Here is a 72,089-nt window from a genome sequence, read left to right as displayed (position 1 = left end):
TCTTAATGGAGGCCAACCCATGCCCTCAGAGGGTATTCAGGTCTTTTGTGGAGTCATCATCCGTTTTCACAATGACGAGAAGCTGGGAGGTGGGTGAGATGGGTCTGGAGGAATTTACTGGCATTTCCTGGGCAGAGACCCAGGATGCTGGACATCCTACAATGCGGGAATAGTCCCACACAATGTAGCATCATCCTACATCTCTTACAACCTTCTCATGTCCCCACTGGACGTTCATGTCCCCACTGCTCATAAGTGCTCATAAGTTTCTGTGTGTGTGTGTGTGTGTGTGTGTGTGTGTGTTTAAGAGAGTAGGGTGGTGGTGGGTAGGGGCAGAGGGGGATCGAGAATCCTAAGCAGGCTCCACACCCAGCACAGAGCCCCACGTGGGGCTCAATCTCATGACCCTAAGATCATGACCTGAGCCTAAATCAAGAGTCAGAGGCTTAACTGACTGAGCCACCCAGACACCCCTAACACTGAATATTCTGAATGCTTTTTGCACAGTTTTAAACATTGTGCTTAGATTGGAGCTTTCACAAGTGTTGGGTACATTTCAGAAAACCACATCACCAACTGCAACACCACTGGAGTATTTGAGTCTCCAGGGCAACTGCAGCTGTTGCTGCCTGGTGATTCCACCCATACTATAAACATGTTTAAGCCTGGCTGTAAGGTTTCCAGTAAAAGGGAAGTATGTTGCTCATTCACTGAATATGTGTTATTTTTCTTATATCTAAACCTATTTTTTCATCTATCTACTCCAGTATGTCTTCTTATGTCATGATCAAACATTTACATATAGAAATAGTTTATTATAAATTTATTTTAAATTCTTCTGCCCTGTGCAGTGAGAGCAATATATTGAGATTTTTTTAAAAAGATTTTTATTTATTTATATGCCAGAGAGAGCGAGAGAGCATGAGCCAGGGGAGCAGCAGGCAGAGGGAGAAGCAGTTTCCCCGCTGAGCAAGAAGCCCGAGGTGGGACTCGATCGCAGGACCCTGGGATCATGACCTGAGCTGAAGGCAGACACTTAAACCAACTGAGCCACCTACGCACCCCTGTATATTGAGTTTTTAAAATTATGCCTACAGGTATATTATATTATCTGTGAGCATTAGTTCGGTATGATAAAGGGGATGTTAACAAATATTTGTTATACAAAGTAGATGATCTGATCAGGTCTAGTATAACTGTTCTGAGAAGGCCTGGAAGTTCTTCTTTGCATTTGATATGAGTCCCTTCTGTCACGGCTTAATGACACTTTCCATTGTCAGTCATTTCTTCTTCCCTTTGGGGAGGGAAAAGAGCTACTCAGAACCACCTTAAAACTCCTCCTTTTTTTCATGCCCAAAGTGGAAATGATGTAATATCTTATGCTCCCTGGGTTTGGCATTACAAACCTTTTTCTAGATACAAATTTGCATGGCTCATAGTCCAAAATCCATGTTCCTGTGCAATCAGCCAAAACATGGCAGCAACTTTTCTTCAGCCTTTTCATGGCAGCCTTTCTTGAGTGGCCCCCATTGGCCATAGGATTGGTCTCACTTCGTGTTCTGCAGGGTCTCCCCTGTCTCCACCCCCAGCGCTGGGGCCTGCTGCACTCTGCATTCTGGCCTTCGTACTGCTAATTCACCAAGCTAATTAGGCTAGTTAAGGGTCCATAAAGGCAGAAATCTGTTGGAGTTTAGTCTCATTCATTTCTTTTAGAAAAACTTGCAAGGAAGCTCCTGTCAGCTTTTGGAACGGGAACAGAATCTCAAAGGCTTGGCATGAGAAACAGTTGAAGGTGCCAACCTTCCAGGCCAAAGATTCTAGTCACAAAGAGTCCCAATTCAACTTTTTCCCTTGAGGCAAACTTCAAAGTATGCAGAATCAAAAAACTCATATAATAAAAATAAACTAAGGAATAACACACTTAGCTAAGACTTGCTGGAAACACATTTCTCCCATTGCACCTCAATTCTCTCTGCCTCTAGAACAGCCTCTGGGACTTAATTACTAATAAGGAGAACAAAGCCAGGTTTCTGATGTTCACTCACTTTATTCTTCCTGTGCCTGAAAAGTTTCTTTTGCTTGTGTTTAAAAATTGTATTAAACAAAGTTATAGAGCTTACTACATGCCAGGTACTGTCCCAAGCCCTTTAAAAAATATTAATTTGCTTCATCTTCATAATATTCCTATGTTGTAGGCCCTTTGATTATTATTATTTTTTTTTACTGATAAGTCAACGTGTAAACACCATTTCCTCTTTTTTCTTTCTTATTTTGTTTCTCTTTTTCCTACCTAAGGTTTCAGGACTGTGCATAATAATGTTTTAGAATAAAATTTTTTTAATGATTGGAAAAATTGGAAAATGATTATAGTAGAGATCAGAACAAAGCATTATCTCAAGACACATTGTTTGGAGTTGTGGGATTTATGTTTTAGATGAAATATAAGCCACTTAAGAAATGCCATAGAGGGGCACAAACTAAAACCTCTCAAGAGGTTCATTTGGCCATTAGGCTCCAGTTAGCAGAATAAAGCAGCACCAGAGGTTTAATCTCTCAGATCGCTCTTGTTTTTATGTACTCTTGGCATTGCCTAATTTTTTCCCCAATAGTGAATTGCTTACCTCCAGGCTTTTTGGGGTGGCAAGAGAAGAATAGTATCCTCACAACCTGTGTAAGGGCATTGTTCACACATCAATGCACATATTCAAAGAGCAAATGCCCAACTTTGGTGTCTACTATAGAGAGTCATTCACACTTTTTGCTTGCACCTATATAGTACCATTTGTCTGGAAGCTTTTGTAACAATTTGATTAAAATTTAACGCATATTCAGCTAGTTGATTTACAAAATTACCTAAGTGCTTGCCAAGTCTTGGAATTTGTGGTTTGTTAAAATTAGACCTTTCCTATTGGAGCATTTTGAATTCTGCAAAAGAAGAGTATATAGAAGCTTCACTTGTTAGATAGATCTTTCCTCATATAATTTCATTAGGGTATTGAAATTTTTGCCATTTCTATTTTTGAATTCTGAAGCTCATGTCATTTAGATTTGGATTATTCTCAATTATCAATTAGTGGAGAGAGGTGTGGGACTGCTCTCTCTTTTTAATGCATTTTTTCCATGCCACTGAAATTTTACAGCAGGCTTCCTATTAACTAGAATGGTCAGAGAATGTGGAGGTCTTGCTGATCGGATAAAGGGAAAGTTTATGAGAAAGCCCATTCTGTTAGAACTCTTGGACTCCTTTATAAAATTAATTAGTCCACTTAATGGTCTTAGAAAACAAAGTGGGTAGTATTACACATCACTGAATCTTTCTTTTGAGGCTGTGTCTTGCTGTGCCTCAGGGTGTTTATTCTGAAGGTCCATTATTATTATTTCACATTTCTGCAGTTAGAGAACAAGGACACAGGACTCAATCTACATTGCTCCCTGGACTTACATACTCTGGAATTCTTTTCACTTGTATTCCTGATGGAGAGTTGTTTCCTTATCAACAAGATGCAGTAGCTCTGGCATGGCCTGCCAGGGTTTAAATTCTAGTTCTGGCATTTCCTCACTGTATGATCTTGGGCAAATTGTTATCTGTTCCTAGGTTTCCTTATTTGTGAAATCAGCCAAATTGTAGGTCCTATTGCCATTCATTCATGCTTAGGTTATGAATATTAAATATTTGCACAAAAGTACTAAGAATGTCTGAGCTTGGTGTTGGCCAAGTGCAAAGTCTAAGGGTATGATCCCCAAGACTGTCCTCACTTCTGAGACCAACTGCAATTTCAAGGAGTTCTCCAAACCACTCCAGGGTTGATAATGTGATAAAACTGGATGGATTCAAAGGACTCACTGAAAGTTTGTTACACTCACAGTTATGATTTATTAAGGGAAAGGGTCTAAATTAGAGGAGGTTATAGGAAAAGCCACATAGGGTGGAGGCAAAGGCAAAGCTTCCATTTTCCTCATGATGTGTTACCTTTTTGGTATTGATGTGTGATATGCATGGAATACTGCCAAGCTGGGATGTTCACCACAGCTTTGGTGTATAGTTTTTATTAGGGCTTTATTACAGAGGGATGATTGATTGATTGATTGCCCCTCAGTCTCCAGTCTTACACCTCATCCCTCCCACCCCAGTTTGGGCTGATACCCATGGCCCATGAGGCCCATCAGGAATATTCACTTGGGATATTCTGGGAATTTATAGGATACTTCTCAAAAGCTTTGGGTTAAGCCAAATTTTTTACCTTACAACATGTCACAGAGTACTCTCCTAATGTGTATGAGTATCATTGATTATCATTATTAATTGTTTTCTTTCTCTTATAAAAAGATCAAAGAAAAAACACTTCTTTTCCCCACTTCTTTTCTAACTTTATATTATGAAAATATATAAGCATACAGAAAAAAATTACAAGGAGTTCCTGTATACCGACCACTAGATCTGATAGTTAATATTTTGTCATACTTGTATCTATGTAGATGGATATATGTACACATACATGTGTATGCATCTGAACTATTTGAAAATGCCATTATCACAGCCCTTCATCCGTTAAACAGTTCAGCATATATTTCCTAAAAATAACTATAGTACCATTTTACACCTTAAAAAAACTAAAAATAGTTCTGTAAAATGCAATTTCCAGACTATATTCTAATTCTAATGGGGATAATTGAGGGACCCAATTAATTGCCCGACTCCTCTTCCTTAGACACTGTGCTCATCCTGTCTCTTCTCTGTGGAAGAATCCTGAGTGGCTCCATGTTTCTTGCTTAATCAGGTCCAAACACTGGTGACTGCCATTAAGTGCTTCCATGACTGTGTAGATTTCACATTCCTAGCATGCACTATCACATTCCCCATATATTTACATCATATTTCCTGAGTTGTTTTGTATGCTAGGCACAGTGCTGAGTGTCTCAGTTCTCTCTGTTTCCCACCATCAACTCTCTTCTTCAGTCATCATGTATCCTTGTCTTTTGTGCATGTTGACAGCTGGGAGGAGGAGTCAACCTGTCACCCAGGCCTTCAGAGATCCCCTGGCTCAATAGTCTTCAAATTGTGTTCCAGGGGCTCAGTCAATGAACATTAGGAGCAGCCCCAAGGGATGGGGTGATGGTCAAGAGGGTGAGTCATAGACCCCTTTCAGTTTCCCCCACCATTATCAAGGGAGAATTATTGGTCTCTTACTGCTTTAAAAGTGGCTTTACAAGCCATTAATCAAATTCAACCCAATCATTTTACAGAGGAAATAGAAGCAGGCAATGGTGAATTAACTTATTCAGGTATCTAAAACATAGTTTTGGGAGATGAACCTCTTCCAGATATATTTGACACTAGCGTTCATAAAGGCTGTTCCTTTGTCTGACAGGTCCTTCTGCTCCTCTCTGACTCATCTAGCCCACCTTAAGAAATCAAGAGCCTCTACACTCTCCCCACCATTGAACCTTCCCACAGCCATTCAAAATATTTTCGAACTGTACACATTTAAACTTACTATTGTACAGTATTTTTCGTCTTTTATGTGTCATAGTTTTGCCTTCCTTTTTTTTTGATGATTTTTTATCATGTTTTTTCTTTTTTTTTTTTCCTAAATTGAATTCATTTACTTTCAGCATAACAGTATTCATTATTTTTTCACCACACCCAGTGCTCCATGCAATCCATGTCCTCTATAATACCCACCACCTGGTACCCCAACCTCCCAAACCCCCGCCACTTCAAACCCCTCACATTGTTTTTCAGAGTCCATAGTCTCTCATGATTCACCTCCCCTTCCAATTTTCCCCAACTCCCTTCTCCTCTCTAACTCCCCATGTCCTCCATGCTATTTGTTATGCTCCACAAATAAGTGAAACCATATAATTGACTCTCTCTGCTTGACTTATTTCACTCAGCATAATCTCTTCGAGTCCCGTCCATGTTGCTACAAAAGTTGGGTATTCATCCTTCCCGATGGAGGCATAATACTCCATAGTGTATGTATATGGACCACATCTTCCTTATTCATTCATCCGTTGAAGGGCATCTTGGTTCTTTCCACAGTTTGGTGACCGTGGACATTGCTGCTATAAACCTTGGGGTACAGATGGCCCTTCTTTTCACGACATCTGTATCTTTAGGGTAAATACCCAGGAGTGCAATTACAGGGTCATAGGGAAGTTCTATTTTTAATTTCTTGAGGAATCTCCACACTGTTCTCCAAAGAGGCTACACCAACTTGCATTCCCACCAACAGTGTAAGAGGGTTCCCCTTTCTCCACATCCCCTCCAACACATGTTGTTTCCTGTCTTGTTCATTTTGGCCATTCTAACTGGTGTAAGGTGATATCTCAATGTGGTTTTAATTTGAATCTCCCTGAGGGCTAGTGATGATGAACGTTTTTTCATGTGTCTGATAGCCATTTGTATGTCTTCATTGGAGAAGTGTCTGTTCATATCTTCTGCCCATTTTTTGATATGATTGCCTGTTTTGTGTGTGTTGAGTTTGAGGAGTTCATTATGGATCCTGGATATCAACCTTTTGTCTGTACTGTCATTTGCAAATATCTTCTCCCATTTTGTGGGTTGCCTCTTTGATTTTTTGACTGTTTCCTTTGCTGTGCAGAAGCTTTTGATTTTGCCTTCCTTTTTGGTCAGTAGTACTTTGAAAGTGGAAAGAACAGTTTGGACTTTGAATTCAGTCCACCTAAACATTTCAGTAAACATTCATTAATTAATTCCCATGTGCCAAACACCAGTTAGGTGCTTTGGAGAATAAGGATGAACAATTCCCTGCCTCCAGATGCTCAAATTCTACTTGAGGAAATAGACCAGGAAACATCATTTTATAGTACCAGACAAATAAAATAAGTACAAAATATAGGTCAGGAAAAGTGCTATGAGAATGCAGAGGAAAAGCAACTCATTGTGACAGAAAAGGTCAGTATAGTTTCCTTTTGTTGCTATCCACCATGGGGCACATTGTAGACATTCAACAGTTGTTGATTAATGGAGTATTTTATTGAAGGTCAGTTTTGAAGAATCAGTATTCAACTTCTTGTTTAAAAAAAAAAAAAATCCGGAAATGCATATAGCCAAGGCCTGTTTTATTTCTAAGAGCAAAGCCAAAATTTACATCACTTCTTGAGTTTGTTAGTACTTCTGTAGTGAAGTGGTCAGAACACTGTAGCTGCCTAATAGTCACTAGGTCAGTGCAGCTCCTGGCACTCTGTACATGCTCAGTAAACCAGTTTTTAAGAGTATGATTCATTGCCGACTTCTTTTTAAAAATTTCTTTAGTTTTTTTTAGAGAGGGAGAGACGGGGTGTGGGAGAGAATCTTAAGGAGGCTCTATGTTCAGTGCAGAGCCTGACTTGGGGTTCAATCTCATGAACCTGTGTTCATGATGTGAGCCGAAATCAAGAGTTGGACACTTAACTGACTGAGCCACCAGGCGACCCATTCATTATCAATTTCTTAAGCTGAATTCTATCACAAAAAGTAAACGTATATTGTTTAATCCTCTTGTTCTGATTTGGAGCCCACTAGTTAAAGACCTCAAAAACTGTGCAAAGGGGCGCCTGGGTGGCTCAGTGGATTAAGCCGCTGCCTTCGGCTCAGGTCATGATCTCAGTGTCCTGGGATCGAGCCCCGCATCGGGCTCTTTGCTCAGCGGGAGCCTGCTTCTCTCTCTCTCTCTGCCTGACTCTCCGCCTACTTGTGATTTCTCTCTCTGTCAAATAAATAATAAATAAAATCTTTTAAAAAAAAAACTGTGCAGAAAAAAATAAGCAATTGTTTTAGAATTCAAAGGGGACTTGGCTCTAAGAGGAAAGCTATATCAGGTGCCCACAAAGGTCCAGTTCTGTGATTCCCAACTCTGACAGCATTCTCTTTGCATCCTCCATTCTTTCAAAAAATCTGTTTCACCTGTCGAGTCCTTCAAAGTCTACCAGTGATTCAAGTGATTAGAGTCTTTTAGTCAAAAAGACATCAGTGGATTGGGGCGCCTGGGTGTCTCAGTGGGTTAAAGCCTCTGCCTTCCGCTCAGGTCATGGGATTGAGCCCCGCATCAGCTCAGCAGGGAGCCTGTTTCCTCCTCTCTCTCTGCCTGCCTCTCTGCCTACTTGTGATCTCTGTCTGTCAAATAAATAAATAAATAAAATCTAAAAAAAAAAGACATCAGTGGAAGAGCCATAAGAAGTACTCAGGACCAATTATTTCCTGGAAGAGCAACTAAACATTTATTATACCGAACACAAATCGTCATTTTTCACAGGTACTTTAAAGCAACCAGATGAATTAATACTTTAAAAATGGTATTTAGTAAGTTAGCTTAGTTTCTTGTGGGTTCATTTGTGGCTAACATCCTTCTCAAAATGGAGTCCATTAGAGGGACTACATGAAAGGTTTATCATGAAGAGATTAGAATTCTGTAATGGCTCTTGTAAATACACATTTATTTGTGTTACTAAGTAATTAACTTGGTTTCCTCACTAGAGACTAAGCTCCTTAAGAGTAGGGACACTGGCCTTCTCACCACTGAACCCCTAATGCCTAGGAAAATGCCCATCATTTAGATGTTCGATATATTTTTGATGAATGGATAAATCTGGAAGACAGTACTTGGTGCAGTCCTGAAGTGCTCTTTGCCCTGCAAACATACTTATTAGAGATCAGGATGAACTCACTAACCAAGCTTCTAAAAGGGGGGAAAACTGAGGAAAAGTATAGGTTGAACCATAAGAAACCACTGTTTTGGAAGGTCTGTAGGAGAAGAGAAGATAGGCATTTCATATAGTTCAACTTCATGTCATCGTTTTGAAATTTATCTGCTTCTATTTCTCAATCATATGAATTTATGAGACTAATTTAAATGCATTACTTTTTAAAAAAGGTCTATGTCCTATGACCAGAATCTAAAAGGGATGTGTGAGAGAGACCAGGTGTTTCTGAGGCAATATAACTGCCATTTTTCAGATGTTTGAGGGACTGCTGGGGGAAGAATCAGTTCTTTGTGTTCCCGGGCCCAGTGAAAGGTAGATCTTGGCTCAACAATAAGAAGCCTCAGAGCTGTTTGAGGGATAACTCCTTTATGACCAGTTATAAGTCTGAGGAACTCTTTGCTTTTCTGTTATAGAGGGGATTCCAAGCCATATCAGAGAGCAATTAGATGACCTCAGGGATTCTCTCCATCTTCAGAGTTGATGATTTAGCTTCAAGGAACTCAACAAGACTCATTAACCTAGGTCCAGGTGTATTTATCTCTAAATAAATATTCCCTGTTTAATTGTTAAGTGCTTTTGTGATCTAGAAATAAAGGCATTACATATTGTGGTGTATTTTTCTAGGAAAGTGAAGCTGGGTCTAAAAGTATTTGAGTACACAGGTTAAACAGGTATTGTTGTAAGAACACCACAACCAACAGAAAAATGTTCTTAAAGTTATGGCAGTAGTGTTTTAAAAGGCTTTACCTTAAATACCAATTAAATGAGGTAAAGATGGTATAATTTTTTAAAATTTAATTTTTTCAGTGTTCCAAGATTCACTGTTTATGCACCACACCCAGGGCTCCATGCAATATGTGCCCTCCTTAATATCAACCACCAGACTCACCCATCCCACCCCCTCCCCCAAACCCTCAGTTGGTTTCTCAGAGTCCACAGTCTCTCATGCTTCATCTCCCCCTTTGATTCCCCCAATTCACTTTTCCTTTCCTTCTCCTAATATCTTGCATGTTATTCCTGATGCTCCACAATAAGTAACCATATGATAACTGGCTTTCTCTGCTTATTTCACTCAACATAATCTCCAGTCCTGTCCACATTGATACAAAAGTTGGGTATTCATCCTTTCTGATGGAGGCATAATATTTCTTTGTATATATGGGCCATATCTTCTTTATCCATTCATCTGTTGAAGAGCATCCTGGCACTTTCCACAGTTTGGTGATTGTGGCCATTGCTGCTATGAACATTGGAGCACATATGGATCTTCTTTTCACGACATCTGTATCTTTGGGGTAAATACCCAGTTGTGCAATTGCAGGGTCATAGAGTAGCTATATTTTTAATTTCTTAAGGAATCTCCACACTGTTTTCCAAAGTGGCTGTGCCAACTTGCATTCCCACCAACAGTGTAAGAGGGTTCCCCTTTCTCGACATCCTCTCCAACATTTGCTGTTTACGGTCTTGTTAATTTTGGCCATGCCATTCTTACTGGTGTACGGTGGTATCTCAATGTGGTTTTGATTTGAATCTCCCTGAGGGCTAATGATGATGAACATTTTTTCATGTGTCTGTTAGCCATTTGTATGTCTTCTTTGGAGACGTGTCTGTTCATGTCTTCTGCCCATTTTTTGACGTGATTATGTTTTTTGAGTGTTGAGTTTGAGGAGTTCTTCATAGATCTTGGATATCAGCCCTTTGTCCATAGTGTCGTTTGCGAATATCTTCTCCCATTCCGTGGGTTGCCTCTTTGTTTTGTTGACTGCTTCCTTTGCTGTGCAGAAGCTTTTTATCTTGGTAAAGTCCCAAAAGTTCATTCTTACTTTTGTTTCCTTTTTTTGTTTCCTTAAGATGGTTTAATTTTTATATTAATTCCAAGAGGACTGGCCAGAATTGTTTTGCATATTTGAGTTACACCATCCAATTAGCTTAAGTTGGAGATGGATATAGCAATGCTAACAGCCCTGAACTTGGTTCTTCCCTGTCTCTGGGAAGAGACATTCATTGGACCTCTTCTAGGTGTCACAAAGGAGAATGAGACAATGATTCCTTACTTCAAGGACTTAACATCTCATCTGCTCCATGTTTTGACCTGGAATATAATACTTCCTAAGCACTTACTCTGTACCATTAACATTTATAACGCCCTAGAGAGTAGGTACTATTTTTATTTCCATTTATAAGTGGAAAGTCTTAAGATCTACAGAGTATAGAGAGACTGTGTAATCTGTCCATGGACACACAGCCAGTAAGTACCAAAGAGGTTTTGAACCCAGGCAGTCTGGTGTCAGAGTTTGTAAGTTTAACCATTCCACTATATTGGCTTCTAAGTGGAACACAATTCTTCCTTTTGCACTGTTCGAAGGGGGCTGACTGAAGGCTGACTGCCTAAAATGAACATACATGATATGCACTCATCAAAGCCTACTCAGTTCATGTGTATTCTTCCAATTCCAGTTCAGTTGGCATCTATGGAAAACCTACTGTATCTTGGGCACTGCACTAAGTGATTTCATAGTGACTATCTCATTTGAGCCTAACAGCTTTGTCCAACAGATATTAATTCTATTTTGAGGATGAGAAATTGAGAGGCAGAAGTTAAATGACCTATAGGGTTTCACACAATTAGCGAGAGATAGTGCTGAGATTTAAAACCAGACCTCCTAATTCTAAGTCCTGTGCTTACAATAGCCTTGCAAACATCATTTTTAAAGGGTACACATCTGTGGTTTTTAGTATATTTATAAGATTGTATAGTATATTTATAAGATTGTGCAACCATTACCACTATTCCAGAACAGTCATCCCTCCAAAAAAGTTATCCCTCCTAGAAACTCTGTACCTAGTAGCAGCCATTTCCCACTCTCCCCTTTCTTCAATGCCTGGTAACCATGTATCTACTTTCTACCACTACGAATTTGCCCATTTTGGACATTTCATATACATGACATCATACAATCAGTGGTTTTGGGTGACTGCCTTCTTTCACTTGGCATGGTGTTTTCAAGGTTCACCCATGTGGTAGCGTATCAGCATTTCAGTCTTTCTCTTCACCGAATAATATTCCATTGTATGGATATACTTACTATATTTTGTTTATGCCCTCATCAGTTAATGAACATCAGGACTGTTTCCAGTTTTGGGCTGTTACAGATAACACTGCTTTACACATTCACATATGAGCTTTTGTGTGAAAGTTTGTTCTCAGATCTTTAGGGCACATACCTAGGAGTGGAATTGCTGGGTCATACAGTAACTCTCTAACATTTTGAGGGGCTTCCAAACTGTTTTTTGTATATGTTGCATCATTTTATTTACATTCCCACCAGCACTGAAAAAGGCTCTAATTTTTTCACTTTCTCTCCAACACTTGCTATTTTTCATTTTTTAAAGTCATCCCAATGCATGTAAATTGGTGTCTTGTAATGGTTTGGTTCACATTTTCCTAAGTACTAATTGTTGAGCATCCTTTCATTTGCATATTGGCTACTGATGTACGTTTTTGGAAAAACAGCTTTCAAATCCTTTGCCCATCTTTTTTTTTTTTTTTAAAGATTTTATTTATTTGAGAGAGAGACAGTGAGAGAGAGAGCATGAGCGAGGAGAAGGTGAGAGGGAAAAGCAGACTCCCTGTGGATTTGGGAGCCCGATGTGGGACTTGATCCCAGGCCTCCGGGATCATGACCTAAGCTGAAGGCAGTCACTTAACCACTGAGCCACCCAGGTGCTCCTCCTTTGCCCATCTTAAAATTATTTTAAAACAGTGTTTATTTTTGAATCATTAAGAGTTCCTTACATATTCTAGATATGAGATCCTTACCAGATGTAATTTGCAAATATTTTCTCCCATTCTGTGGTTTTTTTTTTTTTTTTCTTTCTTGAAATTTTTGTGATGCTTGGTTGCTTGTACTTTTTGGTGTCATATCTAATAAACCATTGCTTCATTCAAAGTCATGAAGTTTATATATAAATATCATTTTAAAACGTGGATTTAAAAGATTTTCTTTTCTCCTATTAAAGGAGAGATAATCACAAAGTTCCCTTTGCAGTTTTAAATAAGCCTGAGCTCTATTTGGGATTGGAAAATTGGGTGCATTTTTACTTGTATTATTTTAATAGAGAATTCACAAATTTTCTCCCAAATTAATTTATGTACTTACCACAGGGCATTAAATAAATTATATTTATTATCTTAATCATTAAATTTATTCTGGGAGATTTAAATCAATGTTCAGAATAAAATAATAAACAGAAAATAGTAATAAAAACTTAGAACTCATGATTAAATGAAAAGCATTCAGAAGACATGTTAGCCCATGTGATAGCTAAAAGTTGAGATGACTTCCCTATGCCTGCTAGGATTGGCAAAAGGGTAGCACTTGTACCTTGAGCCAAGAGTGAAGTCCTCTAAAATTGGGGGACAGGAAAAAAAAGCCTTTGTTTCATAACTTTGTTTCAAATTCCTTAATTATGTAAATGTACATTCAGGATTTTATGGGGCAATTCACCTATTGTTGGACGAATGGATCTTGCCTTTCAGATTGTGCTTTTCACATAATCTAAAAATGGTAATTTCAGGGCCACTTGTTTCTGAGCTCACTCTTATTGTACCACAATCCATGAGGTCAACTCCAGGGAGAATATTAGGACTAGCACATAATATTGTAGAAGCAGTGCATTGCTTAACTAGAGAGGATGCCAATAACTCAGAGTCATTGTAGATTTCACAGGGTTATGACTTTCCATTAGATTAGCAGATAGTGTTTTGGAAAAGGAGGCCACTTTCCAACATGTATAAATTCACTCCTGGGGTAAGCTATGTGGCAGTCATGGGTATCCCCAAAATTTCTATCTGTTTGCCAGCAGTATATCCATCAGATCAAATTTTGGGGAACCAAACTGGGGCTCTTATGTTATTTTGGTAGTTGTCTGCCCTATAGTATTCCCTCACTTTGTTAATATGGTAACGATAATACCCATAAACTTTATTTATTTTTTAATAATGCAGGGCTTGAACTCATGACCCTGAGCTCAAGACCTGAGCTGAGAGTTTAACTGACTGAGCCACCCAGGTGCCCCAATACCCATAAACTTTAATAGACACATACCAATGACCTAAAAATCCCTGATCTTTGCATATTTGAGTAAAAGTAATAGCGTCAATGGTCATTGTGAATAATGATATGTTTTCACAAATGATTAAAACTCACTGATCCCTGAAAGAAAGACAGAAAAACCTCATAATTCACAGAAGAAATCCAAATGACCATTAAATATATGAAAAGTTCAGTTTTACTAGTAACAAATCTAAAATTAAAGCAGTGAGGCATTATTTTTCATTTACTAGGCTGACCAAAATGAAGAGTGCTGGCAAAGGTAAGAAAAGACGGCATTTATATGCTGTTGATTGAAATGGATGGGTACAATTTTTTGGCAATAGTCAAAATGTCAAATGTACATTCCCTTTGATCCAGACATTCTATTTCCAGGAAATTATTTAGTTGAGTAGAAATATCTAAGTAGGCAAAAGCTTTGTACACAAGAATGTTTACTGTAGTCATCATTGGCAGCACTGCAATATTAGAAATAATCTTTATCTCTAATTCACTGGTTTAATAAGTTGAAAATTGAATGTGCATATGACATGTGCATATGTGCGTGGACAAGTATGTTCATATACATACACATATATACAGAGAAAGCAGTGTGCGGTATTACCTCTAGGACACAAGAGTGGGAGAAAGGAGGGACTTTGACATCTCTCTTTATGTACTATCATTAGGTCTGGCAAAACAAAAAAAAAATCACCTGTAGCACTTTAGTCATTGTCTAAAAAGTAGACCTGTGAAGTTTATGCTGCATTTGTGAACTGAAAGCCAGTCGGCAATATAGTTCACCGGTGTATTGAGTGCACACTGAAAATATTTTCATAAAGTATTCACAGGATACCAGCTATTTTTCTTTGGGTAAAAGCTGTGTTCAGCATGCCCAACACAAATTAAGGTACATGTTATAATCAGAAGCCAAAACTATGAACAAGATTATGGGGTATATAATACGGCTGGTAAACGCAGTTGATTCACAACAGACTTGGGGACAGTTACACAAATTCTGAGCCCTCCACTATATGCTATGGCCCCGAGGAAAATTGTCTTGTTTCAAGAGTCCTGAGCAGTACAGATGCTACTTTCCATCTTAAGAGTCAAGTCTTCTTCTAAGAGGAATCCCTAGAAGTCAGTGATCCTGGGGTGCTCATGTGGTTTCCAAACCTCTCAGGAATGCAAAGAAATTAAAAAAAAAATTACATTTACAAATAATTTCTCTGTTCCTAGCTCCCCTAAGTCCCTCCAGAAAGAGGACCCCAGTATGGTTGGAATGTTTGTGATCTCCCCAAGTTCCTATGTTGAAATTTTACCCTCCAGAGATGATGGTATTAGAAAGTGGGAAAGGTGGAGCCCTAAAGAATGGGATTAGTACTCTTAGGAAAGAGGACCCAGAGAGCTCCCTAGCCCTTTCCGCTACGGGAGGACATAGCGAGACGTCCACAACCCAGAAGCCAGTCCTCACCTAACCATACCGAGACCTTGAGCTTAGACTTCCAGTGTCCAGAATAGTGAGAAATAAGTTTCTCTCATTTATAAGACACCTAAACTGTAGTATTTTATTACAGCAACCTGAACAGACCAAGACAGGCTATGTTTAAAATTCAAAAGACCAGGTCTGAATCCTGGTTTTTCTCATTCCTGAAGGCATATGCATCCGAGTCCCTTTTTATTAGCCTAGAAAGAAGCTCTAATACTACCTATGCCACTTCCTTTCTCCTGTTGATGCAAGGCTAAAATGTGGACATGATGGGTAAAGAGTTTTCAAAGTGGTGATGTCTTCAACAAATGGGAAAGTATTTTAGTAAAATGTGACTTAGTATATTTTGAAAGTGACAGATTTTCTTTTTCTTTTTAAATTTTATTTGAGAGAGAGAGAGAGAGTGAGAGAGAGAAAGTGCACAAGCAGGGGGAGCTGTACAGGGAGAGGGAGAAGCAGGCTTCCCACTGAGCAGGGAACCTGACGCCAGGCTTGATCCCAGGGCCCTGGGATCATGACCTGAGCCTAAGGCAGACGCTTAACAAATGAGCCACTGGGCACCCCAAAAGTGACAGATCTTCAAGGATCAGCCCTAGTTTGTGGTTTTTCACCAGCTCTGGTTTAAGAGAACTCTATTCTGTTTATAAAGACCTTTTAAAAAGTAGCGTTTTATTAAACTTATTATATGGTGATCATTGTTGACCACTTCTGGCATCAAGTGTTTTAGATGCTAGCTCTCCTAGATGGTTTTATTAAAATAATAACATTTGTAAAGACCCGACAATTAAGAAATAATCCTATTTGACGTCTTAGAGATACCATTATGGCACAAACTGTAACTATTCTTCAAGTCTTCTGCAACAGCAAAATGAAACCCTGTCCAAGTTTAGTAAAGACAGTACTAAGAGGCAGGTAATTTGCAGGCAAGAAAACCTTTTATTTTAAACCACAAATAGTCAGCAGGTGGCCACAACTATCCATGTTTCATTAAAATCACATAAAACCTAGGTACAAAAGCACCACTGATTATTGCTCTAGAAAAACTGCATGAAAAATTTAAATACGCACAGTAAAAACACCACAGTTTGCACAGGACTCGATTTTTAAAGCAAACGCATGGAATGCTGAATCAATCTTACACACAGCTTCCAATATCAAACTGATATTTATTTCACTTGAGGATGATGGAAATTTCCAAAAAGCACAACCATGAGAAGATAAAATGTCCGTCCTTATATATTTTTGTATGCCAACTAGCGGAATCCTAAAAAATTAGCATTTACAAAATACTCGGTAAAAATAGCTTTTAAAAGTTGCCCCGAGAGGTACATAAAATCAACCCCAATTTTTCACGACAATTCATTCTCCCTTGTTATCTACAGATTCAGTTTTCTGTGCCTGTGAAAAAGAAAGGGGAAAAAAAAAGAGAGACAGTTACTATCAAAGCTACTAGAAGCCAAAGAAAAGTCTACCCAGCCAACACACACGCTTTGAACATCTGTTTTTTAGCAGCTCTATTGCAAAACCTAGTTCAACTCTGGGTGTAAAGCAGACAAGGCAGGAATACAGTACGCAAACACTCTACCGCATTTATTGCTTTCTGCTTTTCAAACGGCCACAGACGTTTACCTGCAAGCTCCCACTGTCCATGATTAAAAGAAAAACACCACACTACTATCTGCTTCTAGTCACTGCAAACATGCAGAATTTCTACTGTACCCTTAACTCTCACTGTTTCAATCTGCCCCTTTACTGACAGTGTGCTGGGTGGGGTACCTCTGGAGGTTGAGACATTAACAGTTGAGCGAGAGATGTGGATCTGCAATAACATTACGGGCAATAAAGAAGAGACATTATGAACGTGCTATCACTGGCTGAAGCACTGAGCAATTTCTGTTAAGACACTAAGTCAATCAGCGGGAGGTAGTCATGGCAAGTACCTCTTCAGCTTTAGTTTCACCATTTTCAGATGGTGCAGTACCTTCCTTTCCAGCTTCTTGCTTTTCCTCCTTCTTCCCTTTAGCACCTTTGTTAATCTTTGTTCCCGGTTCTTTCTAACAGAGGGTCAGAGCACAGGGAAACAAAGCATGTTAGACGGGATTTGAGGTCAGGGAAGATCTGTTGGCCTCGCCCAAACACGAGGCAGAGCGCAACCATGGCCAACATGGTGGCTTGTGGCGGGCAGAGGGGAAGCCGAGTCTGCAGGGTTTCAAGTGAGTCACACTGAGGCCTTGTGAGAATGGTAATGGGCTGCTTGGACGGTCCACTGACTTTCTCTTCTGGGGAAAAGATGAGGCTTCTCCTTATGCCTTTGTTCAGTGGGCCTCCTCTCTTGCTACAGAGAAGGGTTCTGCCGATCAAGAGCAGTGGCTGTAGGAACAGCGGCTGTGGGAAGGATGAGGCAGAAGCTGGGGAAGGAGCCAGCAAGAGAAAAACCCTCACGTGAGGACGTGGGGCTTGAGGGACAAGAAGGCTGAGAAAATGCTTGAAAATGAAGCCCTACATGAAGAAAAGCTCCTCATTTTAAGATGAAGCCACAGAAGTGAGTTCTGCTTCAGAATCATCTACTCAATGCCACAAATACAAATACATGTAGATTTTTTCTTTCTGTTTCTTTTTTTAAAAAAGATTTTATTTATTTATTTATTTGATACAGCGCACACATGAGAGACAGAAAGAGAGAGAGAGAGAGAGCATGAGAGGGCTGAGGGGCAGAGGGAGAAGGAGGTCCAACTTGGAGCTCCATCCCAAGACCCCAGGACCATGACCTGAGCGGAAGGCAGAGCTTAACTGACTCAGCCACCCAGGCGCCGCCCCCAAATATGGGTCGTTTCAAACAATTCACAACAGTGCTCTGAAGGGCAGAGCACAGAAAAGCTCTTTGGGTTAAGTTTCTTAATAATTCTGGGCTTGTCTCCTCATTTGCAAAACCGGGTGTGTGTACCTACCTCAGTAGGACTGACGTGAAGGCTTCATAAGAAAAGCAATTAGAACAGGGTCTGGCATAGTAGAAGAGCCACATAAACGTTTGCGGATGTTAATTATTTGCTAGCATTAATTATTGTACGATGAGTCATCAGACTAGCCTAAGACCAGTTAGCTAAAGGCAGTCAGGACCCTTCCCCCAGCCCCTGGAGCTGCGGGCACCTGGGTGGCCAGGGTCCAGCCTCATGCCTCCCGAGCCACCATGTGAACTGCGTGCTGCTACCAAACCCTTCTTGGACATGAGGCTTCTTGAAGCAACACGCTCTGACTTCCTTTGCCTTTACTGACCGAATGAGAAACACATTCCTGGTACAGCATAAAACTGTGCTCTATGCCTTTTGAGAAAGACTGTTAACAATGGTGACACTTTTCTAGTCGTACGTTGAGCCTGCATTGGTAAATGTGATCTCTCCTTGGATGATTTTTAGATATGGAATTATAATTTACTCATTGTTTAAAAGGCCAACGTGGGGAGGGAGCACCTCTTACCTTAGCAGGTGTTTTCCTTGGTTTAGGTTCAGGTTTGGGTGGAGCAGGTTTCTGTAAAGATAAATTAAATCACACAAATACTGAAAAAAGACAACCCTTGGGACCAAAAGGAGTGCAGCAAGACTGCAAAAGACAACAGTCCATTTTGACTATGATTCTGTTCACTTAAAAATATTTCATTCTATTTTCAGCATCAGGTAATAGCATAAAGATCTGTGCATTTCATAACTATTTTCATCACGGGTTCTCAAGTGAACAGCAGGTGAGATTTAAAAGTCGACTCATTATTCCCCAGTCCAGAGTAGCTCTCCAGGAACAGGTTTAAGCTTCCATCTCTGATGTCTCTGTACTTCCTTTGATCACAGCACACCGGCGAGAGGAATGACTCAGGCTCTCAGCCAAATGACTCAATGAATTCGGTCATACTGGCCTTCCCAACAGTCTAGAAATCACAGCACAATCGCAGGCAAAGCCCATCCGGTAATGAAGACTGCTGCCTGTGAAGCATTTCAGAATCATTTCCACATCCTTCTACTTCTGATGTTGATTTCAAGTTCTGTAGCCAAGCTTCTTCCTATTTTCATCCTCTCCAATGCCAGCTCAAGGTGAGAGAAGAATCTCTCGCCCGCCCAGACACTGGGCTCACTTGCCCCTGGAGCTCTTTATTAAGAACATGATTATAATGATAAAATGTCCACTGTTAGCATCCAAAGTTTAAGATTTTTCTTAAACGTAGCCGAAGAGCCCGCGAAGTGACTATTTTTCTCTTGATTCGGGTGGTTCTCTTTCCCATTGCCATGAGCAGTGCCTGGTCCTGTGGCTAAGGTCCCCTCCACAAGGGGCTTCAGCTCTCTCTTGCTTTTCAGGGCTCCTAGACCAGGGTGCATGTGGGGACACTGGGGTAGATAATGGGTTTAAGCCTCTGGTTTTCTGTAGCTATTTTAGGGCAAATATTTCTCTCATCAAGCTAGAAAAAAATGTGTACTTTAGGAGCACTAAGGAGAAAGGTTTCCAAGCAAAAAACACTGCCCAGGGTCTCCTCCTCTGGAGAAAAATTCCTCCCCAATGTCTCTAGGTGGCTCAGGTTCATAATTGAATCCGGCCCTGTTCATCAAGGTCATAAAGGAAAGTCCTAGACAATGCAATTCTAGAAGACAGGCTATTAGACATGAATTTTCAAATAAAAAAACCCTCCAAAACACCAGCAAACTGGGTTTGAGAAGGAAGGGGTGTTTTTGTTACTCTAAATCTATAGTCTGTTCCCCACATACAGCAACTTGCAGAGTTCCTACATTTTCGGGATTTAAAAAATCGTGTTATTTCAGGTTTTGATTGTTTTGAATTAACATGTGTTTTTTTTGCACAATTTACAGCAAATAATTTTCTTATATATTTTCTGTAAAAGAGACCTTTCCCCAATTCAGCAGTCAAGTGTGTCCATGCGACAGGAAAGGAGGAGGTTCTATGGTCCGTAGTCCCACTGGCCACGGAGGAGGCTCTGGGTAAGCAGCATGAACAATGATCTCAGTGGAAGGTGCTTATACTGCACATTCATGGTGCTTAGGACAATCCTGGTTTTAAATTTTGATTTTTATTTGACTTATGAGGTCTTTACTGGGCTACGGATCCATGGACTACAGTGGCTTGTAGCATAATGTATAACCCTAACAAAAGTTAAAATAGAACTACTGAACCATGGTTAAAGTTAATATTGGACAGAACACACCACCTTGAGGGGGCTTCCGTGGAATCCAGTTTCACTGTGTACCCACACATGTCCCGGCTCTTAATCCTTCTGGAGGCTCTGACATCACTTCCTTAGGTTGCTATTCACGTGAAACACTGCCTCACTCAACCCAAACTTGGCCATACTTCTGAACTTGTCAGTGTCCTAATAAACATTTCTGCATTGATTTCCTACTCTGTGCCAGGCACAGGTGTTGGCCAAGGATGAAATCCACGCTTCACTAAAGGCCAAAATAGCTAGCTTATCCTGGCGGCCAAGATGCCAATGCCTTCCTCCCTGTATCTTAGTGCGCAACATGGTCTGCAGCTATTTTAACCAAATTCCTCCACCGAAGAGCCAGGCTGACCACCTGTCTCGGCAGAATGAGGACTCGTATGTTGGCAGGACAGCAAGGAGGAGCATGAGAGCCAGCAACGAGCACAACACAGTGAGAAGGGCTGGAGCACATTCATGGCCAGAGCTTGGTCATACCCAATGATCTTAACCATTCTCTTTGCCCCAGGCCTCACCCAGAGAGGGAGGCTCTGAGTGGCAAAGTAGAATCATTACTTTTTCAAAGATTCTCTGGTTCTGAAATGAGGCTCTAGCACATGGATTCCGATAGCTTTTCGTACATTCTGATGGAAGCGTAAGCCATGGAGACTCCGAATTCTTGTCCACTTAAGCACATCAGATGTGGACTCAGAAGGTAGGACTTGACTTAACATGCTGCTTTTGTTGTGGAGATCTATCAATATCCAACAACTTCCTGGGCTCTATATTCTTGGTAATGGGGCTGGTTCTGTGACTTTTCACTGACCTGTCTGCTCAAGTGAACTGCTTGGCAACACTGGTCACGTTTGCTAGAAATTCTGACTAATTTCCAAAAAGGAAATAAAAGAACTCAAGGGAAATAACACCTTAATCTTCCTTCTGCTGTTTTGTCCTGAGTGGAGGGGGAACATGGACTCATAAAAAGTAATAACAAGGGGGTTCCACAGTACTCACCGCTGACAATCTGGCAGACCGTCTGGTGGGCTACAAAGGAAATGAAAAAAATATGTATTCTTATTATACCCAACCAATTTGGTTTTTAACAATTCATTCCTGATAATCTGACTTTGTTGGAAGAGTATAATGGTATGACTCCCATTACTGGGCTGCAGTGGAAAAAGCCCAGAAAGAGCCATAATGGTATGGTTCCTGGTCAGCACAGTAAGACATATTTTGAGCACCCTGGGTACCATAATACTCAAGAGGAAGTTTTTAAAGATGTGTAGACACACTGTTCAAAGAAATGGCCTCTCCTAATTAAGGGTATTATGGGTAAGAAGAAGAAAGGAAGATTGATTTAGGTTCCGACCCATAATCTACTTTGGTGATAGAATGAGCAACGGGAGCATTGAGGAGCTATTTAAGAACTAGTTCCAGTCTGACTCTTGTTCCTTACAAACAGAACTAACACTTATATATTAATACAAAAAAAGACATATTGCAACAGCAGAAACAGAAATAGGAGTTCCCTGACTTGTTACTATGCTTGAAAGGAGAATGAGGATAAATCGTGGGCAGTTAACAAGAAAGACTTTCTTTTACCTGTAACAGTTATTTATATTTATTTATTTGCTAAATGAGTATGTTTAATTGAAGATTTAGACAGAGTAAAAAGCCCACTAATCTTTTTTTAAGAAAGATTTTGAAAAATTTATTCATTTGGGGGAGAGAGAGAGAGTGAGAGCATGAGCAGGGGGGAGAGTCAGGGGGAGAAGGAGAAGCAGACTCCCGGCTGAGCAGATGTGGGGCTCCATCCCAGGACCCTGAGATCATGATCTGAGCCGAAGGCACATGCTTAACTGACTGAGCCACCCAGATGCCCCCCAAATTCATTAATCTTTTCTTTTAATTTGGAAGTTTAGAAAATTTAGAAAAACTGGGTTGAGATTGGCATTTTTCAGGAAATCTTTTTCTCTTCAAGGACGGTACAAATTAAGCAAATGAGACTGCTAAGAAAATTTAAAATAGCCAAACTGTTGTAGGCATTTCAGAAAGAAGCACACAGAACTGATATTCTCCTTACCATCAGCAAAAGATGGCTCCCCACGGGATTTCACATGCTGAAAGTACAACTGCCTTTCTTTAAAAGTGTTCCAGAAATAAATACTCCATACTTTTTGTCTGTTGTACTCACTGTTCTGTCTCTGGCAGAACACAGTGTACGTACCACCAAACGTATAGTAGATTCTCAAAAGGCTGTGCTGAAAAAATGAACTTGATCTTTTCCCTAATTCTTGCTGCCTTACGCAGACTTTGCCTCATTACAATAGCTTATGTGCTTCAAATAATTGTTTTAAGGGCGTCAGCAGAAATGGTCAGTAGGAACCCAGGCCACAACGACAAGGAATTATGGAATTCTCGAAGCCGTGCTCAGGTCAGTGCAGGTCAGCTGGTCAGGCCAAACTGGAAGAAATATTTCTTGCCATCTTCATGTCTAAGAACTTTCTTCCTGAAAATAGCCGGAGGAGGCTAAACTCATCTTTCTTTAAACTACAGAAGGAAATGAAGGGCCAGAGCCTCCAGGAATAATTTTAACCCTGGGGTCTCAAGGGAAAAATCAGAGTTGGACTTAAGAGCAGAAGGTGCAGAGACTAGGAGACGGCGCCGGTGAAGGCAGCCACGATATACTCCCTGCATGGGGTAAGGGGATGTACAGCTCAACGCTTAGCACGGGAGGAGCGCCTGTGTCACATGCTCCGGAGGAAACAGCACGATGTCTGTTGGGTTACCAAGGGTGCATTCATGACAACGCACCCATGAGTCACAGGGAACCAGGACCCAAATCCCATGATGCCCTTCTCAGGAGGGTTAACTGCAATGAACTGAGTATCACCAAAGGAAAGACAATAGTCGCAGTTAAGCCAGCCAGCAAGTAACTCGTGCTTCTTCAAAATGCTCTCCAAGCATCCACTAATTACCAAACAGAACTCAGCACAGATGCTCCTGCATGACCTCAAGAGCTGGCCCCCCTGTCCCCAGTGATGCACAGCTGGCAGAAGAGGGCTCAGAAGGAGACATTCTGAGAGAAAAAATGGCAGCCTTTATGTTCAAAGGGATGAAGGGACCTTATCTGACTCCCTCTCTAGCTGTGTCAACATATTGTACCTCCTCAGCCTTACCTCACTGTTCGCCTCATCTGTCTCATGTCTGTACCCCTCCTGCATTTCTGTAGCTCCAGTGCTTCGCGGGGGCCCTCAATAAATGCTGAGGTGAACAGAATGCATAAGCACCAGAAACATGTAGTAGTGGGAACTCGAGGGGAGCCAGGCTGAGGCCACTGCTCACTTACTGTCCAGGTTGGGATCTGAAAAGAGGCCAAATATACTAACTACTACTTATTATTGCCTTCCTATCCACCAAGTAGTGGTTCTGAGTAAAATCTCACAGAAGTGAAGCCAAATCATGTGAAAAATTGCCCACTCCGATGCTGTAGTTCCTTTCCTCTCCATGTGAACCCCTGAGCGTACTGAAGAGGCAGCTGTCAGAGAGCCCTTTGGGATTTCCAGAGATAGTTCAACCCCAAGCAAGCACTATTCTACAGGGCCCAAAAGCTGTTCTGATCCAAAGGACTCCCTATCTTTTTATAATTCGGGCCCAGTATAAGAGTTTCAAAATAAAAAGCCCAGGAAATTAATGCAAAAACAAGATCTGCTTCTCCAGGCTGTCTAAAACACCGTCTCTAAAAAGCACATCTTTAAGTGTAAAATCATTTTATGACTTTCTGTCTAAAATTTACCAGCTCTTCTTTCTATGCTATAAAAAAAGGACTTTTCTTGAATTTTCCTTTCCAGTAACCATCATAAGAGATTTTCTTTTTCACTGCAAACAGTGGAGTCTGAGACGAACCTTTCACTCAGGCAGCGGCATGGTTATGCATGCAAGTGTGTTCACCTTCCTAGAAAGTTCCACCAGCTTGCACAGCCTCAAAATCTATAAATGAATGGGCTGTATTTATTGGCTATAAAAGGGATGAGACTGCTATTCTTTCCTCCTTAAAGAACTAGAATTTTACGTATTCATTTGAGACTCGGACTGTTGGGCAGGACAGGAAAAAAAAAAAAGACAGGAAGAATTTTTCTCAATTTGCTGACTGTGAATCCTTGGGAAAAGTGGCCAAAGGGTGGTTCTCAGAGGAGGAAAGAAGACTTTCAGAATGACATGTCCCCAAGAATTACAGAAACAAGAAACGGGAGGGTTTGTCACTGTTGTGTATAGGTGCTGGGCACAATGAAAGTCTTCAATAAGCATTTGATTAAGTGATCATTCCCTGGGTTGGAGCAAATCCTGGTAAAGGCTATTCCAAAAGAGACAGAGTCTCTTACTTTAGCATCTTGATTGCAAAAGAACATGGAAGTCTAATTTCACTATGACAAAATTCACTGGGGTAGCTGGATTGAAGTAGAACCATTGGACATTGGTGAATACTGCTTGAAACGTATGGGCCATTCCAAGGGGATTTGGAAGTCTGTTTATTTTTATAAGATTTCTTAATGCTCCTTAGCTTGACCATGTATAGATCTTCTTCAACTTCCAATGGAGTTACATCCTCATAAACCCACCATAAATTGAAAATATCATAAGCTAAGAATGCATTTTTTATACCCAACCTACCAAACATCATAGTTTAGTCTAGCTTCCCTTAAATGTGTCCAGAACATGTATACTACCCCACAGTTGGGCAGTTACCTAACACAAAGCCTGTTTTATAATAAAGTGTTGAATATCCCATGTAATTTATTGAATACGACACTGAAAGTGAAAACCAGAATGGTTGTTTGGGTACAGAAGGGTTGTACATGTATCGATTATTTACCCTCATGATCATAGGGCTGAGGGGAGCCACTGTCCAGCATCACAGGGGAGTATCATATCATACATAGCTAGCCTGGGAAAAAGCGTGGTTTCTACTGACTGAGTATTGCTTTTGCACCACAGTAAAGCCAAAAAATTATGTCAAACCATCACAAGTCAGGGACCATGTGTACTTGAAGACAAAAGCCAGAAGTCAAGTTGCTTTTAATTTCCAAAGACAAATGAGGAGCCAAGTAGAAATTAGCTTTTTGCAAAACTGGGAAGCAGAGAAAGATGGCAATTGGAGCCTTGGCTGGGGAATGAAGAAGACAGAAAAATGGCACTGGATAACCAGATTTATGATTACTACAAAAGTGGCATTAGGACAGGGGATTCTGAATCAGGATACTCAAATATCTTTCCTTTTTCTGCAATACACAAGTTGTGACATCTGTGGAAAATAATGTATTTCTCTCAGGACCTTGTTTCCTCCAGTAAAGCTGGAAATAATAATATATGCCTATTATCCAACACAGCATTTCTCTGATATTCATTATTCCCCTTCCTGGCTTTATTTTTCTCTTAGCAAATATCCAGTGACATTATTTCTTTCCACTAAAATGGAAGCTCCATGAAGGAAGAGATTTTGGCCTCTTCTGTTCACTGTGAAATCTGCAGAGCCTAGAACAGTGCTTGGCACATTACAGGTGCATGATACATTTCTGTTGAGGCATGAATGTGCTCTGCCCTCATTTCAGGGTTATTGTAATTGATCAGATAAAATAATGAACATGAAGGGCTTTGTAAACTGCCAAGTGTAATGTTTTTAACAGATTGTTGTGGTCGCTTATTGTCCAAAAACTATACTCGGCTCCACGCCTTTGAAATATCATGGCAGTGGAAGAGGATTTTCAAAAGAGGACCCCTCTTTATAACTGATATCTATTCCCTATAATCAAGCCTGTGCATATTCAATGACATAACTAGAAAATTCAGTCAATTCACTGGGGGGAAAAAAATCAATCAATATACTGTCTAAAAATTCTTACCCTAACCTACCAGCTAACTGACTGACCTTTTCACTTTTCAAACAATAGTGTTGATGTCCTGAAGACAATTCCCGAGTTTTAATCTGGTTTTGGCTTAAATGACAGGGAAAGAGTTTTTTTCTAGATACGATTTTTGCTAGCAGTAACAGAATACATATAATAATACAAAGTAAAATATTAAAAATAACAATATAAAATATATAAATAACAAATAATTACAATACTGAGGCTAAAATAATACATATAAGACAGCTATCTGGATAAGCAAAAATCTCTTACATATATTCTAACCAGCTTGATCGCTGTGTAGAAGGATTGGAAAGACTGTTTACACTATCCAAGATCTATTGTGTGTAATGGTTTCTAGGTTTTCTGACTGACAGATCAATTTAAATAGCAGTTCCTCAGGAAAAATCCAAATGCATTTTGTGTCCAAATCTAAAAATTACATTAAGATTTGTTACACTTAGCCAACTGTCCTACAAATTACATTTTGCCATTTTCAAGGAAATCCATGCATTTATCATTTTTTGGTTGATTCTAGAGTTTGTTCAGTGACTTGACATGGGACCACAGACTTCACCTCCCAAACTGTTAGACACTGAATGCTGGGTAAATGCATGGTGGGGCCTTGGCCACAGGCAGATTTGTTTGTTTTGCTTCCATTTTTTAAAGATTTTATTGATTTATTTGACAGAGAGAGAGAGAGAGACAGCAAGAGAGGGAATACAAGCAGAGGGAGGGGGAGAGGGAGAAGCAGGCTTCCCGCCCAGCAGGGAGCCTGATGTGGGGCTTGATCCCAGGACCCTGGGATCATGACCTGAGCCGAAAGCAGATGCTTAAGGACTGAGCCATCCAAGCGCCCCTGTTTCGCTTTTAAATTAATTATAGATTCTGTTCAAGATTTTCCATTTGGCAGAACACATTTCCTTGTACAAATTTTGTGGAGGGGTTCGGCTATCATGACAAACTCCTCTGAATTATTAAACCACAGTATGAATCACCCAATCAAAGAATCTAACCAGATATGGTTTGTCTCTCACATGACCCCTTTTAGTTTATAAGCTCAAGGGTAAGAGCTGCAGTTTTTCTACACACTGTAAATCTCTGTGCAAAAGTGAATGGCTGTCATTCAGAGTCAGCATCTAATCTGCCACTTTTTCATCCATCTCCTTTTAGAAGTTCATGGTAATATCGTGGATGCAACAATCTCTCTCCATTTCTTAGCTTTTTTGGAGGTTTCTGTACTTTAATACAGAGCTTCTTTGAATTGTTACCTAATTAATTATCCTAAGCTCTAAGAATTTTCTTGATTAAAAAAGAACTTTAATATTTTGACATTTTGTGTGTCCTTCACAGTTTTTTACTTTAGAGATGACTCCTTTTAGGCCAATATTCAGAACTAAAAAAAGAAATTTATAGTTCACTCACTGGAGAAGAGAATTTATTAAATCAACAGTCTCATTTCCTTGGTGTGAAAGGCAGACTTTGTTCTCCTTGATGAATTTACCTATTATCTCGCTCTTTGCCCAGAAGGAATTCTCAGTATCCACTCTAACAGATAGCACGACCAACAGGTAGAAACATAAACAACACAGTAAGTGGAAAATGCCTCATCAGTGTATTCAGTTGAAATTTACCTAGGCCAAGAGACACTCCACAGTGACCCTTTTATCTCTGGCTTATGTAGTCTCAACAACCTTACTCAGAACTGTATGCATTCAGATGTAGACAATCCTAACAATATTTAAAAAATACCAGTTAAAATAAATACAGGATGTCAAGGATACACTTACCTCCTGTTTAGTTACTTTGGATCCATCCTTGCCCTCTGTATTCTCCGGAGACTAGAAAGAAAATATTTCAGTGAATTGTATTTAAAAGAGAAAGCACACATTTGAGGCAGATTTAGAAAAAAAAAATAGCTATTTCAATTCACAGGACCACATAAGTCAACAGATATTTTGTGGAGAAAAAATAAGTTTGTAAGAGGAGACATTTTATACACACACACACACACAGCATTTATCTGCATAAATGCTCTAATTTTAACACCGGAGTGGTGCAAGAACTGATAGAAACCCCTGTTTTTAATGTGCACTCACCCTAAGCCATTTGCATTGATTTTTGATGATTCTGTCACTAAAGAATAGGGACCCAGCGGCCAGAGGCAGTGGTGCCAGGAATCCACCACACGTTCCAGTCACTTTGTTTCTCTAAGATGAGGCTGCTAAGAAAGCTCGGCCTGAGCACAAAAGCATATTTTTGTTCCATATTCGCCTCGCTTTGATTTCTAGCCCACTTCTTGATAGGACTTGACAAATGTGTCTTGATTATTATTCTTCCACCATCAACTCCACATCTCTACCGAACTCCCCGCCTTGGCAGGATAGCCCAACGCCCTGCCACCCCAGCTGACTTGTTTCCTGATTTTGACCCAGCCCCTGGGGCAGCACCTGCCCACGCTGGTGACAGCTCACACCTGACTCCTTTATGTGTGTACAACCGTGCATACAACCGTGGGAAAAATATTCTTGGATTTAAGCGACATGCTGCAGATTCCAATATATTTTTATTGGCTAAAAGCAGTAGGTAAGATGAAAATGATGAAACTAATTAGAAAATTGAACTACTTCACATACTTTAAAACATATAAAGGTGGAAGGTGAATATTCAATCTCTATGACACAGGTGGGCAGAAAATATGAATAGAGTTTCCAAGAGAAAACATACAAAGAGCAAACTGACATTTAGCATAATGTTTGGCTTGAGCAAAATGAAACAGCTATGCGGTAATGCCTCATCTATTAAAATGAGGAAAAAATTTTAAAGATCATAAAACCCACTGTCTGGTGGGCCTTGGTGACACTGTAAATTAATATGATATTTTCAAAGAACAAACTGGCAATCTGAGAAAGACACACAGGACTAATCTTACATAATGATTCAGTAATCCCAGTTTTGGAACCAGGACTCAAAGAAAGGCTGTAAAATTACAGTCTTAGTTATGCTGTTTCTAATATGGAGTAACTGGGAACAACTCACATGATCAGTAAATAAAGAGAAATATTTAAATAAGCTATGTAATTATTAATTCAATGGGATTAAAAATAGTTAGGCTGTGTGAATACATAGAAAGTCCACATAAAATAATGCTAAATTTAAAAAACCGAGATTATAAAATAACATGTAAAACATAGATCAGAAGTAGATAAAGTCCTTTAGAAAGTCAGAAGCTTTTTTTCAAGGCAGACAACCTAGTACAACTTTAATGTTCCCTGAGGGCTGCCTGGTACCCACAGTCCGTCAGTTCACCTCTTTTTGGAAGCTCGCATGCATGTGCATGGAGTGAGCTCTTCCTTCCTTGGAGTCCTCCCTCCCTGCTAGGAGTCTTGCTTCCCTCCCTTCCTTCCTTCCTTTCTCTCTCTCTCTTTCTTTCAAGATTTATTTGACAGACAGAAAGAGAGCTAAGGAGCATGAGCGGGGACACGGACAGAGGGAGAGGGAGAAGCAGACCCCTCGCTGAGTGGGAAGCCCGTTGCCTTTGCCAGACTCAGTCTCAGGACCCCAAGATCATGACCTGAGCCAAAACCAAGAGTCAGACGCTTAACCGACTGCAACACCCAGGCGCTTCTCATGGAGTTTTTATTTCCCAAATGAACCAACATTTTCCCCTCTTCCCTGAAACCTTCTTTATCATGAAGGGAAACAGAGCTTCTCTTTTCTGTTCCCCACTCTCTTGCACAGGAATTTCTAATTCACAGATCTTGCTATATCAGCCGGCCAAGTTGGAGGCAGTAAAATCTTACAAAGTGCGAGCATATGAAGACAGTCTGTACGTGGACCATTTGGCTTTGCTCTATTCCATGCTACAAACTCGACCCTTCTGGCCACAAATGAGACCCTCTGTTGATTGGAGGGGGAGATGAACCACGAGAGACTGTGGACTCTGAAAAACAATCTGAGGGTTCTGGAGGGGCAGAGGGGTGGGAGGTTGGGTGAGCCTGGTGGTGGGTATTATGGAGGACACGTATTGCATGGAGCACTGGGTGTGGTGCATAAACACTGAATTCTGGAACACTGAAAAGAAATTTAAAAAATAAATAAAAATTTAAAAAAAAAGTGCTGGGCTCTCATTCACACCTGTTAGGCCACCTGTAACTGGTAGGCATTTAAAGAAGTAGCACACAGTTATTCTGATGTTAACTGATGTTAAAAAAGTTAAAAATGGATGTTAATGACATAATTTTCAGTATTTTTCTCTGAAGTGCATTAGTGAGAGCAATATGACTGGGAGATTACTTGCTAAACACTGACCTAAGTCAGATGCAAATAACTGAAAAAAAAAAAAAAGGAAAAAAAAAAAGAGAGAGAGAAACCTGGAAAGCCGCCACACACACAAAAAACAGGTATAAGTGAAAATGTTAATGGCTTCAGATGAATGAATATAAGACTGGAAATGTGAAGAACTACAACTCAAGGCAAAGCTGGTTTCTCTGGCAATGTCTCCTCAAGGGCCTTCTGTTAACAAGATCATAACAATTTAGTCAGAAACAAGCCAGATGATCTTTACCCTGGGATCAGTGTGGTACTTTAGCATGAATGCCCATCAGGACATGGGCTTGAATGCTGGCTCTCTACATAGGAGTTGTGATCTGGGCCAGTGACTTACCAGTGGTTCAGTTTCTTCATCCGTGAATGACAGATGATAATGAATTAAACTCCCAAGCATTATCCTAAAGACTAAGAGATGGTAGAGCATTTCGTAGATGGTGAATTGTTATACAGATGTTATGCAATGAAATAAGTATTTTAGTGAGTCCTTAAACTATCAAATGTCAAATTATATTCAACAGAACCTTAAAGGTCAACACATCCAGATTCCCTGTAACCTTGTCATCTGTTTTTGTTGAACAGGGTAACAGAGTAATTTCAGACGGAATTACCATTTCAGACTGTCTTATCACACACCCTGTCCACCTTTAACACTTAGCCATGAGTCTGGGGACAGGAAGGAGGGTATGGTATGAAGGGATTGAAACAGAAGCCCAGAGGTTTTGTTCCAAGAGATTGTGAGGAAGAAAGTTTACAAAGGGGGAAATGGGGATTGGGAGGTGTATAGTGATGATCTCAGATGTACTTCAATCTTCTGGTGGGCTAATGGGAAAGATGAGGTGAGTCTGAGGAATTCCAAGGCAGAAAGGTTCTCACCTCACTTCCCAGGATAGGGCAGGTTTGTGGTAATCTGGTTCAAATCCAGAACCACAGCCAAACAAAAAGGTCTCACTCACCTATCTGAGGCTACTTCAGCACCTGAGTACAAGGTAGTGAATTGAGAGCCAGAAAGGGAATGGCAGACATACATGGTGGCCAGATGGGATTCTAGAAGTTTAGAAGACCACTGAGAGCTGATCTGAGGACAAGTCATCAGGAAGGTGGATCACTGAACACCTGGTACAGAGAATGAGCCAAGAAGGCCTGAACTTTGGCAAAAATCAACAGGTAGCTGAATTTTTTTGAATCACAAATTCCGAAAATAAAAGTAGGCTCACTGAAATAAAAAAGAAAAAAACTTTCAAAACATAAGCTCTAGACCAGGGACAGAAGAAATAATAAATTGTCATAGACTGAGGAGGAATTAGCTCAGAGTGCAACAGAGAGCAACAAAGGCATGAACACTATGCAAGACAGGTTAGCGGACACGGTGGTTAACTGAGAAACTCCACATACACCTAACAGACATTTCGGAAGCCAGGAACAGACGTACTAGTAGGAAGGCAAAGACACGGTGGCTGAGAATTTTCCCAAACTGAAGTCATGAGTCTCCAGATCAAAAGCTTATGCCAAGGAACAAACTGGAAACAAGACAAATAAATACAATGAAACATGATGTAGTAAAACTACAGTAAAGTGAGAAAAAAATCTTAGAAATTATCAATTAAAAGATGGATTATCTACGAAGAATTACTTCTCACCAGCAACTACAAATGCAAGAAATATGGAGTAATGTTCAAGTAGTTGAGGATAACTGTCAACCTAGAACCAGCTATCATTGAAGAATGAAGGAAAAATACAGATATCTCAGAATACAAATACTTAAGAGAGTTAACTATCAACAGAGCCTTCCTTTTAATAAGGACCTGTTACTAATGGATCAAATTTAGCAATTAGAAAAATGAATTCAGATGGAAGCAAAGTATATATGAAGTAATGTATGAAATACTGGTAAATCTAGTTAACTATTACTTGTAGATAATAACACCTATTTTTTTGTGTTTAAGAGTTTCAACAGAAATCCTAGACCAATGCTGTCCTATAGAAATACAGCATGTGATTCCAGCTTTTCTAATAGCCGCATTAAAAAAGAAGAAATAGATGGAATTAATTTTAATATTTTATTTAACTGAATCTATCTAAAATTGTATCATTTCAATGTGTTATCAATTTACAAATTATTAATGAAGTATTATTTTACAAAGCTTTCTGATACTAAATCTTCAAAATACAGCATGTACTTTACACTTTACATAAGCACATCTCCACTTAAATGCTAGGTTTTCACCAGACTACCTGATCTATATTTAAGAGTTCATAAAATTTATAGTAGTTTCACATATCCAGGTTGTTCCAAACATATTTAAATTTTTTCAATAACTTAATCTAATATAGGTTTTTAAATTTAAATCAATTAAAATTGAAATTTAAAAAATTCAGCTCATTCTCTTTTTTAAAGAGTACTTAACTGCCCCATGTAGCTAGTGGCTACCTTATACTGGACAGCATAACTCTAGACCATAATAACCACAAGAAATGAGAGCAGGATGAATAGATAAGTTACAGCATGCTAGAATCCTGGTTTTGTTCTGGAGGATGATACAGACACAGAATCATTTTAGACTTTGTTAAAATAAATTTTAAAGATAGCCCTTAAATTTTTTAACAGAAGGAACAGGATCTATAAACTTCCAAATCAGGAGGAGTGGAATAAAGCAAAATTTAACCAAAAAAAGTAAGGAAAGAAAAGAACAAATAATAAATAAAAACCACAAAATAAGTCCTTAGAAAAAGTCCAAATACATTAACAATCACAATATATCTAAACAGATTACACTCATCCATTATAATGTCAAGTGACAGAAAGAGAAAAACGGAATAATGTTTGTATATGATTCCACTTTTACAAATTTTAAAACATGCACAAATCAATATTAAGGATTTATATAAGACACATATCAAAAAAGTATAAAATCATGGACTGGAAGGATACACAACAAATTCATGATAATGGTTACCTTTAAGGAGGATGATAAAGGAAGGGAACCAAGGGGATATTTCTAAGGAAACATAAACTTTATCTGTAACATTTTACTTTATTTCAAAAATAACTGAAGCAAAATGATAATATGAAAATTTGTGAATTTTGAGAAGCAGGTAAATGAATATATTATTTTCTGAATTTTTCTATATTTATTTTTTGTCCAAATAAAAATATTAGCAATATTGAGAAAAAAAAAGACTAGAAGAAAATTTGTTCCATTTAGTCTGGTTTAACAGTGCCCTAACACAAATTCCATGACTAGGCTTATCCACAGCATTTTCTGCACTTCTTAAATGACTTATAAATCTGGTTTATATACTGCCTCTTTCTTTTCTGTTCAAGACATGTATTCATAATTGCTTCAAGCTGGGTTCATAGGAAGACACTGGAGCGAGCAAGATGGTAAGCCAACAGCACAACCCCATGGATGCAGAATGCTCCTTGGGCTACACAGACGTGCCTGAGCCCTGCACATGAGGATGCGAAAATGCCCTAAAGGGACACAACCTCATTCTCCTGAAGATTAAACAAAACCGGCAGTCCTTAGCAGGAAGAAACTTGAAATTTTTGTTCCACAGATGACCAGATGACCCAGAAGGAATCAACAGGTAAATTTTACCCCCATTGCCGAGCTTCTTTCTCTTCGAAAATAGCAGTTACCGGGGCGCCTGGGTGGCTCAGAGGGTTAAAGCCTCTGCCTTCCACTCAGGTCATGATCCCAGGGTCCTGGGATCGAGCCCCGCATTGGGCTCTCTGCTCAGCGGGCAGCCTGCTTCCTCCTCTCTGTCTGCCTGCCTCTCTGCCTACTTGTGATCTCTGTCTGTCAAATAAATAAATAAAATCTTAAAAAAAAAAAAAAAAAAGAAAAGAAAAAGAAAATAGCAGTTACCACAGAATAGTGGTAACTTCCTCCAAACTCAAGAAGATACCAGAGAACACAGGAAAATCCTTATCCTCTTCAGCAGTTACTTGGGGACAGTTCAAAGGGTATGCGCCTGTGGGTTTAACTGAGCAGACAGATACTGACGGTGTGGCCTACGGCTGGGACGTGTAAGGGTAGTAGGAGGCTTGTGCCATCATTCTGAGCCATACAAGACAAGAAAGGGGGAAGGCTCAGGATTCTCAGCAACCCGTGCAGGGCCTTATATTAAAGTTCTGAAAATTCTTTGTTGGTAAGTGTAGGCCCTTAAGAGATTTTCTTCTAAGATTGTCAGTGACAAGGGATATTTGCTTTATAAATTAAGTGAATTACTTGAGAGCCTAGAGTCTGTATGAAATTCAAGAAACCATTTTCTAGCAGCCATAGAACAAATCCAGTCTCAACTCCTGGGCTGTCCATGCTAATGTGGGAAAGCTGGGAGCAGATAAAACAATGCAATTAAACCAATAATTACTTCTTTTAACCCACGTTGAGGTGATTCTTCCCTAACTTGCTGGCCAATTTTTTTAAACCTCTTTATTATTATCTAGAATTTCGTTAAAAATTAATTTACATTTTCTGTTACAAACCCAAGAATGAAGAAAAGAAGCAGTCTAAGAGTGAGCTGGTTAGCAGAGAAAATTCTGGGAAGAAAGATCCAAATAACCCACACAGAGAAACGTGCATGTAATGAACTCTGTTGCTCTTCTGCTAAAATGAATATATAACTCAACTATATTTGATTAAAATAATGTTAATTTCCCCCTCAAACAGGGGTACTGCCAATGAAATTCTCAAGGGTTTCCAAATAATAGGTAGTACTCTTAAATTCAAATATTCCTATGATACATGAAACAGACATTAAAATTTTTATTTAAGCCAAAAGAATCGTTATTTAACATTGGCATGGTTGTTTTTCATTCATTCTGTAGATCTATGTCTGGGATCCTCCAATACTGCATAACTTTTACAACAATCTTTAAAAACCCAATAAGAGATCATGTTAAGAGAGTTATTACTCAAACTAACGTTAAATGTCTCAGCTACCTCATTCCTTGCTTATGTCTATTAATTTCATCACCTTTTATAAATCCAAATTCATTTATTGAGGTCACATCAGACAAGTATGTCTTCCCAAAATATTATTTTGTTGTTAGAGATAAAAGCAGTTGAGTTAAAAACTTGTCTGTAAAAGACTGGATGACCCAAAATAAATAGCAACTATCTCTTTTCTGAGAAACACTTTCAGGGGATTCAGGTATAAAAGATAACAAAGTAAAAAAAAGCCATGTTCTAGGATGTTGGGTTATATTTTATTAGCATAGGTATATATAATGCAATAACGGAAGTATATCTTTAATATGAAATAAACAACCTTAAACATTTCACACATCTCTTTGGTCTAAATCACCTCTTCCACCTGACTTAAGTTTTTCATGTGAGAGATTCTGTACAGATGGGAAGGCACCTGGCTGAAATCAGAAGCCTGAATTCCAGTCTGGCTCATATCTCACTTCCCTCTGCCCGAGTTTCTTCATGAGTATAAATGAAGGATGATGGGCCTGAAGATCTCATCTTCTTGACTTACTTAGCTGCTCATGTCCTTATTAATCACCCTGCAGAATTGTCCCTGTGTATATTACAGGGATGGCTACAGGTATTGGGGCCTGGAAAAAGGATAAAACAAGGGACACTGAAGAAGAAGAAATCATGTATCTTGCACTTATGTGATAGGCAATGAGCTAAATGTTTTAATCTTTACCACAATCTTGTGAAGTTTTATAAATGAGGAATTGAGACTAGAGAGGTTAAGTAACTTGCTCAAGATTACCTAGCTGGCATCAAAAGAAATGAAATCTTGCCATTTGCGACAACATGGATGGAACTAGAGCGTATCATGCTTAGTGAAATAAGTCAAGCGGAGAAAGACAACTATCATATGATCTCCCTGATATGAGGAAGTGGTGATGCAACATGGGGGCTTAAGTGGGTAGGAGAAGAATCAATGAAACAAGATGGGATTGGGAGGGAGACAAACCATAAGTGACTCTTAATCTCACAAAACAAACTGAGGGTTGCTGGGGGGAGGGGGGTTGGGAGAAGGGGGGTGGGGTTATGGACACTGGGGAGGGTATGTGCTTTGGTGAGTGCTGTGAAGTGTGTAAACTTGGCAATTCACAGACCTATACCCCTGGGGGGGGGAAATATATATATATGTTTATAAAAAAAAAAAAAAAGATTACCTAGCTGGCATTCTTGCTGGTAAATTGAGACCTGGAATTCAGACCCAGGTAGGCTGGCTCAGAGTTCATTCTCTTCTGTACGACACCTCTCAGAGTGGTTTGTGTCACTTTTCTGAATTTCAAAATTGGGTGCAGATCTAGAATGCTACAAGAGCAAAAAATTTCCGGATTGGGAAATATTTTAATCTGTAGATCTTGCTGAAAAGCACACAACATGTAGTGGAATGTTTCCCAACCCCCTCATTGCTGAGTCATTAAACAATTACCCATGAACAATAATAAACAATTTCTCATTAAAAATACTGTATGTTGAGATGCACACAAATGTACCATTTTGGATTTCTGAATGGTCACTAACACAGACAAAAGTATCTTTATCTCACTATTCAGACTAAAGACAAAACACCAAATCTTTTCTATCAGTTTTTATAGCCCTTGATATTTTCCAGAGACTTGTACATTGTGTTGTACTTGGTCCTCTCGATAACATGGGAATATACATGGGTGACTCTAGCAATCTCATTCTACAGACAAAGAATAGAAGCTCAAAGAGGTCAGGTGACTTTGCCCTGGTAAAGAGTGGCTGAGTCCACACTGGATCCAAATTTTCCAACTTTTACACCTGGGGATCTTTTCAGATGGTTACTTTGTTTTCCATTTGTTCAGATATAAATTAATTTCTAGCAAATGGTAAATACAGTTATGATGTTCCTTATATTTTTGCAAAACTGATAATCAGCTAGGTCTGATGTGATTGCATGTGACTACAAAAAGGGGTATAATAAAAATTGTAATGAGGAGGAGAGGTAAAGGAAAGCAATGAGAAGTAGAAAGAATATAGTTTTTAAAAATGTATTCTATGGAACACGTGTAGAACTTCAGAAGGAGCCTTCAAAGCTTCACATTTTGATCACCTCAAATCTTTGATATGTTTTTCTCCCACATATACCATGCTTAATACTCATGACTTCCCACAAAGTAGAATTTAACTAATTCTGTCCAGTATTGTAAAAAAAAAACATACAGCTTATACTCTAAAAGAAAAGAGAGAAAATAAAAATAAATTAGAAACTCAACACCTAGTGCTTCATGCAGTATGTGCCCTCCTTAATACCCACCACCAGGCTCACCCAATCTCCCAGCCCCCTCCCCTCCAAAACCCTCAGTTTGTTTTTCAAAGTCCACAGTTTCTCATGGTTCATCTTCCCCTCCAATTTCCCCCAACACCCTTCTCTTCTCCATGCATAAACAATGAATCTCAGAACACTGAAAAAATAAAATAAAGTTAAAAAAAAAACCCCAAAGCAAAATTCAACACCTCTCAGGATAGACTTGGTATTTATCTTTGCATAGGGTCACAATAATCAAAATACAATTTTAAAATAATATCACCTAACAGCATACCTCTTAAAAATAACTTTTATAATTAAACATTAATCTTGGTAATCCAGAACCTGAAATAAAAATCCATTCAGTCGTAGGTCCAAAAGATTTTCTAAATTATAAAGCTTTTATTCTTATTTGAAGAGTTCTAAAAACAAAAGCACCTGCTCATTTTTAAAATCCAATGCCCAAGTAAAAGTAACATAATATTTACATTACACTCTCTCAATATATTGTATACTATGCCAGGTACTTATGTGTTTCTGATCACAAGAGTGTATCCCTATTATTCTATATAGAACAAATTAGTGAAGACAATATATGTTGGAAATAGTAAATCCAGCACTTTATGGTAATTAGAGGAAACACTGAGTCTGGATACTCAAAGATATCAATACTTGGGTGAGGACACTGTTCACATACCTATCTTGTATATGGCCCTAAGGTCCATTAGTTAACTGAAATATCCAGAAGCCTTCATGGCAACGTGCCTCTCCCAGAAGCACAGGCCTAGATCCTGAGACCAACCTGAGGGCATGATCACAGATAATGATGACTTGTTGGGTAACTTGGAAAGGAACCGAGAAAAAACGGCATCAGCCTATGTCTTAATAAAGATAACATTTACTTAAATGAACACTCGTGTATCTATGTAACTCTTGATTCTTCCTTGTTTCATTCACTGGACATCTTAGTTTAAGCAAAAATACACAAGGTTCTCAGAAATAAACATTTATGAAAGTATTGTTGGTGTGATGGTTAAGAGCAAAATACTTGGGTAAAAGAGGCTGGCTTAGAATTCCTGGGTCTATTACCTCCCAGCTGCGTGACCTGGGGGGAATTCCTTCATCTTACTAAATCCTCATATTCTCTTGTGTGTGAGAGGCCGTAGGGCTCGGCAGTTAAAAACACAGGCTCTGGAGCCAGACTGCCAGGACAGGAGTCCCAGCTGGGCCATTTCTTATCACTGGGGCCTTCCGTGAGATGGCAGTTTGAAGAGTACGCATACCTTAGTGGGTCGTTGGTAGGATTCCATTCATTAATGCAAAGTGCTCAGAACAGTGCCTGAGTTGTAGGAAGCCATCTAAATGTTATTTATCGTGGCTGTCATTATCGTATCTGTGAGATGAGAACAGCCTCATATAACTGTTGTGAGAATAACATGAAATAGTATGAAATTACACGATAATACTTCCCATATATATTTGTCTCTAACAGCTTCACATACTTTGGCTTAAAATAAGATGCCTAATGAATATAAAGCATATAACAGCTAAGGTCTGGTACAGCCAGGCATTTAATAAATGGCAGCTATTTAAATTTTAATAGTAATAAATATTTTTATATGTTGTTACTGTTAAAGTATTAAATTTTGCAACCAATTTTGAAATTTAAAAACGTTTTTCCTATTTCCCTCTTCTGAATATGTATATCATTTACTTTATGTGTGATCAAATATGCATTTGCCTTCAGCATGTCTAAATGGCCCCATTTCTGGATATGTCCACAGATATAATACTGGACTCGATAAATACCTTGACCAGGAACCAATATCACCAACTGAACCGACTGAACCAAATCATACCAATTACTGTGACTGAACTCTTCTAAGAACACAGTGAAATGGACAAAAAAATATGCAGCCAGTGAAAAAGGAATTCAACATTTTGATTTGGTTTGTTATTTTCAACGCTGATTTTTAAATTACTCAGGAGACTAACATCATATTTCAACATACTAGATACTGTGAAAGCAGACAGCTAAAATGCTGTTTATTTCAGTCACCGTTTCCAAATTGTACCCTGCAGGAAAGTGGAATATATTTAACTTTGGTGTAAACAAAAGCAGTGTTTTAGGTAGAAAATACAGGAAAAGAGGATCACTCGATAACTGATTTGCCAAGGGAATTTAAAAGTTCTATGGAAATATTTTTAAACATATTTTTTCTTTGAGAAAAGCTAACCATGTAAAAATGCACCAGATTAAAGCTAAGTTCCTTCAGAAATACTGCATTTGTTATCTGGTTATGGAACATCTCCTTCTAGAACTGCAGTTAATTAAACATGCAAGGTGAGTTCCACCGTGTGTGCTGTTTGTCCTCCTACAAAATGGAAGCATGGTACTTATCAGAAGCCTGCTATTTCACTGTAGTTCTCTGAATAACTGAAAATATCATTGTTGCAATAATGAACACCCCTTGACTGTTTTACACACACCAGGTGCTATGCTAAGTACTTTGCATTCACCATCTCATTTAACTCCCCAACAACCCAATGAGGTAGAATATATCTGCTTCCCTCTTTTACAGACAAGAAAACAGAGTCTGAGAGAATTAGAAACTTCCAAGTTTAGGAAGAAATTAAGCAATGCCCCCTAAATCATACAGCTAGTAAACTGTACATGTCCGAACTATACCAGGTTATCTTCTCACCAAGTATATGAAATAATTAAACTTACTACTTTCTTTCCTTGAAAATCAAATATCTCACGGTCAAGTCAAATTAGGAAGATTTTGAAGTTAATTCTGTATTAGGTAATCAAATAATGTGTGCTAATTTAGAAACATAGTGCTTGTCAGACAACCACCTTTATAATATTAGATGGTGGTTACAAGAAAGGCATAAAGTCCCTGAAGTCACTTACTAATGAGGGAGGGCAGTTACTGCACACAATGTAACCTCAACTGCTAACAGGCCTTGAATTTAACTTCTTTATACTTCAAAGAAAGCAAGACTTCACAGAAAAGACCCATGACAGATCACCTTTAATAACAAACTAGCACCAATCCTCCTGAGATTTAAAAAAAAAAAAAAAAAAAAAAAAAAAAAGCTATAACCTCTTAACCAAACAACTTCTTGTCAGTGTTTCTTCTGTGGACATGTGGTCTGGACAAACCTTTAAATTCTCAGCCTTTTTTATGGCTCATTATTATTTCTTGCCATGAATTATAATTACTTACATATGTATATTACCTTCTCTATCAGACTAAAAGATCCTTCAAAATGAGGGCATTTACTCACTTCAAAAAGGGTTGGAAAACAACCCAATTCACTTATTTTCCCAACATGATGGTACTTTGCATAAAGGTGATGCTCCTCCATAAATGTTCATTTAACATGAAATAAGAGAATCAATGAATAAAATGTAAAAGCCGTTATTCTGGAGCCTTTACTCAACATAGGTACCATATCAATATTAACTCAATTAAACTCTGTAAGCATTTATGGGATGGCATGTTACATGTAGTTAGGCCCTTTCATATTCATACTGGAAACCTCAATGTGGTTAAGAAGGCTATTCACCCTAAATTGATTTATAAATTTAATTCAATCCCTTTTAAAATCATGGCAGGTATTTTTGCAGGTATTTTGTCTATTACACTGCAAAGAATGTAACAGACAAAACAATTTTTAAAAAGAACAACAAACTAAAGGACTGATACTAGCAGAATTCAGCTCTTACTATAAAACCATAATAATCATGATAATGTGGTATGACAGAAGGGCAGACTTACAGACAATGGAAAATAACTGAGAACCCAGAAAGCTTTATATTTATGATGAATTGGTTTTCCACAAAGGTACCTATGCAATTTAGTGGGAAAGGGATGATCTTTTCAATAATTGGTGTTGGGAAAACTGGCTATCAACATGCAAAAACAGAAACAAAAACAAAAACAAAAAAATATCAACCAAAAAACAAAAACCAAAACCCAAACCAGACCAAAACAAAGGAGAGAGAGCTAATTTAAACCCTTATCTCACACTAGATACAATATTAACTCCAAGTGGACCACAGAACTAAATATGAGTGAAAACTATAAAACTTCTAGGAGAAGAGATTTGTGACTGTGGTTTAGGCAAAGATTTATTAGACATGATGCTAAGTAGATTTTATCAAAATCAAAAAGCATCATTAAGACAAATTATTATTATTATTATTATTTAAGATTTTATTTTATTTGACAGATAGAGATCACAAGTAGGCAGAGAGGCAGGCAGAGAGAGAGGGAGGAGGAAGCAGACTCCCTGCTGAGTAGAGAGCCCGATGCGGGGCTCCATCCCAGGACCCTGGGATCATGACCTGAGCCGAAGGCAGAGGCTTTAACGCACTGAGCCACCCAGGCGCCCCAAGACAAATTATTTTTAAAAGTCACAGACTGGGAGAAAGAATCTATAAACCATACAGCTAATAAAGGAGTTGTATTTAGAATATTTAAAGAACTCTAACAACTCAGTAAGACAAACAACCCAATTAAAGAGTGGGCAAAATATCTGAATAGACATTTTACCTAAGAGATAACATCATGCTAGTAAGCGCATGAAAATATGCTCAATGTCATTAGTTATTACGGAAATGCATATTAAATTAACCAGAATGGCTATAAGCATAAAAAGTGACAATACCAGGATGTAGAGACACTGGAACCTTCATCCACTGACAGTATGTACAATCACTTTGGAAAATAATTTGAAAGTTTCTTAAAATGTTAAAAATAGACTTTCTTACCACCCACCAGTTCTACAGTTAGGAAACCTCCCAAGATAAATGAAAATATGCCCATCAAAGATTTACACATCAACATTCATGGCATCATTATTCATAATAACTGAAAACCGGAACAATCCAAACGTCCTTCCATTTGTGAAAGAATAAAAAATGGAATATCTTTAGGCAACAGAAAAGAAGGAAGTACTGATTCATGCTACACCATGTATGGACCTCAGCAACGTTACGCTGAAAGAAACCAAACACAAAAGGCTGCATGTTGTTTGACTCCTTTTGTATAAAATTTCTAGAAAAGGCAAATTTATAGAATCAGTAGGTTAGTAGTTGCCTGGAACTGGGGTGGGAGCAGAAACTAGATGCAAACAAGTCGAGAAACCTTTTCAGAGTGATAGAAATGGTTCAAAACTGGATTATGGTAATGTTATACAATTTTATAAATTTACTTAAAATTATTGATTAGCATACTTTGAATAGATGAATGGACATTATGATAAGTAGATCATACCTTAAATAAGGCCTTTTTTTTTTTTTAAGGGAAATTATACTCCTGTCCACACTGCTTGATTGTTGCTAGAGTGTATCATTTACCACTTGGCAGTGACACTTCCAATCTTTTTTAACCAGATTGGCTTTAAAAAAATCATATCTCCTTATTCTTAATAATATACAGCTCTTTGTTGTCTAGCAAAACTGAACATTTCATCTATTTGAGTCTGCTGTTTTCTTATAAGGATATACATCTTTTCCATAAGGACATGTGACACTTTTATCTTTTTAAAATAGCAGATTTGTTTAGTGATATGTGATACAAATACTTTTTCCCAGTTTTTCCTAAGTTTTTAGATTTTGTTAACAATGGGTTTTTGTCATACTGAAATATTCATTTTCATGCAGTCACATCCATCTGTATTTTCATTTACAGAGTCTGTCTCTGGTATTATGACATGTGATACTTTTTTGAAACATTAATCAGAAACCTTGAATATTGTTAGTTAAGCATCTCTTGTGCCAAGCCCAGCACTACTAGGACTCTCCACTTTAAGAAAAGAGATAACACCTCATTTCAAATTTCAAAGCTAGAGACAGACTTTTCTTTCTTAGGCCTTTGAGTGTGAAGAGACAATAATGTTTATATCCCAAATTTACGGAAAATGGCCTCATTAGAATATTTCTGATGTGATACACAAGACATTTCCAATAATTTCAGTGATGAGGTGCTGGAAAAATAAAAAATAGGATGTGAAAATGTGTTTGCTGTTGCTAATCATGCCAGGACCACGACTCTAGGCCTCACTGGCTGATTCCTCTTTGTAGAACATCATAGCATCACATAATAACGTGACCACAGCAGGCATTCATGGCTTTCTGACCAGAACAGTCTAGAACTCAGTCACTCATGATCTCACCACCACATGCATTCGTGCATATTACATTTTCCCTGCTATTCCACTCACTACTAAAAAGTGGTGGGTGACCCATCACCCATTAGGTAATAAATACTGGAAACTGAACTTTTTTCAGATTTAGCAAACTCAGAGATCTAATGCTACCTAGAGAACTCTCTACTGTTGAGTGCATATTGCTTCAAAAAATATTAATCAGTTATAAAAAAACCATTTGGTTTAATATAACTGTAACTATCATAATAAAGATACAGACAAAATAAAGATATGATTAAAAAATAAAAGAACATTTTATATTAATGTGGATATTATGGCCTTGAAGTTGTATAACCAAGCCCTGCTTATGTTAAGATACAATCAGAAGAGGCATTCAAATGCCTGATAACAGAAAATGACTCTGTTTTTCTCTGTATATATTTGACTCCTACCTACATTTGCAAGATCAGCCCAAATTCAACCTTCTTTCCCTATCAATCCTACAGTGTTTACAATCTACACCTGAACAGCATATTCTGGAATGAATACACACACATATATACTGTGTGTGTGTGTATACACACACACACCCACACACACACAGTATTAATGTTACTCAATTGCTTTGTGCCTGTTACTCTTATCACCTTCAATGAATTATGTAAATATAAGTTCCACCAGAGTGAACTATGTATCCCCATGACATTAAAGCAGTGCTAGGATTCCAGATTTTACTCTGCAGAACAGCCTAAACAGGTGTTCATCAAACAACTTTTCTTGATTTCTGGAAAAAGTTGAGAAAAAGGAGCCAAGATGGCAAAAAAGTATTGAGGGGGCACTTTTAAAAATTCATTTTAATGTAGAACAGGCAGTCCTTTAGTCAAGAAAAAGAATGTGGAGCAATGTGTAAATGCTTTAGCAGGTGCCCCAGCTTTATAGCTTTTGAAGTGCTAGGCACAGATTGTCTTCAGTTCTTTTCTTCATATCTAGGGGTAGGCTTTACCTAATGATAGTGGTTTCCAGTGTAAGCTCCAGTGACCTCGAGGATTCCGTAAGGCAGCTCTAAGGTGTGACTGATAGATGGGATGGCCATGGTAACTATGTTAAATTTGTGGCTGGTTCTGTCCAGGTATCAACTTTGGGCTCCAGGTATAAACGAAAAGCCTTCCTATTAATCAAGGACGGTTTTCCATCTCCGAAGACCATGCTGATGTCCGGGGGGATGACATTCAGGCCCTTGTCTGCAAGTTTGCCCCTAATCCCAGGATGCCTGGCTAGATTCTTCACAGGGACTCCAGGGTCTTCCAGAAAAATAAAACAACCAAAAGCCAGTACTGTTCTTTTCTTCCCTTCTGTTTCCTTAACAGAGGTGAATAATGAGATCAAGTAAGAGTGATGGTTTCACCAACCATTAACAACCCTTAAACAACAAGGACCAAGCCCTTAAACAACAAGGACTCCAGCAATCAGGGTCTACTGTGATAATGGGTTTGTGCACATCTACCTTACTGTTCATTTAAACTTTTTAATAATTCTCAGGAAAAAGGATGGCACAAATTCACTCCATAACTCATCTCCTGATGATTGGTTCTTTTAACTCTGCTAGAATTCCCATCCTAGTCATTAAACCTCAGTTCAATTTTGAAAATGGTGGTATCATTTTAAATACCCTAGTTCTAGTAAAACAGGCCTGGAAAGCAACATCTTTATAAACAAATTTAAATAATGACTCTCAAGTATTAGTACCACCCAACTTCTCCGGTTCCTAATTGCATTTCCTAAATTCATCTTGACCCTCCCACCACTAAATCTTTGTTACTAGCTATTGGTCGGTGAAACGTTGGGAAAATCAGGTCTTTAACCCCTAGTTCAATGGTGTTAACACCTCTCAAGGTGTTCTGAGCAGTAAAAGAAAGAACACAAGTCAAACTCTTCCCACAGTATGAAGCACATAGTACGTGCACAATAAATTTTAAGACCAAAAAGCCAACAAACTTTTGTTGTATTTTTTTAAAAGTAGAAGAGACAAGTTCCCATCAAATTCTTGGTCATGGCAGATAAGGAAGCAAAAGCTCCTGTATTTTTAATATTCCGATATTTTAAAATCCTGCATTCACTGACACAAATCAGACCACAGTCTTTAACTGATAAATCAGGATAATATTTGTAATTTTGCCTCAAATCTAAGACACTGGCTGGTTTACCCTGATGGCAGGCAATGGAAGGGTGCAAAACATTTTCTTAGGTTACAGCCGCCACACACCGGCTTTCTCAGGGTGGAGGAAAGCCGTCCCTTCCCTCCCCGGGACAATGACCAGTCAGTCAGTCGAGGCCAGACTCCGAGCGAAACGTGCACGGCGGTGCGAGATACCTCGTGTCCCGGGCCGCGCTGAAGGGGACGTAATGGACCTCAAGGGGCTGCAGCTGAGACGAAATGGTCCCCAGTTCCCTGCGTGGACCGAGGGGCGCCGGGGCACGCGCACCCCGCCTTTCCCGGCTGAGTGTGGGCTTGGGTGGCCGGAGGGGAGCCGGCGGCCCCGGCCCCCGGCGGCCCCGGCCCCTGGCAGCCGCGGCGGGCGCCCCTGGCGCTGTCCCGTCCTGCGCGTGGCTAACTCCTCCGCTCCCGCCGCGAACTGCCGGCAGGTCCCGGCCGCCCGGCCCCGCCTGCGCCGTCCCCGGCCCTGATTGACACGGGAGTTGGTACATACGGGTCTGCAGCAGAGGCGAGCAGGGGGTGAGTGCTATTTTAAACATGGCTTTCCCTTCGCTTGGCCTCCGAGCCAACGCGGCGCGCCCAGCCGTGGGCTAGGCCCACCTGGGAACAACCCCAACATCTGCCCGACTTGTTTATTTCCCCCCCCCCCGATCTCCTTATGCATGGACTTGTTTCCCTCCCCTCCCCCGCATCACGGCTTTCCCTCCACACTGATCACAACCCGGCAGTTTCAAAGAGGAAACTCCCCTCCGGGAAGGGTTGGAATGGGAAGCTTTTTGCTTCTTGTGGTTCGAGGTGGAAACCATTCCAGCCAGCCCGAGTTCAAAAAGAAGGGAAGCCGCGTCGCTGGAGAGAAAGTAACAGTCAGATGAGGGCGGAGGGAGGGAGGGAGAGAGGGAAGGAGGAATGTCCGCAACAGGCATCTGACAACGAGCGTGGAGAAGCGACGAGATTCGCTAACCCGAGTTACTACCGAGCGCGTTCCGCGCGATCCACCGCAATGACAAGATCTGCTGGAAGCACAGTTCGAAGGCCTTTGAAACCTTTCTCGGCAAGACTTACCTTTCTCTTCGGCATGACTACGTTCGTGCAGCTAAAAAGTAAAGCAACGGGCTGGAACTGCAGACACCGCCGCTGGATGCCGCCGCTGCAGCTGCTCACGCGCAGGGCACGGCGTAGCCCGGCCTCTCCGACCTGCACCTCCGCGGCTCCCTCCGGGGGCCCTCTACTCGCTCGCCTCCCCGCTCCTCCAATGAGGCGCCCCGACAGCCGGCCGCGAGGCCCCATTGGCTGCGGCAACATTCTAAATTCCACGAGGGCACGCCCACCTCGGTGCACACGGTAAGCGCTGTTGTAGTTTCCACTTCACTGAAAAAAATCTGCCTGGTGACTGAGCATGCCCAGTTCAACTAGTAACCCCCAAGCCCCACGGTCCTGGAATTTCATTGTTTTGCTGCTCCCTATGTGAATCCTGTCAATAGGAACAGTGTGGGCCTTTATAGTCAGGAAAAAGACTAAGTTTGGACACACCAAGGCACTTGATAAGTCTCCTACCCCGAAAAGGCTTGTAATGAATGTTAGGTGATGGAGACCTGGAAGAGTGAGAAGATATCCTGTTCTGGGAGAGTGTGGCAGTTTCAAAGAGTCTCGGCTTCCCTTCCTGGATATCTAGTGACAATAATCTCTAAAATTACTTAGTTATAGTTTCCTAAAATCTGTGATTACAAATCACTCGCTAATTCAGCCAACTCCAAACTAGGCTTGAAGATGAATAGGATACGTTTGATATGGAAATTGGAAAAAGAATGAACAAGGTCAGAACTGATTATTTTATATTTGAAACATATATTTCATATATTTAAATAAATATATTTAACATATACATAATTTAATGTTTCTCAAAGTTCTGCAGGGCATTAAACTGACATTGCAGAAACACTTCTGAATTTATGAGATCAGTTTTACCCTGATGACAAACCAGTATAAGATCTCAAAAGAAAAGAGAGCCATGGACCAATATCCCTTATAAACATAGACACAACAATCTTGAACAAAATTTTAGTAAATCAAACCCAACAACATTTAAAAGGGTAAGACATCATGACCAGTGAGGTTTATCCTAGGAATTCGGAGTTGGTTTAACATCTGAAAACCAACCAATGTAATTCACTATATTAATAAAATAAAGTAAAAAACCAAAATGGTCATTTTAGCAGGTACAGGAAAAGCACTAGTGAATGGGTAAGTGAACTTTGGTAACCATATGCAATACAATAATACTCAGGAATAAAACGGAACAAAATATCCCTGTATGAACAAATGCCAAAAACAAGATGCCACATGAAGGAAGTCAAATACAAAAGACCGTACTAAATAATTTCATTCTTAAGAAATTATAGGAAAAGCAAAATTGGACAAGCTTAATTTCATAATCCTATTAAAGGCAAACTTCAGACCACAAACTTAGCCAAGTCCACTTTGGACATGCAGAAGCTGCAAATATGTATTAAATAATGTCATCAAGTAGTTAATTTTAACGCTTGGCTTTTTCTTTATTCATTTCCAAAATAATGAATTGACATCCTAGAAAACTTCAGAAGTGGTCAATGACTTTCTTTTTGTAATATCTTTAGGAAGTCATGGGTTTTTATATATGTGATATGCTTCAACCTATTGCCATTATTACTATTTTTTATGCTCATATTGCCCCAATCTGAGATGTTTTTCAAGTTGGTCCTTTTGACAGATTTGTCTCTGATAGGTTTCTTGCTTTCAGGCATTCAGTAGATCACAATATATTCAAGATAACTCAGATAAAACCAGTCTTTTCTTGAGAAGTGGATAAAAACTTTGAGGCTAATAATTTTACCATAAAAATAATATTTATAATGGAGTTGTCTCAGAAAAAAGTTTATTTGCAAAATGCTTGGCAGTTAAAAAAAAAAAACCCAGTGAAGACATTTTTAATAAGATTATGTGGGAAGGATGCTGGGTAGCACTTGTAATCTGGGTTGAAAATCTTTTTTCTTTCTGGAGATCAAAATGTTTCACAACAAAGGCAGTCTAGGGTAAATTTTTCCCTCTATGATGATAAATGGTTCACAATTTGGCTCCTTTAGTTCATATTTTTCAAGGCTAAGCAGTCAACAGCAAACAAAATTGTGAATGTTTTTACTGCTACATAATAAAATAGTTGCAATGAAAATGAAATTTGCTAATTGGGTAAAGAAAGTTGGTTGTGGGAACCTTGAGTCATCTGAGCCTCTTAGTTCATTTCCAAGTGATGAAAATAACAGATTAGTTTTGAAATGAATAAAAACATCAATTCTCTTTCCTTTGAAGTGGATTGCACCTGCCTGAGCAGAACATTCCAGGATGGAGGGTTCTCCCTGTACCTTCGGTAGCTTTAAGGTCTGAGAAAATAAGCAAAGACCTGTGGAGGAAAGAGGAGTAGGCAAAGAGAATGGTTTAATGGGTAGCTAGAATTCCAATTTAGGAGATAAAGACACCTGAGCAGAAATGAGCATGCCTCATACCAGACAATGAGGAGGCAAGGCCAACCTGGTAAGAAGACTCATTTGTTTACCAGTATATTCTGCTGAATGTTTCACTTGTTTCAAAATATCAACCTCTAAGCCAGTAAAGTCTTCTCTGCAAGATGTGGAGACTATCTTAGTCAAGATAGACAATGGACAAATGAAGGGAGTTGCTGCCTGCGAAAGAAAGTAAAATTAGGGAAGAGACTTCTTTTCCAATTCTGATTCCTCTTCTCTTCTTTCCTGCTCAAAACAGTTGGAATCTTATACCTACCACAGCATTTTCCAGAACAGCAGGGCAAACCCATTGGTGGTATCATGGCTATTATTAAGGAAGAGGAAGAAGAAGAAGGGAAGGAAAAAAAAAAAGGCAGAGAATGAAAGATGTCAGGGTGCATTTTACATGGTAAAGGGAAGTAGTGTTTTCTAAAATGTTTCCATTTTTCATACATTCCCACATAAATACTCACCACTCATGTACATATACAGTTGTGCGCACATGCATACATGTGTGTGCAGGTGTGTGTGAGTGTTCTAGGTTGTGACTTGAAATGTATTTTTAGGATAGGTACTGGTGAAAAAACTTTAAAGCTACTTCACAGCCCCAGTGAATCTTGTGGATCTTTGGGGTTCCAGCAATGTCTTCCTCTGAAGAAGGGCACTTAATCTTCAGATCTTGATAGGAACTTTTGAAGGGAAATGATAATCTCCCTCTTGATCTGCCTCTTCTTCCCTCTTTCAGGCAGGCACAGGCAGGGTTTTGCTTTAATTAATGGCAAATTTCTGGAGAATTAGTATCTAGAATCTATCTATTGTTGCTTCTGATAGCTCTGTAATTCTGGAACAAATCGTTCTTCAGCAAATTGGCCAAAGAATTCCAGAGGTGAATGATTTCGGGAGTATAACAAAACATCAAAAACCACTGACAAGAGGTGGCAAAGGAATACTGTATTTCGTTCATATTTTTATTGGTCAAATCTCTAGTTTGCAGAACACTAACTTTTGGAGAGACCATGTCTAGTTTTTACAAAGTAACCAGGACTAAGACCCACCAACCCCAAATCACAGGAGCTGTCTGTTGCAGGTTCCTAGACCCGAAGCCCACCTTGAATCACAATTTGTAATGACTGGACCTGGGAGTCTGCACATCAGACAAGTTTCTTCTTATGTATATATGAGACGGAGTGAGAGAGAGTGTGTGCACACAAGTGGGAGGGGCTAGGGGAGAGGGAGAGAGACTCTCGAGCAGATGCTGTGCTGAGCCCAGAGCCTGGTGGGGGGCTTCCCTTCCCACCCTGAGCCGAAACCAAGAGGAGGACAGTTAACTGACTGTGCCACCCAGGCACCCTTCTCCGGCGATTCCTATATTAGAACTTGAGAATTTTAGGCTAGGCCTAGTTCTCAACAACTATCTGCTGAATGCCAGCAGTGAGATTCAAATGATATAAAAGCGTGCTTCCTACTTACCACACTTCCAGAGAAGGAGCCTAATTTTGCGGGCGAAACTTCCCCATCGTGGACCTCCCCCTGGGCTTGTGCTCCATCTCTCCTCAGTTCCAGCTTTGCTTGGCACTGCATGCTTACTTTGCATTCTTCTCCCCCGCCCCTGTACTTGCAAGGAGCCTGCAGGGTCATTAGAAACTGTATACTTTGAGATCCTTAGAATAGTACCTCCTCCCTTCTTCCCTGGCAGGGCTCTAGGCAGCTTTTTGAGCCCCCGACAAGATTAAATTCCCTGGCCCCGCATCCTCAAAGGGAACCTAACCTGCCCAAAGCTCCACAAACCACACCCTTGCAATCTTTTATTATCTCAGCGATTGTACAAGCATACCTTGTAATTATATTAACAGCAAGGGGCCAGGACATTCTGTGATCTTCTAACAGGAACCAACTTGTTGTTTTTCCCAGCTTTCAATCAAATTTAATCTGTGTGCACATTCTTTACCCTAGGTATGTTCTACACAGGTTTCCCACCCCCACTCCTTTTCAGGTTCAATCTCTGTGTTATTTACTCTCCTTCTTCTTGCTGCTGCTTAAACTCGTCAGAGTATAATTAATTTGCTCTTTGTGGCTCCCCAATGACTATTTGGGGGTGAATTAGCCATGCTCAGTAGCTAGAACCACGGATTGGGCTCCATTTGTTCAGCCACCCTTTTGTGCCAGATTAGGAGTGTGTCTGGTGCCAAGATCCAGCTGTGTTCAAGAAGGTCAAAGTTAAGGGCAGGAATGCTGAGGCTTCGTGGTAAGGACACAGCAAGGTAAGGACACCAGTCATACCTTTAGGGGAAAAGCTTATAGCTGCAAAGTGCTAGAAACTAGTCAGGGGTTGTTGTAGATCTCTCAGACCCCGTTATACATTCTTGTACATTAAGGCCATTGCCTGTACACTCTCAGGACCACACCCTGCCTTCTTAGATGGCAATCTTGGCTACCCATTTCTAATGTCTTCCATATTTCTTCAAACCTCAGAATCCATGGGATCTTGCAAGAAACATCCAAGAGCCCCATTCTTGTCACTATGCACAGTGGTCCTGCCTTTCAGGGCAGATTGAACCATTTTCTTTCCTCAGTGAAAATAAAGAAACAAAATCCAGGCTTAAGGAAATGAGAGTCAAATGAATCATTCTGGAAAACACCGGAAGGCAATTGGAGAAGATTTTTCAGGTTAGCTTGGTTAAAAACTGTCATAATTCTCAAGGCAGTATATTTTGACTTAGCAGTGGAACACTAGCCTGAAAAGTGCCATAATCTTTAAGGTTGCTTTTACACAGAGTTGTTCTCATTGCTTTTTTTTGAAGCATGGAATTGTGTTATACCCACAGAATATCTCATCCTCTCCCCCCTTTCTCATTCCTAGTCCCACTTCTGGCCTTTGGAACTTTTAAAAGATTTTTAAAAAATTTTCTTTCCAAATGATCCAGTTTACCTCTTTAAATATAGGATATGTTGCAACTTTTCTGAAGTTTTGACTATTTTTTAAATAAATGGTCATCAAAAATTCCTGAATTTGGAGCCATACGGGTTGAACTCAAATCTCAAGTCATTGACTTAATCTCTTTGAAATCTGTTTTTTTGTTGTTGTTGTTGCTGAAAAGTGACGATAATGATGTTGGTCCAAGACAGACACTGCTAGTTACCAACCCAATAATCACACTAGTCTTTGGACTTAATGACACAATTCTGGTTTTTCACAATAAACCTGGCCAAAGCAAAACAAAACCTGTACTGTCGATGCTAGAATCTAAAAACCACAGCCCAGAGCACATGCAGCTCGGGTTCTCGGTGTGATTTTTGATTTGGCCAATTAGATGCACTAGCATGAGATTTGGAAAGTGGAGATTAGGAGGAGGCCACACTAGGCTATGTCTGCTGTGTCTGCTGCTTTCTGTTTTCCTGCAGCAATATCAGCAGAGATCCCAGGCTCTGGCTTTGTGGGTTTTGCTAGGCAGGACTCCCTGCATCCACTCTGCAGACATAGACTGTGGCCGGTGTGACGTGGTCTGGAACTGGAGCAATGGTGGCTTCCTGATTGAGAAAGTACTTTTATTCTCATGGACTCTTGATGCTAGTGGAGTCCTGACTTCACTGCTCCTTTGATTACCTGGTTCTGGGGTGCAACTTTGAGAGTTTCCTGAAAGTTAAAGGTGGAGTCTGTTTCATTAGTCCTCCCAGCTTTCCATAAGCCATTGACTCCTTTTATGTATCTCTTCCCCTTAAATTAGGTATAATTGGTTCTGTTCTCTGCACTTGAACACAGAGCTGTTGAGCTTCTATTAGTGTTGTTTACAAGATATTTCCAGCTTTAAGGGGCACCCTCTTTTCCATCTGAACCTCTGATTATGGGCACAGATGTTGGAGATGTAGACTGTGCGTGTCCCTGAGTGACCACTGTGAACAGCGCCCTTTGAAATCCCCTCCAATGGAAATGGGATACAAGTGAAAATAACCTTTTATTTAAGTTGTCGATATTTGGGGGAAATTTATTATCACGAGATTATCTGTCTTATTCCGAAATGACATAGAACTTAGAACCTAAGAGATTCGACTACTGTTTTAGTAATAAACCCTAAAATATGTGGCATTGGCTTAACAACTGGTCAGAGAGAATCAAAGACACAATTGCTGAAGACTGGAGAAATGGATTTTCTGGCGGCGAAACATTTGGAAGAGGTGTTGTCTACAGTAAATTGGAAGGTAAAAGGCACACCTAACTTTAGGGAAGAGATTGAAAACATTAATATTACCATTTAATTTGCTGCTATCCACTGCATTTGGCACAATATTACAAGAAAGAGATATGTTCAAAGAAGAATTGGTCAGTTTGCAACAATAAAAAGAAAAGACTAGAGAGTCTACAAATTCAGGGATTCAAATGCAACTGGTTTTCAACCTAAACAGTAAAGGATAAAATTGATACTTTGAGCCACAAGGAACTATTAAAACTCAGCTTTGTAACAAGCAAATCACTGAACATGGATTAGGGTGTGGTGGCCTGAAATTCCTTTCAGTTGGACCTGAAATTCCTTTCAAAATAACATAAAATGGTTTTGGGGAAAGGTGTTCTCACTGCTAGGGTCAAGGAACCTACAATTAGGAAGGGAAGGAAGAAGGGAGGGAAGGAAGCAGAAAAAGAGAGGGGTAGAGATAGAGATGGAGACAGAGAGACAGAGAAGGAGAGATGGAGGGAGTCAGGCCTTGGTGCAAGAAAGCACAGAAATATGACAAATTCGTATGTCTAGAAAGGAAACATGGGAGTAGATAAGAAGTCAACCAAATTTAAGTTTGGAAGAGTTTCACTTAAAAGAGGTACCAACCTGGATTAAATGCCACTGTGACTGAGACTTAAAATGACCCTGGGCCCCTTGGATGAGAAGTATGCTGAGAAAACTGCTCAATCTCTAAGGCAAATATATTCTCCACTGCCTACTTCAGGCAAGGTCAAGAAGAATCACAGAAAAAGAGGAGCCTCCCAAAGGGAAAATCCAAGGACCATGGAGATGAATACACAGGGGAGCCCCTCCTAGGAAACATACATGAAGCCTGTTCAGGACAATTCCTCACCTTTGGGGTAGGAGGACTAAAACTTCTGCTCAGTCTAATATCAGAATTATAAAAAGCCAGTGACTGCTGTGTGTTTCCCATTCTTCCTATTGCTACTAAAGGATTATTTTATTAAAGCATTTATTAAAGTCATCCTGATCCTACTCCCAGGCAGATCTCTGGATCAAGAGGAGATGTACATGGACCTGGTGGAGAGGATAGTATTCTCTGATATGAAGACGGCCACATATCACCCAGAGGTCCTGGGTTTTGATCTTGATATCATCACTGGGACTTTTGAGTTCTCTTTGCTCAGAAGGGATCAAGTAAATGCATTTTGTTGGCAGGAAGGAGGATGAAAGAAATATTTCATGCCCAGAAGAGAAGGCTATGGTAATAATCAGTACTGTTCATCGGCTTTACTTCTAATGGGATTATCCTTCTCCTCCTCCCATTTTTAAAGTTAGGCCTGGCTATGGGTCTTACTTTGGCTAATTAAATATGAAGATAAGTGATGCTTGTCTTTCCTGAGTACCATTTCTTTTTAACTGTGGTAAAAACCACATGACATAAAATTTACCATCGTAACCACTTTTAAGTGTACTAATCTGTAGCTTTAAGCACATTTCCATGAATGTACTTATGAAACCTAGAATATTTTTGTTTTACAAAATTGAAATTCTGTACCCATTAAATAACAGTTTCCCTTTTTACCTTCCCTCCCCTCTACCCCGTGACCACCATTGTACTTTCTATATAAATTTTACTATTGTAGGTACCTCGTATAAATGGAATGGATCATGCATTATTGTCATTGTGGACTATTTTATTAACATAATGTCCTCATGGTTCATCCATGTTATAGCATATGACAGGATTTTCTTCCTCTTTAAGGCTGAATACTATTCCATTGTATGAGTAGTCTACATTTTGTTTGTTCATTCAGCTGCCTATGGACATTTGTGTTGATTTTACCTCCTGGCTACTGTGAACAGTGTGCTATGCTGAGACCCATTTTTAAAAAGTCAGTGTCTGATTCACCATACTCGCTCTTTTTCCTGCTGTTGTGAACAAAGAGGCATACAGTAAGATGAATTCTCTCAGTCTGGATCCCTGAATTATTGAAATGAGCAGTGTTCCCTGCTGATGTGCAGTGAACAGATAGAGTGAATGAGAAATAAACCTTTGTTATTTCATTTATTTATTTATTTATTTTTAAAGATTTTATTTATTTATTTGACAGACGGAGATCACAAGTAGGCAGAGAGGCAGGCAGAGAGACAGAGAAGCAGCCTCCCTGCTGAGCAGAGAGCCTGATGCGGGACTCGATCCCAGGACCCTGGGATCATGACCAGAGCCGAAGACAGAGGCTTTAACCCACTGAGCCACCCAGACGCCCAAACCTTTGTCATTTTAAACCACTGAGATTTTAGGATCCTATTTCTCCTTTTAACTTTTAAAAATTAAAAGTTTTAACTTTTAAAATTAAAATTTGACTCTTTCAAAGTTCCCAGGGAAAAACAATGAAAGAGGCCTTTATAGTGAAAAGGCTGCTATGTTTGAACCTTACACCTCTATTGTATCACTTTGGTTATACATTTTTTGTGAGTTTTGTTTGTTTGTTTGGTGGTTTGTTTTTGTTCTTGTTTTGTTTTCTATAGCCATATCCATGACTTCTCTTTCTTTAGTTGGCCAAAGCCTGGAGAAATCCCAGGTCGCAATTTCTCATTCCTTATCTGTTTATCATCTCGTTTTCTGTACTTTGCATGGTCAATGTCATTGTACCCTATATATTTGATAGGAATACATTTGAGCATCAAAACCCTCTAATAACAGAAATTGGGAAGATGGTAGTTAATTTTCTCCTTCTCATTAAAATCACAGGATTGAGGGGTGCCTGAGTGGCTCAGTCAGTTGAGCGTCTGACTCTTGATTTTGGCTCAGGTCATGGTCTCAGGGTGGTAGGGTTAAAACTCCAAATCAGGCTCTATGCCCTGGCTTGGAGTCTGCTTAGGATTCTCTCTCTCTCTCCTTCTTCATGTCCCCCTGCTCTCTCTCTCTCAAATCAGTAAATCTTAAAAAAAAAAAAAATTAAAAAATCACAGGGTTTATATGGTAGCTCCATGACCAACTGGGATGCTGTCTCCTATCTCATCTTTCTGTCATCCTCGTTTTACAGCTTGTCATCTGCTAATATGACTGACCCAACTTTATTCCTCATGTTTACATTTTGGCCAGCAGGAAGGATAAAAGAAAAAGAAAGAAATTCTCTCTTTCTTTAAGGCAACTTCCAGAAGCTGCATATAGCCCTTCCACTTACATCCCATGGTAGAATTTAGTCACATCACACGTATTAAACGAAGCAGGGAAACATGGTCTTCTTTCTGATCAATGATGTTTCCTGCTTCCAGTAAATAACATGGAGGTTCTACTTTTGAAGAAGAAGAAAATAGATTTGGAGGTTTAACTAGCTATGGCAGGCTGAATAACAGTCCCTCAAGGATATCCACATCCTAATTCCCAGGATATTCCTGTGAATGTGTAAAAATGGAAAAATGACTTTGCAGTGAGGACCCTGAGATGGGGAGATTATCCTTGACTCTCCAGGTGGGCCCAGTATAATCACATGGATTCCTAAAAGCAGAAAACTTTTCCTGGTTATGGTCAGAAGGCAGATGTGACCACAGGAGTGTCAGAGAGGTTCCATGTGAAGAGAACTCAGCCCACCACTTCTGGGTTTGGAGAAGAAAGGGGACCATGAGCCAAGGAGTGCAAATGGCCTGGAAAAGGCTGGAAAAGGCAGGAGAACAGATTCTCCCCTCAAGCCTCCAGAAAAAAAACACAGCCCAGCCAACACCTTAATCTTAACCCAGTGAGATATGTTGGACTTCTTCTGGCCTATAGAACTGTAAGACAATAAATGCCTGTTGTCTTAAGCTACATTGACAGTCTGTTACAGAGCAATAGAACACCAGTACACTACCATCCCAGCCACAGTGCCTCTCAGATATCCGTGCACACGTTTTTCTTCACACAGAGAATAGACTCACTTTCTGTCCAAAGGAGAAAACCCTTAAATCCCATCCATCTCTTCCATTTACTAGACACCCCCCTCTAGATCTTTAATTTAGTCTGGTGTTTTACAGTATTTTGACTAATATCTCTGGCTAGACAAGGAGAAAATAACTCTAATGAGGCTTCGTGTTTGCTTTTGACCCTATAAGGAAGCCATGAGAAAATTTAGTTACAAGGTGAGGATCAATTGACTCTACTTAGGAAGGCTTTGAAGAGCCCTTGTCCCACGATCTAAGAAATCTAAGAATTAGCATTGTCCCCAGCATTGTACTCCTTTTCTAAGAATTTCGTTTTGGCTACTTCCCTGTATTGAGACCCCTTTTAGGATACATAACCTAGTGTGTCAGTGTCTTTAGACTGGAGAAGTAATCTTCATTTCAGATGCTCATGTGCTCCTCCTTTTTTAAAGCCTTAAATCAAACATATAAAATCCCTGTATACTATTGATTTTTCCCTTTATCAAAATGGAAAAATTAAAACAAATGACATTCTGTTTTAGTTAGGATATAGAAAGTGTGACAGTCATCTCCGTCCTCATATGGAAAAACAATTACATAAACTTAGGAACTCATATATTAAAAGAGAGAGAGGTTAAATGCAAAAAAAAAAAAAAAAAAAAGCCAAAAGAAACTAAATGTCAGAGAAGGGTCAAATCTTAGCAATACATATAAATGCATAATAATGATAGCAATGTAGCTGATGTTTTTTCAGAAATCACTCAAAAGTGTTATTTGCCAGGAAAAGTAAAACTAGTGAAAAATTTAAAATAATTTCTTAATTATTTTTAGTAAACTAAACTTTAAGCTTTTGTTTGATGTGAAAATGTAACTTTTAATTTAGTTGCTAATTTATCATGCAGATATTGTTGAAAGTTTTTCTTTTAGTACTTGAAATAACTGATTATATATCAAATAATTTTTATCAAGTTAAGCAATAAAATATGAACTATTTTTGTTTAATTTTCAAACTCCACCTCACCCCTGAAAGCATGGGAACAACATCACCAGGCCAAGTAGCCCATACCTATGTTCAGGTTATCTCTTGAAATGTGACTTTGAGATCAAACAATTGAGCAAGAGAAAGTCCTCGATTCATAGCCTTCTATTAGCCATAGTTTTGTGGAACTGATCTGGCATACATTTGTACCTTCCTTGAATCCAATGTCAGTGCTGCTCCTGTGATACCCCTAAAAAATCAAAACTCAACAAAAGGAATAAAATACGAAGTAATAATATTTTATTAGGTAGAGTTGCACTTTGGAGAGCTGTATTCTATTCTAATATTACATTTTTTTTTCTTAACACTCCCCAAGGAACAGTTTTTGTCCTGTTTGGTGCAACAGTGCATTTAGAATGCATAATTTAAATGAATTTAAAGCATTGAGAGAAAATATTTATAAAGTGCATATTTGCAAGAAAAATATATTTTCCCTGGACTATTTAATTTAATTTGTCTTCTTACATATAATGTTATATGTATAAGGGGTTACTGCCCCCCCTAAAAAAATTCCCTAACTTGATTACAGAATCAGTGATCCCAAAGTTCGTTTAATAAAGATTCATTCTGGAGTGCACTTTTTCTAGGGACTTCAGTCACTGTATAGTGTACAGTGTGTCCAGTCTGAGATCTTTGAATAATTACAAAGGTAATAATAAGATGTCATGTGCTATTTTCAATATTTCAAAATGCTTTGACACAATCATACTTGTGCTGGGCTTTCTCCCCCTAATGTGCTCAGTTTTATAGGTCTTTGTTCTTTAAAAACAAGACATCAAATTGTTGCTTAATTACTTGATGAAATTGACATCTCCTTCTGGCCCAATCACCTACACTGCCCTCTGCCTCCCACAGCTTCCGCCATCTGTGTGGCCACCATTCCTAATCCCTCTTAGAGATTTGTCAGAATTTTTAACAAAACAAAAAAATGAAACAATTGTTGCTCACTAAGTAACTATTTCTAGACATAATATTTTGAAACACAATGTCCCAGATTGAAAATTGTTAGCAGGTGAGTTAATAGTGACAATGTTTCAGCCTCTCATCTGGTTTAACTTCTACAAAGGTCTAATGAGGTCAAATGCATTTTTCAAGGCCGTGCTACTGGTTAATGATGGGGATAGGTCTAAGTCCCAAATTTCTGACTAAAACCTGTTATACTATTCACTACATTAACTCTGTCCTCAGCATTGACAGCATTAAATGCTTGTGCCATAAGTGCCATGAAGGCCATTTTCTGTGGATGGAGATTAGTCGCTGCCTTCACACCCTAAGGCTTGTAAGAGCTACTTCTCCGTGCCTGCTTGTATGCCAGGGTATTGTCGTCAGCCCAGACACAGCAGAAGGCTGGGAGGCAGAATACTCATGCAGCATTTTTGACAGATCGCTGAAAGCAAGCTCCTGTTGTCTGTGACTGCTGAGTTGTGCTGTGATAATTGTGATTTGCAACAATGTCCCCAAGGCACTGCAGGTTCTCAGGATGTGATCTGAAGTATCAAAAGGTTATTATATTTGGAACAGTCTTAGCATTTACTATACTTGATAGCATTCCTAGGTGACAATGTGGCAGTTCTCAGTCAAACACAATTTGTTTAATTGGACTTTAAAATAAGATTTCTGGAATATAATTTAATAGAACTCTCAAGGTCTAGAGTAACATTGCTTATTTTTATAGTTTATACTTGTTATTATAGTTTCACTTTTGCCTCATTAAGCCTTTGCTGAGAATTATGGTATGGGTCTCAATGATTTTTTTTTTTAACTTGTTCAAACTACTTAACCTTTGAATTCCTTAAAACACAATTCATCAATTATGCAGTTGTTCAATAAACTATTGAGCACTTATTATGTGCCAGATTTATGCTAGATATTGGGGAGATACTGGTGAAAAATAAGATATAAAACTTAGGGACTATAGAACTTACAGAACAGGGCGCCTGGGTGGCTCAGTGAGTTAAAGCCTCTGCCTTCGGCTCAGGTCATGATCCCAGGGTCCTGGAATTGAGCCCCACATCAGGCTCTCTGCCTGGTGGGGAGCCTGCTGCTTCCTCTCTCTCTGCCTGCCTCCCTGCCTACTTGTGATCTCTGACTGTCAAATAAATAAATAAAATCTTAAAAAAAAAAACCCAAACTTACAGAACAAATAAAATCACAACGGTGATGAGTGTCATATGGTGGAGTTACAGTTTATTAAAGGCAGATTTGATAAAATTGGAAATAAGAGAAAAATGATGCCTTGAGGAAGGAATGATTAAGCAAAAGTCTGAAGAAATAGCCTTTAAGTAAGCAAAGAAGGCAGAGAAGATCTTTAGGCAGAACAGCATGTGCAACGTCTCTGTGGCAAGAGAGTATTCAGTGAAATAAAGAGCAGTGTTGCTCATGTGCAGAGAGGGTTGGAGGTTATTATATGAGATGATGAGAACTAGGACGAGATCATGCATAATTTGTAGACATTGTTAGGTCTTTTTGCTTTATTTGGAAAGCTGCTGAAAGCATGAAAAAAGGTGATTAAATTTTGTTCAGGAAAATCATTCTGACAACATTGTAAAGAATAGATCAGAGAGGTAAGAATGTGGTATTGAGAGCTATTAGGAGATGACTTTAGGAATACAAGTGATATATGTTGATTGTTTAGGCTATTAACCACCACCCCCCTTTTTAAGGTTTATTTATTTATTTTAGAGAAAGAGAAATGCTTACCTGTGAGTGGGAGTAGGGACAGAGGGAGAAGGAGAGCATACCAAGCTGACTCCTCACTGGGTAGGGGAGCCTGACGCAGGGCTTGATACCACAACCCTGAGATCACGACCCACATCAAAACCAAGAGTTGGATGCTCAACCAACCAAGCCACCCAGACTCCCCAACCATGATCTCTTGATGAGGGGATATCACCCCAAACAGGGCAAACATTTGTTCATTTGGGGGCAAAAAAAATCTTAACTATTATTATTATTATTATTATTATAGTTTGCAACCCTCCAATTCTGATTGATAAAATCTTATTCCTCAGTATTTAATGTCTCTCATTGGGTTTTAGTGTTGTTTTGAAATATCACATGAGCAACACTGGTATGGAATTTTGGATGATATACAAAGTGTATGCAAAATCAGTGCCACATAACAGCAGGGAATGGATGGCTATAATTGGGTATTTTCTTTTGCAGGATTATTTGATCTTCAATTTATATTACAAGATATAGTCTGAGCATGGGTGTGGGCTGCTTTTGGTTACCTTACATGTTGTTTATATCTGATCGTAATGCTTTTGTATGTGAATTGGGCTTTGAGAATTAAATAAAAGCAGCTTATATTATGTTATTTAATTTGACAGAAGTTAATCAACTCATCATTCATCTTATCAAATGATGAAAAGAAAATGTCAACAATATTTGAATTGGTATTTAGCAGCTAATTAAATTAAATTTTATACTCCAATGTCAGGCAAAAGTCAGTCAAAAGTAAAATAACTAAGAAATTAATTTGAAAATTAATTCAGTTTTTAATTATACTTTTGCTGGAAAATACAACTTTATTTATTTATTTATTTATTTGAGAGCGAGAGGGAGGGAGAGAGACAAAATGAGCAGGGGTAGGGGCAGAAGGGGAGGCAGTCTCTCTGCTTAGCAGGGAGTGGGACTCCTGGCTCAATCCCAGGACCCCTGGATCATGACCTGATCTGAAGGCAGACACTTAAGCATCTGAGCCATCCTGGCAAATACAATTTAATGATTTTTTTAAGAAAACTTGATTACACGTCTATTATTAGTATGTATTTATATAAATTGCTCATTTGCGTTTATGCATATATTTGATACATTGCAATTTACATAAGCATATAAATTACATTAAAATTTACCTAGTGTAGGGACGCCTGGGTGGCTCAGTTGGTTAAGCAGCTGCCTTCGGCTCAGGTCATGATCCCAGCGTCCTGGGATCGAGTCCCACATCGGGCTCCTTGCTCCGCAGGGAGCCTGCTTCTCCCTCTGCCTCTGCCTTCCACTCTGTCTGTCTGTGCTCGCTCTCACTCTCTCTCTCTCTGACAAATAAATAAATAAAATATTAAAAATTTACCTAGTGTAAATTGTGGAAGGGAAAGGGGATAAAAGTAGAGGATTGCTATTTTCCATAGTAGGCTTTATTTAACATTTAAAACAATGTATATGCACAAGTGTGATAAAAATTAAAACTTGTAGAAAAAAGGTTAAATGACATACTGTGTTTCAAAATTGTCAATCAGACTACCTGGTTTGTAATAAATAGTTAATAAATTTTTTTATTTACTAAAAAGGATTTACTCAGCAAATACAGTTTTTTTTTTTTTTTTTTTTAAAGATTTATTTATTTATTTGACAGACAGAGATCACAACTAGGCAGAGAGGCATACAGAGAGAGAGGAGGAAGCAGGCTCCCCGCTGAGCAGAGCGCCCAATGTGGGGCTCGATCCCAGGACCCGGGGATCATGAGCTGAGTCGAAAGCAGAGGCTTTAACCCACTGAGCCACCCAGGTGCCCCTCAGCAAATACAGTTTTAAAGTTAAGTTAAATGTTGATAGCTTCCTGATTTACCTTTAACTTCAAAACTTAGCCATTCTTAATCCTATAGTGAATAAAAAAAACTCCTGTATTTAATATACTGTTTTTAATATATAAATCACAGCTATACATTATATTTGTGGTGCTTACATTTTGTGGATGGGGCAATTAGAAAAAAAGTCTAAAAGGGCTTCTTAGGGCATAATAATGAGGAAGAGATTAGTAAAAATTGTTTAGGTAGAAGTAGAAGTGCAGAAACACAGAAAATTTGGGGAGAGGTAAGTCAACTAGGATTTGATAATGAACAGAGTGAGAGAAAGGAAGTTGTGAAAAATGATACTTACATCTAGTTTACACAATAACAAATGATTCAGCCAGGCACCGAGATATGGAATCACTGGGAGAATACCAGGAGTTTGTCATTTGCTGTTTATTTCGTGGAATTTGTGCGTGTGTGTGTGTGTGTGTGTGTGTGTGTGAGAGAGAGAGAGAGAGAGAGAGAGATATTGCATATTTGTGGGCAACATTTAATGAACAATTTGCAAATACTGACTTTTAGGTGTCTACAGTAGGCAGAATAATGGTTTCCTCAAAATTTCCACATCCTCATTTCTGAAAACTGAATAAATTATGTTACATGGCAAAGAGGAATTAAGGTTACACCTGGAATTAAGGTTGTTGATTAGCTGATCTTAAGATATTAATGGTAATCCCCAAGGAAACCAATAAGACAATAACTGAGGTGTATAGTAAAAGATAAATTCTATAAGGTAATTATAATAGAACACTAGAAAGTATCTATTTAACACAAAGGAAGGCAGTAATAGAGGAATTGAAGAATGCAAAAGACACAAAACACATATAAAAAACAACAAAATAGAAGAATTAGAAATAGAATAGAATTAGAAACAGTAATAGATAAAATTTATCTATAGACCTAATAGATGCCTATAGATAGTAAATCCTATTTATCAACAATTACATTAAATGGGTTAAATTTTTGAGTTAAAAGACAGAGTGGCAGATAGATTTTAAAACAAACAAACAAAAGAGCAAGTAAAAAAAACAAAAACAGAAACCAATGATCCAACAGTATGTGCCTAAGAGACTCACTTTAGATCTAAAGACAAAAATATGTTAAAAGTTAAAGGATAGAAATAAGATAGTTGTAACCAAAAGAGAGTTGTAGTGGCTATACTAATACTAGACAAAATGGACTTAAAAATAAAAATTTGTTTTATAATTTATAATACTAGAGAGAAAGGTGGACATTTTATAGTGATATAAGGTCAATATGCTAGGAGGATTCAATAAATATAAATATGTACCTAACAGAGACTCAATATGTATGAAGCAAAAGCTGACAAAATTGAACAGAGAAATAGTCAATGTGACAATAATACTTTAAGACTTTGATATGTCACTGGCCATAATGAATAATGAAATAGAAGATCAACAAGGAAGTAAATTTGACAATAGTATAGATCAACTAGATATGACACCTATAGGAAAAAAAACCCAACAACAGCAGAATATATATTCTTCTCAAGTGTGCATGGAATGTTTACCAGGATAGACCACTATTTTAGACCATTGTGTTAAACACATTTCAATAAATTTAAAACGATTGGAAACATACAAAATATATCCTTTCAACTATAGTGGAAGGAAATTGGAAATAAAAAACAAAAGGAAATTTTGAAAATTCACACATATATGGGAATTAAACAACACACTTCTGAAGAACTGATGATTCCAAGAAGAAACTACAAGGGAATTTAGAAAGTATTTGGAGATGAATGAAAGTGAAAACACAAAATACCAAAACTATGGGACACAGAATAAAGCAAAACAAAACAAAACAGTAATCAGAGGAAAATTTATAGCTGTAAGCTAGGAGAAAAAGAAGGAATATTTCAGATCAACAGTCTAAACTATGTTAAGATTAAGATATAAGAAAAAGAAGAGCAGGGGCGCCTGGGTGGCTCAGTGGGTTAAAGCCTCTGCTTTTGGCTCAGGTCATGATCCCGGGGGTCCTGGGATCGAGCCCCACATCAGGCTCTCTGCTCAGCGGGGAGCCTGCTTCCTCCTCTCTCTGCCAGCCTCTCTGCCTACTTCTGATCTGTCAAATAAATAAATAAAATCTTAAAAAAAAAAGAAAAAGAAAAAGAAGAGCAAATCAAACCTGAAGAAAGCAGAAGGATAGAAGTGATAAAGACCAGAGCTGAAATAAAGAAAATAGAGTATAGACACATTATACAGGAAGTCAAAGAAACTTAAAGTTAGTTCTTTGAGGAGATCAATAAAACTGACAGATATTTAACTAGACTGATCATGATAAAGAGAGAAGATTTAATTACTAAAATTAGGAATGAAATAGGGGACATTGTTACCAACCTTATAGAAATAAAAAGCTTAAAATGAAATGCCATAGCTCTTTGAAGAATATCAGTGGAATTTTGATCAAGAGTGGCATTAAAAGTATAGATTGCTCTAGGCAGTATACACATTTTAACAATGTTTATTCTTCTGATCCAAGAGCATGAATGGTCTTCCATCTTTTTGTGTCTTCTTCAATTTCTTTCATGAGTGTTCTGTAGCTCCTCGAATACAGATCCTTTACCTCTTTGGTTACGTTTATTATTATTTTGGTTAGGTTTATTTGGTTAACTTTGGTTAGGTTTATGGTTCTTGGTGCTATAGTAAATGGAATCAATTCTCTAATTTCCCTTTCTGTATTTTCATTGTTAGTGCATAAGAAAGCCACTGATTTCTGTACATTGACTTTGTATCCTGCCACGTTGCTGAATTGCTGTATGAGTTCAAGTAGTTTGGGGGTGGAGTCTTTTGGGTTTTCCATATAAAGAATCATGTCATCTGTGAAGAGAGAGAGTTTGACTTCTTCATTGCCAATTTGGATACCTTTTATTTGTTGTCTGATTGCTGTGACTAGGACTTCTAATACTATGTTGAACAAGAGTGGTGAGAGTGGACATCCTTGTCGTGTTCCTGATCTCAACGGGAAGGCTGCAAGCTTTTGCCCATTGAGGATGATATTTGCTGTGGGTCTTTCATAGATAGATTTGATGAAGTTCAGGAATGTTCCCTCTACCCCTTTACTTTGAAGTGTTTTAATCAGGAACGGATGCTGGATTTTGGAAAATGCTTTTTCTGCATCGATTGAGAGGGCCATGTGGTTCTTCTCTCTTCTCATATTAATTTGTTCTATCACATTGATTGATTTGTGAATGTTGAACCATCCTTGTAGCCCAGGGATGAATCCCACCTGGTCATGGTGGATAATCTTTTTAATGTGCTGTTGGATCCTGTTTGCTAGGATCTTGTTGAGAATCTTTGCATCCATATTCATCAGGGATATTGGTCTGAAATTCTCCTTTTTGGTAGGGTCTTTGCCTGGTTTGGGGATCAGGGTAATGCTGGCTTCATAGAAAGAGTCTGGAAGTTTTCCTTCTGCTTCAATTTTTTGAAACAGCTTCAGGAGTATAGGTGCTATTTCTTCTTTGAAAGTTTGGTAGAATTCGCCAGGGAATCCATCAGGTCCTGGGCTCTTATTTTTTGGGAGGTTTTTGATCATTGCTTCAAGCTCGTTACTAGGTATCGGTCTATTTAGGTTGTCAATTTCTTTCTGGTTCAATTTTGGGAGTTTATAGTTTTCCAGGAATGCATCCATTCCGTCTAGGTTGTTTAGCTTATTGGCATATAGCTGTTGATAATAACTTCTGATGATTGTTTCTACTTCCTTGGTGTTAGTTGTGATCTCTCCCTTTTCATTCATAATTTTATGAATTTGGGCTTTCTCTCTTTTCTTTTGGATTAGTGTGGCCAATGGTTTATCGATCTTATTGATTCTTTCAAAAAACAAGCTTCTAGTTTCATTGATACATTCTACTGTTTGTATGGAATCAGAAGAGACCCCGAATCACTAAGAAAATGTTGAAAAACAAAAATAAAACTGGGGGCATCACGCTACCTGATTTCAAGCTTTACTACAAAGCTGTGATCACCAAGACAGCATGGTACTGGCATAAAAACAGACACATAGACCAGTGGAACAGAGTAGAGAGCCCAGATATGGACCCTCAACTGTATGGGCAAATAATCTTCGACAAAACAGGAAAAAATATACAGTGGAAAAAAGACAGTCTCTTCAATAAATGGTGCTGGGAAAACTGGGCAGCTATAGGTAGAAGAATGAAACTCGACCATTCTCTTACACCATACACAAAGATAAACTTAAAATGAATAAAAGACCTCAATGTGAGACAGGAATCCATAGAGGAGAACATAGGAGAACATAGGCAGAATCCTAGAGGAGAACATAAGCAGTAACCTCTGCGATATCGGCCACAGCAACTTCTTTCAAGGTATGTCTCCAAAGGCAAAGGAAACAAAAACAAAAATAAACTTTTGGGACTTCATCAAAATCAAAAGCTTCTGCACAGCAAAGGAAACAGTCAAGAAAACAAAGAGGCAACCCACGGAATGGGAGAAGATATTTGCAAATGACAGTACAGACAAAAGATTGATATCCAGGATCTATAAAGAACTCCTCAAACTTAACACACACAAAACAGACAATCATATCAAAAAATGGGCAGAAGATATGAACAGACACTTCTCCAATGAAGACATACAAATGGCTATCAGACACATGAAAAAATGTTCATCATCACTAGCCATTAGGGAGATTCAAATTAAAACCACATTGAGATATCACCTTACACCAGTTAGAATGGCCAAAATTAACAAGACAGGAAACAACATGTGTTGGAGGGGATGTGAAGAAAGGGGAACCCTCTTCCACTGTTGGTGGGAATGCAAGTTGGTGCAGCCTCTTTGGGGAACAGTGTGGAGATTCCTCAAGAAATTAAAAATAGAACTTCCCTATGACCCTGCCATTGCACTAATGGGTATTTACCCCAAAGATACAGATGTAGTGAAAAGAAGGGCCATCTGTACCCCAATGTTTATAGTAGCAATGGCCATGGTCGCCAAATTGTGGAAAGAACCAAGATGCCCTTCAACGGATGAATGGATAAGGAAGATGTGGTCCATATACACTATGGAGTATTATGCCTCCATCAGAAAGGACGAATACCCAACTTTTGTAGTAGCAACATGGATGGGACTTGAAGAGATTATGCTGAGTGAAGTAAGTCAAGCAGAGAGAGTTAATTATCGTATGGTTTCACTTATTTGTGGAGCATAACAAACAGCATGGAGGACATGGGGAGTTCGAGAGGAGAAGGGAGTTGGGGGAAATTGGAAGGGGAGGTGAATCATGAGAGACTATAGACTCTGAAAAACAATCTGAGGGGTTTGAAGTGGTGGGGGCGTGGGAGGTTGGGGTACCAGGTGGTGGGTATAGAGGGCACAGATTGCATGGAGCACTGGGTGTGGTGCAAAAATAATGAATACTGTTATGCTGAAAATAAATTAAAAAAAAATGAAATGCCATAAATAATTACATGTAAACAAATTAGATTACTTGGAGAAAATGGATAAATTCTTTTTTTTTATGGACAAATTCTTATGAAGATACAAATTATCAACACTGACTCAAGAAGAATTAGAAAATATGTATTGATCTATAATAAGCAAGGAGGTTAAATCAGTAATCAAAAACCTTATATCAAAGAACAGGCCAGGACCATTCGGCTCCTCTGGTGAACTCTACCAAGTTTTATTAGGAAAATTAGCACCAATCCTTCACAGACTCTTCCAAAAAATAGGAGAGAAAGGAACACTTCCTAACTCATTCTATGATACAAAAGCCAGATAAGGACGTAACATGAAAAGAAAACTACAGACCAATATCACTTGCGAATTTTCAACAGAATACTACTAAGCCAAATCTAGCAGCATATAAAAAGAATTATACAACATGATCAAGTGGGATTTAATCCAGGAATCCGAAGTTTTTTCAACATAAAAAAAATGAATCCATGAAATATACCATATTATAGAGTAAAGGGAAAAAACCCACAACATCATCATTTCAGTAGAAGCGGATAAAGCATTTTCTGATAAAAATATTCAACAAAGTAGGAACAGAAGGGAACATGCTCGAAGTAATAAATATCTATGAAAAACCCATAGCCGATATCATACTTAGTGGCAAAAGTCTGAAAGCTTTCTCCTCAAATCAGGAACAAGCAAAGAATATCTCTATTCAATGGGAGGGGGATGGGGAGATCCAATTGTAGTGAAAGAATTAAAGCTGCCTCTATTTGAAAAAAAGCTATTATAGTTAATAAATTCAGCATGTTTGCAGGACACAAGATCACTATACAAAAATGAGTTGTGTTTTATATGTTAGAAAAAATATACAAAAAAGAAATTAAGAATATTATTTCACTTATAAAGTATAAACAAGAACAAAATACTTTGGAATTTAGCCAAAGAGAGACAAGATTTGCATACTAAATACTGAATTTGCTGAAAGAAATTAAAGAATGCCTAAATAAATGGAAAGAAACCCAGTGTCTTGGATGGGAAGACTTAATATTGTTAAGATGACAATACAACCCAAATTAACCTACACATACAATACAATCCCAATCAAAACATCAACTGTCTTTTCTTTTTCTTTCTTTCTTTCCTTTTTATTTTTTTTAACAGAAATGGATAAGCTGATCTTAAAATTCATATGGAATTGCAAGGAACCCAAATAGTCAAAAGAATCTTAAAAAAGAAGAAAAAAGTTAGAGGACTCACACTTCTGATTTCAAACTTTACTTCAAAAAGAAAACCAAAAAAATCAAAGCAATGTGTTACTGGCATAAGCATAAATCTATAGATCAGGGCATAGAATCAGAGTCCAGAAGTTAATTCAGTCATCTGTGGTCAATTGATTTTGGACAAGGGTGCCAAAATCATTCAAATGGAGCAAGAAATAGTCTTTTCAACAAATCGTGCAGGGACAGCACTATTGTTTGACAGCACTATTGATATCCATTGATATCCACATGCAGAAGAATGAGTCTGGACCACTTTCTCACACAATATGCAAAAATTAATTCAAAATGAATCAAATGTATATGTAGTATCTGAAACTATAAAACTCTTAGAAGAAAACATAGGTGTAAATCTTTATGACCTTTGACTAGGCAATGGCTTCTTAGACAATACCAAAAACACAAGCAACCAAAGATAAAATAGCTATATTGGACATCATCAAAATTAAAAACTTTTGGGGGTGCCTGAATAGCTCAGCCTGGATGCAGCTCTTTTTATCTATCTATCTATTTATTTATTTATTTATTATTAATGTTCAGTTAGCCACTGTACAGTATATCATTAGTTTTTGATGCAGTGGTAAGTGACTCATTAGTTGCCTATAACGTCCAGTGTTCATCACAACACATACCCACCCATCACCCGGTTACCCAATCCCCCACCCCTCTCCCCTCTGAAACCCTCAGATTGTTTCCCAGCGTTCATAGTCTGTCATGTATCGTCTCCCTCTCTGGTTTCTCCCCCTTCAGATTTCCCTCTCTTTGCCTATGGTCCTCCATGCTATTACTTATGTTCTGCATATGAGTGAAACCATATAATTATCTTTCCCTGGCTGACTTCACTTAGCGTAATCCCCTCCAGTTCCATCCATGTAGATGCAAATGGTGGGTATTCTTCCTTTCTGATGGCTGAATGATATTCCACTGTATATATGTACCACATCTTCTTTATCCATTCATCTGTTGAAGAACCTCTAGGCTCCTTCCACAGTTTGGCTACTGTGGACATTGCTGCTATGAACACTGGGGTGCAGGTGCCCCTTCTTTTCACTATATCTGTATCTTTGGCATAAATACCAAACAGTGCAATTGCTGTGTTGTAAGATAACTCTGTTTTTAACATCTTGAGGAATCTCCATACTGTTTTCCAGAGTGACTGTACCACCTCGTATTCCTACCAACAGTGTAAGAGGGTTCCCCCTTCTCCAAATCCTTGCCAACATTGGTTGTCTTCTGTCTTGTTAATTTTTTGCCATTTAACTGGTGTAAGGTGGTATCTCATTGTAGTTTTGATTTGTATTTTCCTGATGGCTAGTAATATCAGTGTTGTGAGTTTGAGCCCCACGCTGGGTCTAGAGATTACTTAAAAATAAGATCTTTAAAAAAAATTAGAAAGTTTTTTTTTTTTTTTTTTTTTTTTTTTTGCATCAAAGCAACTATCAAAAGTGAAAATACACCCACAGTATGGGAGAAAATATTTTCTTATCATTAATCTGACAAGGATCTAGTATCCAGAATATATATAAAAAATTTTTCACTCAGCAATAATTAGAAAGAGGCAAAAGATTTGACGGGACATTTCTCCAAAGTAGAAATATGAATGGCCAAAAAGCATATGAAAAGATACTCATCATCATTAGTCCTTAGGAAAATACAAATCAAAATCACAATGAGATACTACTTCACAGCCATTAGGATGGCTATAGTAATAAAAAAAGCAAGTGTTAGTGAGTATTTGGAGAAATTGGAAATCTCTTACACTGCTGGTGTGAAGATAAAATGGCTCAGCCACTTTGGATACTA

The 72,089-nt window shown here is 38.9% G+C and overlaps 1 protein-coding gene and 1 long non-coding RNA gene across 4 annotated transcripts; one reads left to right on the top strand and one right to left on the bottom strand.

Annotated features, from left to right (window-relative positions):
• Nucleotides 1-16,204: 16,204 nt before the first annotated feature.
• On the bottom strand, nucleotides 16,205-47,665 carry HMGN3 (high mobility group nucleosomal binding domain 3). 3 transcript variants are annotated; one of them, XM_059177231.1, is made up of 7 exons: nucleotides 47,411-47,665; nucleotides 28,179-28,229; nucleotides 21,497-21,526; nucleotides 18,763-18,813; nucleotides 17,229-17,342; nucleotides 17,008-17,107; nucleotides 16,205-16,686 (listed from the first exon to the last, which is right to left on the bottom strand). In XM_059177231.1, the coding sequence occupies exons 1-7, from the start codon at nucleotides 47,648-47,650 to the stop codon at nucleotides 16,673-16,675; spliced, it is 600 nt and encodes a 199-aa protein (XP_059033214.1). In that variant the 5' UTR covers nucleotides 47,651-47,665; the 3' UTR covers nucleotides 16,205-16,672. The 3 variants fall into 3 exon arrangements, with proteins under 3 accessions (XP_059033214.1, XP_059033215.1, XP_059033216.1); XM_059177232.1 differs by having other exon boundaries at nucleotides 17,065-17,107; XM_059177233.1 differs by lacking the exon at nucleotides 17,008-17,107.
• LOC131833666 (uncharacterized) lies at nucleotides 21,102-40,774 on the top strand. The gene is made up of 3 exons (XR_009354566.1): nucleotides 21,102-21,197; nucleotides 34,155-34,308; nucleotides 39,756-40,774. It is a non-coding gene; the product is annotated as an uncharacterized LOC131833666 (long non-coding RNA).
• Nucleotides 47,666-72,089: the final 24,424 nt, after the last annotated feature.

Source organism: Mustela lutreola, chromosome 6, assembly GCF_030435805.1.
Source record: "Mustela lutreola isolate mMusLut2 chromosome 6, mMusLut2.pri, whole genome shotgun sequence".
In the NCBI taxonomy this organism is placed as follows: Eukaryota; Metazoa; Chordata; class Mammalia; order Carnivora; family Mustelidae; genus Mustela; species Mustela lutreola.
This window is presented reverse-complemented; position numbering and strand designations above follow the sequence as displayed.

Bases quoted from the DNA above. Each gene is read 5' to 3' on its own strand.
- HMGN3 (XM_059177231.1), bottom strand. From the start codon at position 47,650: ATGTTGCCGCAGCCAATGGGGCCTCGCGGCCGGCTGTCGGGGCGCCTC. The intron at 21,527-28,178 runs GTAAGTGTATCC...TTTCCTTTGTAG, and splicing joins CCAAAGTAACTAAACAGGAG to CCCACCAGACGGTCTGCCAG. The intron at 17,108-17,228 runs GTACTTGCCATG...ATGTTATTGCAG, and splicing joins GTGAAACTAAAGCTGAAGAG to ATCCACATCTCTCGCTCAAC.